Here is a 72,089-nt window from a genome sequence, read left to right on the forward strand (position 1 = left end):
AGGGTGAGCAGTGATGTGGCTACCCCGCCTTCTTCCAGAAGGTGGTGGAGACGCTGGAGGCCGACGTCTCTCGCTTGGAGGAGGACAACGCACCCGACCCGTGCGAGCTTCTGGGCCTTGCCTTGACGCTCGTCTTCTCCAACCTGCGCCGCCTCATCCCACATCTTGATCTCCAGCGCGTCGTCGAGCCGGTGCCTGCTGAGTTCCGGCGTGTTCTCCTCGACGAAGTGCGCCTACGCGTGGACGCCCTGGTGGAGCGGTACATCTGGGTGTCCGTCTTCAGTGAGGAGGAGGGCTCCGATGCCGAGCCTGCCGGCGCCAAGGGCGGTGTCGGCGGCCTCCCCCCTAGGCGTCCCCCGGCTTCTGTTTTCCTGCCCCTGTAATGTTGGACCATGAACTGTGCCTTGTCGGGCGTTAGACTTGTGTATGTCACCTTGGCCGTTCTCCCTTTTTTCCTTTTGCTCTTGAATCGATGGCTTTCTCGCAGGTAGTCGTTGCGGCTTGGCTTCCTTGCATAGGGCCCGTCGCTGACCCAGCCGTTGCTCGGGGGCAACGGCGGCCAGGGCCCTCACGAGGTCCCATCCTCCCGAGGCATCATTTGTGCCGCTGCACGCTTGGTCGGTGTCCTCGTTCCTTGCCGCAGCTTAGTCCTTCGGCCCTGCATCCTTTCGTTTGTACGCGTGTTTTTAATTCGTTCTTGGTTCGACACAAAACCACATGGCCCCTGTCTGGGCCTGCGGGGTACTTAGCTCGTGGGTTTGCGCCGGTCCCTTCCGCAGCTCCTCCTGAGTAGCTCCTGCTTTGTCGGTGGGACGGGGTGGAGACCCTTTCCACACTCTATGTTTGCGGGTCCCGGTCCCGGTCCCACACATTTCCCTGCCACCGTGAGGCGCAACCCATTACCAAGGTTGTTCCTCACGGGGCAAAGCCCCAGCGTCCGGGGTGCCGACATGGGCGACATCTGGGTGGCCAAGTGGCTTTGCGACCAGTAAAGCCCCTGAGGCATGTTGCTCAGGAGCCCCCCTTGACACTCAAGCCGCTCTACGTCGAGAGGCCCCGGTTCCGCTCATTTCCTCACCGCCGTTAGTTTTGATGCACATCACAGGCAGGGCCCCACCGCCCCTGACACCGACCGGAGCTCCAGGACGGCACCAGGGGTGTCGAGTGGCCTTATGACCGGCAAGGCTCCTGAAGCGGTGCCCAGGAGCCCCCTTTGGCGCTCGAGTGATTCCCCATTCCGTCCCTTTGGTCATCACCCCAGGGCGCCCTGAGGCCTCCCGAGACTCTTTGTGATGGTATCGTGCTTCGACCCGAGCACCCTAGCGGGGGTCGACCGCTGAAAATGTTTGCCCCTGGGACGGCAAGTCCTTGCTTTCACGCTCCTTAGCGCCTAGTGGCGGTGCGTAGCGTTCATCTCCACAGAAAATGTCCTCCAGAAAAGGAGGCTTCAAAGCTGGCGAAATGAGAAAACGCAAGAGAAAATTCCCCCTCTTTTTGTTTTTCAAACATCAACTTTTGAAATCAACAAACTTAAGTCTAGCACAGGATAATTCAAGCTCCAGGAATGTGACAGCCCGAGACCGACGTTCCAGAAGATTCCCCTTCTATTCCGTTTTCGTCGTGTGATTACTTTTATTTGTCGCATCATCATCGAATTATTCGCATCATCCGCATTGCATCGACATCCCATTGCCGCCAGTTTTCAAAACTTGAATCCGTTATTAGTTGCCGGTTCTCGTCGTTCCCCGTTCTGAGCCCGACCACACACGCACGCACCCGCGACACCGTCAAAATCATGTTTTTAAAAGTGTGCGTAAAACTTTCTCTGATTGGGTTGAAACTTGGCATGCGGTCTTATTTAGTTATAGGTAGGCCGCCTGCCAAATTTTGTTGCAATCGGAGTCCGTCTGGTACCCGAACGGTCGACCGTAGCGCCACCGTATTCGGTCTATCGTCGGACGTTTTTTCGGTGTTTTAAAATCACGTTGCCGGGTGCCCGATTTCCCTCTCTTCTCCGTCTAGCCTACTCTACACGGCCACTTACTCGTCCTCGCGTGCGAAACCGTCCGATTTAGATCGCGCTGTTGAAACCGGGGCGAAAAACTACTAAACCTAGCCCCGCCATTGTTATAAATAGGACCCCCATGCCATTTTTAGGAGCCCCTCTCTCTTCTCCTAGATTTGCGTGCAAACCCTAGCCACTCTCTCTCTCCTCCGTGTCTCCCTCCTCAGCCGCTGGGCCCGCCCGAGCCCATCCGAGGCTCGCCCGGGCTCGATCCGGGCCAGTACTAGCACCAGCCGCCGCTGGCAGCCGTGCCCGAGCTCTCCTCCCGAGCTGCACACTCCAGCCTCGCGCCGCACCACCGGGGGTCGTCGCCGGAGCGCCGCCGCATCGGAGTCCGAGGCCAACCAGCGCTCTCTCTCCATCGCCTTCTTGTTCCTCTTCCCTTCCGCCTAATCTCCGTGTGCTCTCTCTCTCCCTCGCACGTCCCCGACGCCATGGACGCGCAACTCGCAGCATAGAGCTCGTCCTCACTAGGAACGGACGGATCCAGATCTGCTGTTCCTCGTGGGGTCCCGTCGATGGGCTCGCTTGCCGGAGCCCCAAGGATTGCCGCCGCCGGCCTCCCTGCTCGAGCAGAACGCGAGGACTCTAGGGCGTCGTTCGCCTAGCGCCAGTGGGCCGTGCCCCGCCACCTGCTGGCTGCAGCCCATGGGCCGCGCCAGCCTCGCTCTGCCAACAGGCCCAGATCGCTGCCCCTTCAGCGAGGCCTCCCCAAGGCCAGCTCCACCGGTTGCCTCCCCGCATGGGCCCGAGGCCCACTAAGGTGAGCCTCCCCCGAGCCTTTATCCCCCGCACCCAGTGCTATTTTGCTATAGTGCGCCCGTGCACTGTTAGGCCCAGTTAGGAATTTGGCCCATTTGTTTTTTTAGATTTTTGCGAATTTAGTTATTCAGGTTTTCCTAAATATTAATACGAGCGTAGATTCCAATCCGTGCGTCGGACCGCAGCGAGTAATATATGAAACTTGTGTAGTTTTTCGCGTAGATTAACAATTTGCAACTTGCATGGATGCTTGAAGTAGTTGGACCCGCCGAATGCCTAGTTTTACGTGCTGTCCTAATAGGGACTTGTCCCGTATTAATTTTCTTGCCTGTACGGATTGCTCGAATCCTGTAGATAAAACGCTCATATTTTTAGGGACCCTTTGCCATGTATTTTATAGTGTTTTTTTGTATTTTGGCACGTAGGATTCCGTCACTAGTTTGCTATACCGTGTTTAGGGCATATTCCCTCATATACGTGTGGCGTTGTTTTTATTTCGCAACCCCACATCTTATATATGTTTTTGGGGTAGAAAAATCCATAGATTTTAACTGTGCATTTAGTTTTAGCTTTTGACCAAGTTAGTTCGCATGATATTTTGCCATATTGCCCTTTTGTTTATTTTGTGTGACTTAGCCCGTGCATGATATGAAGGAGTTATCAACTAGAGATATGCCCTTGGATGTGTAGGCTAGCCTCTGGTAATTTTGGTTGCAATAGAAATCCATGTTTAGGTGTGGTTTGCTTGTTCTCAACTTGCTAGGAAATAGTGTTGTTTTGGAGATGCTGAAATATTTCTAAGTCTGAAATATGTTATATTTTGTTGATGTCTTGTCATGAGTTTATCAGGTGATCTGTAGCTCTTTTGAGGTTGGTGCAATGGAGTTAGTTGTAGACTTTAGGTTTCTCTAGCATGCTGTCAATTTTCATGCCATTTGGAGTCCTGTAGCATATGGTTTTGCTGCCGTCAATATTCCTTCAGATCGAAAACTGCACTTTCATAAACTGGTATTTTCACTAAGTCTGAAACTGTGTCTGATATGCCATTTTGTGACTTGTTTTCCTAGTGATCCATGCTTCCAGGCTAGGTGTAATTAGTTGTATGTTGTAGTGCTTCTTGACCTCTATTGCCTCATGCCTTGGTTGAACATATTGGTTTTGTGTAGCTCGTAGTTGTGGGGTGTAGAAAATGTTATGTGGCTGATTTTGGTAGATTATAGTGATTTCTTGTTTAGCTCGTAGTTGTTGAACCATTGCTCCGTTTTGCTCGTGTCCTATATGAAACTTGTTTAGAATTTCGTGTAGTTTGATGTTATCTTGCTGGTTGTGTGTTTTGAAATGCTTGTATCTGTCGTTGCACACATTTTGCATTCATGTCATCATATCTTGCGATGTTCGTATCTTTTGAACCGTAGCTCCGTTGCAGATGTTCTCTATGTGTAAATTGCTTGTAACGACGCGTAGAATTACGTGAACCTATTTATTTTTCTGTTTAACAAACATTTAAATGTGTTAGTTCAGATCTGGACAGAATTATAAATTAACATATGGGGTCATCTCGGAGATGCTATATGTCGTTTCCGACCTCATTTAAAGTGCCTAGATAGGTAGTTTAATTACGCTTCACCTCTTACCATGTTTAACCACATTTAATATTGCCGTGTACCTATTTGGGATTGAACTAAATAATTCGTATGTGGAGTTTCGTCAATATGCAACTTGTTGCATATTGAACTTCACTTAATGTGTAGTGTTTGATTGTGTGAATTGTCACGCTATGTCTTGCATATATGTTACCACTCATGCATCATATGTGTTGTGCATCATGTGGTGAATATTTTGTGTTGATTCTTGTTTCCGGTTTGCTTCGTCTCGATAGAGTTCCGCAAGCGTGTCGCAAAGTGAGGACCCATTCGACTACATCGGTTCGTCTGCTTCACGGAGTCATTCTTCTTCCACGCGGGATCTTAGGCAAGATGACCATTTCCCCAGATACCATTACTATCATTGCCATGCTAGCTTTACCGTTTCTATCGTTATGTCTCGCTGCCTACCACCAGTTAAATATCAGCCTCTCAACATTGCCAGGAAAACCATCAACCTGTTCCCAACCTAGCAAACCACTGTCTGGCTATGTTACCGCTTGCTTAACCATGTGTTAGCGTTGCTAGTTGCAGGTGCAGTTGCTTCCATGTGTTAACATGGGTTCCTTGTTATATCACCTTATTAAATGCTATTTAATTTAATGCACCTATATACTTGGTAAAAGGTGGAAGGCTTGGCCTTTCTAGCCTGGTGTTTTGTTCCACCTTTGCCCCCTTAGTTTCGGCTACCGGTGTTATGTTCCATAATTGAGCGCTCCTAACACGATTGGGGTTGTTGTGGGGACCCCCTTGATAATTCGTTTTAGATTAAAGCTAGTCTGGCAAGGCCCAACATTGGTACTACATTTGCCCAACATAATAATTTTGTTAATACTGAAAGCGTAGGGCGTCATGAACCCGAGGAGTAATTTTACATAAGACAAGGAGGGCCAGTGCTGATGGTGCTGGGCCAAAACAGAGCAGCTTACTAACGCTACCCGGGGCAACTCGGCGTTTGGCGTGGTAACTATCGCTCATCTGTCGTGTCTTGAGAACGATATACGCGGCTCCTATCGGGATCGTCGACACACCGGGCGGCCTTGCTGGATTAGTTTTACCTTTGACGAATGTCTTGTGCATCGGGATTCCGGTGATGCTTTGGGTAATCTCAGAGTTGAGGTTTTCCACTAAGGAGTCCGACGAGATCGCGAGTTTCATGATCGAGGATTTCTATGCGGCTTGTGGTAATTTGTGAAGGATTAGTTGGAGGACCCCTCGAGGGTTAAATCTTTTCAGAAAGTCATGCCCGCGGTTATGTGGCAACGTGGAAACTTTGTTTAACACTGGTTCTAGACAACGTGAAGTTAACTTAATTAAAACATGCCAACTGTGTGCGTAACCGTGACTGTCTCTTTCGCGAGCTCCTTCTCCGATCGAGGACACAGTGGGGTTATGTTTGACGTAAGTAGGTGTTCAGGATCATTCCTTTGATCATCATTAGTTCACGTCCGCTATGCGTAGATCGTCCCCCTCTTTATTCTCGTACTCGTAAGTTAGCCACCAAATATATGCTTAGTCGCTTGCTGCAACCTCACCACTTAACCATACCTCACCTATTAAGCTTTGCTAGTCTTGATACCTTTGGAAATGAGACTGCTGACTCCCCTGTGGCTCACAGATTACTACAACACCAGTTGCAGGTACATGTAAAGGTTACTTGACGTGAGCGTGTTGATTGTTCATTTGGAGTTGTTTCTTCTTCTTCTACTTCATCGATCTAGGATGGGTTCTAGGCCGGCAGCCTGGGATAGCAAGGATGGACGTCGTTTTCTTTTCTCGTTTGTTTTCGTCCGTAGTCGGACCCTGCTCTTCTTCATGATGTTTATGTATTGTACTGATGTGACTCTGATGTAGCTTGTGGCGAGTGTAAGCCAATTCCATATACTCTTCTCTTCAGTACATGTACTTGTAACGATATCCATTTTTTGCGAAACGACGAGATGCGCTTCTATCCCTAATGAGGCCCTCGTGCCTAATTGAGGATATGATCGCATCTTGGGCATGATAAGTTGGTATCAGAGCAGTACCGACCTAGGAGCCCCCTTGATTGATCGAACTTGGCCGAGTCGAGTCTAGTGAAAAACTACTTTGAGTCTTGTTATATATCGGAGAGTAGGATTATTTTTTTCTCCTCTTCTATGCTCTGGTGAGGATTCTTGACGTAATAATTTCTATTCTACTCCTCTTCTCACTCAATTTTTTAAGAATCACGCGGATATTTTTGGAATCTATATGATGCCGATGTGACGGAGTTCTATCTTGGTGCCTCCTGTCTGACTTGATTTATTCTGGGGAGTTGAGCTCCAGGGGATTCTTGAGCACATCGTTATCATTCAGATTTCTTAGTATCTTAGGACGAAGGATGTTCGAAATTGCTTCAATACTAGTAGTGGCGAGAGGAATCCGGCTTCCCCAGTACTGGTGCAGAGAATTCTGGATGTATCGCCATACTGTGTATCGTTGTGATTACGAGTGTTTGTAATAGACGAGGTTCCAAGATTCTGGTTATGTGTTGATGGATGTGATACACTGGATGGGTTAGTATAGGAGTTGTGTGATATATTACTCCTTGTATCCATGGACCAGATTGCATGACCCGAAATGTCGGGATTTCTTAGGTGGGAATTCAGGTAGTTACTTATATGACAATCTTCCAACAAATGCATGATGTTAGGTTGGGGTTCGACATCTAGTGGATTCGTTTGTTCACGGTCGACTTACATCGGTTCTCATTGTGTCTTAAAGAGTCCTTGTAGCTTTCTACGACTCGGGGACGCTTCGTATGTTGTGTGCACTGCCTTGCACAGGATGGCTACTGTAAGGATCAAGCCCGTGCGATCCTATCCACGAAAATATTGAACGGAAATCTCTCTCATGAATTTGTTCTGGCTTGTTTCATAAGCCTCATCCCTTTGTTTTGTTGGAGTATGGTAATTCGAGTTGCTTCAATGTCAAGTGGTGATTTCAGATCTTTCGTAAGTGGTGTTCTCATATTTTTATGGGAATGCTAATCCGTTTGCTTAATCAGTTGTCTTATCAATTCTTTTCAACTGGAGGCGTCATGTCAATTCTTTTCCAACCGGTGTGCTTCTCTTCAAGTGAATTCTATCCTCTCCAATATTTGCAAGATCAATCTGTCGTTTCTTTCCGGAGTTGTCTCATCTGTCTTATGTTGTCTTTGTTTTCCCCGCCCTCCCGCCCTTTTTCTTCAGTGATTGGATTTCATCCAAGTGTATTCCATTTCATTATAGCTTCCGCTATCCTTTTCTTTTCTCTCCTATCCGGTGATTCATTGTGAAGATTCTAAGGAGCTTCGTGTTCATCTTTATTCATTCTTGTCATCTTTTTCGGTGAATTTAGTTCAAGCTATCCGTGTTCCTCATATCCTTTCATCCTTTAAATTGTTTCCTGTGTTGGAAATTCTTATCAAGTCTTCTTGTTGTCATTTCTCTATATTTTATCTGGAGCGTTGAAGTTATTTCAGAAGTTTGGGTTTTCAATCCTTTAGTTATTTTGAGGTGCTCAGTCTCAACAAGTTTTCATTCTACCGGTGCAATATCTCTTTTCTAAGCAATCTTTTCAACGGTGGTTCCTTTGAGTGGGCCCATAACCCACATGTTCTTTCCCAGGATCTTATCTGGCTCTTGTAATATTTTTCGGAGATCTCTAATTCTTTCAAATATGACATAAGAATGATTTACATCAGTTATATTCCTTCTCCAAGGTCTATTCGAATTAATTCATTCTTTGGATCAACCTTTCATTCTTCATTATTCCGGGGTGTCTCGGTTATTCTTGGTGGTGTTCTCCTCCTCATTTTCAGCTTGGAAGACCGAAGGAGTGTTTATCTCATATCTTGGTCCATTCTCTTGAAGATTCATCATTTTAGCTTTCTCGCATCTTCTTCAATTGTTCCCAATCATGAGTAATCTCTTTCTTGCTATTCAGTGCTTTTCTGAGTTGTTTTCATTCTTGATCCTCCGAAGGCCATCATTCATAAGACTTCTTCGTTCTCAGCTTTCATCCTCAATTCTTCTCAATTGTTGTCTCTTCGTTCGTCTGTCAATTATTTCGGTGCCTTGTTCAAGTTTTCTGTTAGGTGGCTCATGATCTTTTCGTTCTCATGTATCTCCATTCAGTATTGTTGTATCCCCATTCAATCCAATTCTTACTGGTGTCTCCTTCAAGACTTCTTCAAGTTTGTGCTCATATATCTCCTAAATCATTTCTAGAAGAATAAGTGGTACGCTAAATCCGTTGCTTGTCATCAATTAAACTTGATGAAGGATAAGCATAACATAATTCTTGTTCTTGTTCTTAGTGATCTGAATTCTTCTTCCAGAGTAGCTCATGATATCAATTCTTCGTTCTCAAGGTGTTCTTCAGGGTTCTTGTGGTAGTAGTTCTCAATTTCTTCTTCTTTTTTTTCTTGCCAAGAGCTAGTTTCTATTCTTTATAACGGAGGATTGTGATGTTGCTCATTTGGGTCAATCATGTTGTTCTATCAAGATCATATTGTTCCCTTGTTAATTTAGTTGTTTGTTGTGAATCTTGTCTATTTCTCCTATCTTATCGAATTTTTGTCCCCTTTCCCTACCGAAGTGCTCCCGAAATTTTTCGTGAATTCTTTCTTGTTTCTCATATCATTCCTCATCTCTTTGCAACATTCTAGGATCATTGGTTTCACTCGTTTGTCAAAGAAGTAACTAAGTTTTTATCTCTTGCTTTCTCATCCTCTTCCCCTTTCATTCTTGGATCTCGGGTCGAGATCCTCTTGTAGTGTAGGAGAGTTGTGATAACCCGAGACCGATGTTCCAGAAGATTCCCCTTCTATTCCGTTTTTGTCGTGTGATTACTTTTATTTGTCGCATCATCATCGCATCATTTGCATCATCCGCATTGCATCGGCATCTCGTTGTCGCCAGTTTTCAAAACTTGCATCCGTTATTAGTTGTCGGTTCTCGTCGTTGCCCGTTCTGAGCCCGACCACACACGCACGTGCCCGCGGCACCGTCAAAATCTTGTTTTTAAAAGTGTGCGTAAAACTTTCTCTGATTGGGTTGAAACTTGGCGTGCGTCTTATTTAGTTATAGGTAGGCCGCCTGCCAAATTTCGTCGCAATCAGAGTCCGTCTGGTACCCGAACGATCGACCGTAGCGGCACCGTATTCGGTCTATCGTCGGACGTTTTTTTGGTGTTTTAAAATCAAGTTGCCGGGTGCCCGATTTCCCTCTCTTCTCCGGCTAGCCTACTCTACACGGCCACTTACCCATCCCCGCGTGCGAAACCGTCCGATTTAGATCGCGTGGTTGAAACCGGGGTGAAAAACTGCTAAACCTAGCCCCCCATTGTTATAAATAGGACCCCCATGCCATTTTTAGCAGCCCCTCTCTCTCCTCCTCGATTAGCGTGCAAACCCTAGCCACTCTCTCTCTCCTCCCTGTCACCGTCCTCAGCCGCCGGGCCCGCCCGAGCCCATCCGAGGCCCGCCCGGGCCCGATCCGGGCCAGCACCAGCACGAACCGCCGTTGGCAGCCGTGCCCGATGTAATGCCGAAGATGCGACCCTATCCTTAATTTGGCACGGGGGCCTCGTCAGGGATAGAAGCGCATCTCGTCGTTTCGCAAGAATGGATATCGTTACAAGTACATGTACTGAAGAGAAGAGTATATGGAATTGGCTTACACTCGCCACAAGCTACATCAGAGTCACATCAGTACAATACATAATCATCATGAAGAAGAGCAGGGTCCGACTACAGACGAAAACAAACGAGAAAAGAAGAACGACGTCCATCCTTGCTATCCCAGGCTACCGACCTGGAACCCATCCTAGATCGATGAATAAGAAGAAGAAGCAACTCCAAATGAACAATCAACGCGCTCGCGTCAAGTAACCTTTACATGTACCTGCAACTGGTGTTGTAGTAATATCTAAGCTACAGGGGACTCAGCAATCTCATTTCCAAAGGTATCAAGACTAACAAAGCTTATTAGGTGAGGTATGGTTAAGTGGTGAGGTTGCAGCAAGCGTCTAAGCATTTATTAAGTGGCTAACTTACGAGTACAAGATTAAAGAGGGGGATGATCTACGCATAACGGACGTGAACTACTGATGATCAAATGAATGATCCTGAACACCTACATACGTCAGACATAACCCCACCGTGTCCTCGATCGGAGAAGGAACTCACGAAAGAGACAGTCACGGTTACGCACTCAGTTGGCAAGTTTTAATTAAGTTAACTTCAAGTTATCTAGAACCAGTGTTAAACAAAATTTCCACGTTGCCACATAACCGCGGGCACAGCTTTCTGAAAGATTTAACCCTGCAGGGGTGATCCAACTAATCCATCACAAATTACCACAAGCCGCATAGAAATCCTCGACCACGAAACTCGCAATCTCGTCGGACTCCTTAGTGGAAAACCTCAACTCTGAGATTACCCAAAGCATTACCGGAATCCCGATGCACAAGAGATTCTTCAAAGGTAAAACTAATCCAACAAGACCGCCCGGCGTGTCGACGATCCCGATAGGACCCGCGTATCTCGTTCTCAGGACACGATGGATGAGCACAACGTACGGTGGCCGGATGGACATCCCCGAGTTGCCCCTGGTGGCCCCGCAAGTGGCTCTATTTTTGGACAAGCAACATCAGCACCGGCCCTCCCTGTATTATGTAGAATTACTCCTCGGGTTCATGACGCCCTATGCTTTCAGTATTAACAAAATAATTATGTTGGGCAAATGTAGTACCAATGTTGGGCCTTGCCAGACCAGCTTTAATCTAAAACGAATTATCAAGGGGGTCCCCATAACAACCCCGATCGTGTTAGGAGCGCTCAATTATGGAACATAGCACCGGTAGCCGAAACTAAGGGGGCAAAGGTGGAACAAAACACTAGGCTAGAAAGGCCGAGCCTTCCACCTTTTACCAAGTATATAGGTGCATTAAATTCGATAGCATTTAATAGGGTGATATAACAAGGAACCCATGTAATCACATGGAAGAAACTGCGCCTGCAACTAGCAACGCTAACACATGGTGAAGCAAGCGGTGACATAGCCAATCAGTGGTTTGCTAGGTGGTGAACAGGTTGAAGGTTTTCATGGCAATGTTGGCAGGCTTATATTTAACAGGTGGTAGGAAACGAGACATAACGATAGAAACGGTAAAACTAGCATGGCAATGATAGTAATGGTATCTGGGGAAATGGTCATCTTGCCTGAGATCCCGCTTGGAAGAAGAATGACTCCGTGAAGCAGACGAACCGATGTAGTCGAACGGGTTCTCACAATCCGACACGCTTGCGGAACTCTAGCGAGACGAAGGAAACCGGAAACAAGCATCAACACACGATATACACAACATGATGCACAACACATATGATGCATGAACGGTTAGACATATGCAAGACATGGCATGTCAATTCACAACAATCAAACACTACACATTAAGTGAAGTTCAATATGCAACGAGTTGCATATTGACGAAACTCCACATTTGAATTTGTTTAGTTCTATCCTGATTAAGTACACGACAATATTAAAAGTTGTATAAACATGGCAAGGGGTGAAGCATAATTAAACTACCTATCTAGGCATTTTAAATGAGGTCGGAAATGACATATAGCATCTCCGAGCCGACCTCATACGTTAATTTATAATTCTGTCCAGATCTGAAGTAACATGTTTAAATGTTTATTAAACAGCAAAATAATTAGGTTCACGTGATTCTACACGTTGTTACAATCAACTTACATGTAGAGAACATCTCCAACGGAGCTACGGTTCGAAAGATACGAACACCGCAAGATATGATGACATGAATGCAATATGTGTGCAACGACAGTCACAAGCATTTCAAAACACAGAACCAGCAAGATAATATGAAACTACACGAGATTCTAAGCAAGTTTCATATAAGGCACGATCAAAACGGAGCAACGGTTCAACAACTATGAGCTAAACAAGAAATGACTACGATCTGCCAAAATCAGCCACATAGCATTTTCTACACCCCACAACTACGAGCTACAGAAATCGAAATTGCTCAAACAAGGCATGAGACGATAGAGGGCAAGAAGCACTAAATCATACAACTAATAATACCTAGCATGGAATCATGGATCACTAGGAAAAGAACTCACAAAAAAGCATCTCACACACAGTTTCAGACTTAGTGAAAACCATAGTTTATGAAAGTGCAGTTTTCGATCTGAAGGTATATTGAAGGCAGAAAAATCATAAGCTACAAGACCCCAAATGGCATGAAAATTCATACCATGCTAGAGAATCCTAAAGTCTACAACTAACTCCATTGCATCAACCTCAAAAGAGCTACATATCACTAGATAAACTCATGACAAGACAACAACAAAATATAACAGATTCCAGACTTAGAAATATTTTAGCATCTCCAAATTAGCTCTATTTTCTAGCAAGTTGAGAGCAAGCAAACCACACCTAAACATGGATTTCTATTGCAACCAAAATTACCAGGGGCTAGTCTACACATCCAAGGGCATATCTCTAGTTGACACCTCATTCATATCATGCACGGATTAAATCCCACAAAATAAACAAAAGGGCAACATGGCAAAATATCACGCAAACTAACTTGCTCAAAAGCTAAAACTAAATGCACAGTTAAAATCTATGGATTTTTCTACCCCGAAAACATATATAACATGAGGGGTTGCAAAATAAAAACAACGCCACACGTATATGCGGTAATATGTCCTAAACACGATATAACAAACTAGCTACGGAAGCCTACATGAAAAAATAAAACCAACTACTCTAAAATATATGGCAAAGGGTCCCTAAAAACATGAGCATTTTACATACGGGATTTGAGCAACCCGGACACGCACGAAAAATAAATACGGCATAATCTCCTATTAGGACAGCACGCCTTTCTAGGCAAACAACGGGTCAAACCACTTGAAACATGCATGCGAGTTGCAAATTATTAATCTGCGCGAAAACTACACAAGTTTCATATATGACTCGCCTCGATCCGACATACGGTTCAGAAACTACGGGCATTTGAAAAATGCCTATTTTCCTGAAAACATACCAATTCGCAAAGCTAACAAAAAACCTAAACGGGCCCAAATAGAGCGGTGCAGGATAACCGACTCGTGCACAGGAGGGGAATAGAGGAGGTGGCCTGGTGGCACTAGGCCGCGTACCTGGGCCAGGGAGCGGGGCAGACTAGGCCGGTTGGCTCCTAGGCGGCTGGGCCGACGGGGCGCTGGCCCACCTGGTCGACGGGGCGCTTGGGCTGTCCTCGTCCCGATCCCGATTGGGACCGAGAGAAGCTGGTGGCGGCGCACTCCCATGACGGCGGATGGTGGGGCTTGACAGGCTGGCGGCGAGGGGGGGGGGCTGGCGCTCTGGGATCCGGCAGATCCGGCAGCTGACGGCGTGGACTGGCCGGAGGCGGAGGGCGGCGCGGAGGAGGCGAGCTCCGGCGGGGAGGGCGCGGGGTGGTGGAGGCCGGCCGGAAGCTCGGGCAGGAGCGGGCGAGCGGCGCCGGCAGGGAACTCCGACAGGCGGCACGGTGCTCCGGCGGTGGCCTGGGCACCGGCGGGAGCCTGCGCGATGGGTAGGTTGGCGCAGCGCGGTCCGAGGCGAAGCAGAGCAGCCATGGGAGGAGCTCGGCTAGGGTTAGGTTTCACGCCCAGGGCGGGCTCCATATGGGCCTGGCAGACCCGACGGCTGGAGGAAGGAGAGAGAAGGTGGCTAGGGTTTCGGGGTGGCACGGATTTAAAGGAGAGAGAGGATGGTTGTCTAAAAATTAGGAGGAGGGGTCTATTTATAACAATGGGGGGGGGCTAGGTTTAGTACTTTTTCGTCCTGGATCTAACCGTGCGATCGGAATCGGACGATCTCGAACACGGGACGGGCTAAGTGGCCGTGTAGACTAGGTTAGCCGGAGATGAGAGGGAAAACGACACCCGACAACGTAATCTTAAAACATAAAAAAACATCCGACGATAGACCGAATACGGTGCCGCTACGGTCGACCGTTCGTGTACCGGACGGACTCTGATTGCAATGAAATTTGACAGGCGGCCTACCTATATTAAAATAAGACCGCACACCAAGTTTCAACCCAATCAGATAAAGTTTTACACACACTTTTAAAAACAGGTTTTGACGATGCCGCGGGCGCTTGCGAGTGTGGTCAGGCTCAAGACGGGCAACGACGAGAACCAACAACTAATAATGGATGCAAGTTTGAAAACTGGCGGCAATGGGATGCCGATGCAATGCAGAAGATGCGCATGATGCAATGATGATGCGACAATTAAAAATAAACACCCGACGAAAACGGCATAAAGGGGGAATCTTGTGGAACGTCGGTCTCGGGCTGTCACACCCAAGCTCTCCTCCCGAGCTGCACCCTCCAGCCTTGCGCCGCGCCACCGGGGGTCGTCGCCGGAGCTCCACCGCATCGGAGTCCGAGGCCGACCCGCGCTCTCTCTCTCCCTCGCCTTCTTTTTCCTCTTCCCTTCTGCCTGATATCCCCGTGCTCTCTCTCTCCCTCGAAGGTCCCCGGCGCCATGGACGCGCAGCTCACAACATAGAGCTCGTCCTCACCGGGAACGGACGGATCCAGCGCCGCCGGTCCAGATCTGCCGTTCCTCGTGGGGTCCCGTCGATGGGCTCGCTCGGCGGAGCCCCAAAGAGTGCCGCTGCCGGCCTCCCTGCTCGAGCAGAATGCGAGGACTCCAGGGCGTCGTCCGCCTAGCGCCAGTGGGCCACGCCTCGCCACGTGCTGGCTGCAGCCCATGGGCCGCGCTTGCCTCGCCCCGCCGACAGGCCCAGCTTGCCGCCCCTTCAGCCAGGCCTCCCCAAGGCCAGCTCCACCGGTTGCCTCCGTGCATGGGCCCGAGGCCCACTAAGGTGAGCCTCCCCCGAGCCTTTATCCCCCGCACCCAGTGCTGTTTTTGCTATAGTGCGCCCGTGCAGTGTTAGGCCCAGTTAGGAATTCGGCCCGTTTGTTTTTTTAGATTTTTGCGAATTTAGTTATTCAGGTTTTGCTAAATATTAATACGAGCGTAGATTCCAAACCGTGCGTCGGATCGCAGCGAGTAATATATAAAACTTTTGTAGTTTTCCGCGTAGATTAACAATTCGCAACTTGCATGCATGTTTGAAGTAGTTTGACCCGCCGAATGTCTAGTATGGCGTGCTGTCCTAATAGGGAATTGTCCCGTATTAATTTTCTTGCGTGTCCGGATTGCTCGAATCCCGTAGATAAAATGTTCATGTTTTTAGGGACCCTTTGTCATGTATTTTAGAGTGGTTGTTTGTATTTTTGCACATAGAATTCCGTCGCTAGTTTGCTATACCGTGTTTAGGACATATTCCCGCATATACGTGTGGCGTTGTTTTTATTATGCAACCCCACATTTTATATATGTTTTTGGGGTAGAAAAATCCATAGAATTTAACTGTGCATTTATTTTTAGCTTTTGAGCAAGTTAGTTCGCGTGATATTTTGCCATGTTGCCCTTTTGTTTATTTTGTGTGATTTAGTCCGTGCATGATATGAAAGAGTTCTCAACTAGAGATATGCCCTTGGATGTGTAGGCTAGCCTCTGGTAATTTTGGTTGCAATAGAAATCCATGTTTAGGTATGGTTTGCTTGTTCTCAACTTGCTAGGAAATAGTGTTGTTTTGGAGATGCTGAAATATTTCTAAGTCTGAAATCTGTTATATTTTGTTGCTGTCTTGTCATGAGTTTATCAGGTGACCTGTAGCTCTTTTGAGGTTGGTGCAATGGAGTTAGTTGTAGCTTATGGTTTTGCTGCTGTCAATATGCCTTCACATCGAAAAGTGCACTTTCATAAACTGGTATTTTCACTAAGTCTGAAACTGTGTGTGATATGCCATTTTGTGACTTCTTTTCCTAGTGATCCATGCTTCCAGGCTAGGTGTAATTAGTTGTATGTTGTATTGCTTCTTGACCTCTATTGCCTCATGCCTTGGTTGAGCATATTGGTTTTGTGTAGCTCGTAGTTGTGGGGTGTAGAATATGCTATGTGGCTGATTTTGGCAGATTGTAGCGATTTCTTGTTTAGCTCGTAGTTGTTGAACCGTTGCTCCGTTTTGCTCGTGTCCTATATGAAACTTGCTTAGAATCTCATGTAGTTTCATATTATCTTGCTAGTTGTGTGTTTTGAAATGCTTGTGACTATCGTTGCACACATTTTGCATTCATGTCATCATATCTTGCGGTGTTCGTATCTTTTGAACCGTAGCTCCGTTGGAGATGTTCTCTATGTGTAAATTGCTTGTAACGACGTGTAGAATCACGTGAACCTATTTATTTTGCTAATTAACAAACATTTAAACATGCTAGTTCAGATCTGTACGGAATTATAAATTAACATATGGGGTCATCTTGGAGATGCTATATGTCATTTCCGACCTCATTTAAAGTGCCTAGATAGGTAGTCTAATTACGCTTCACCTCTTGCCATGTTTAAACAAATTTAATATTGCCATGTACCTATTCGGGATAGAACTAAATAATTCGTATGTGGAGTTTCGTCAATATGCAACTCGTTGCATATTGAACTTCACTTAATGTGTAGTGTTTGATTGTGTGAATTGTCATGCTATGTCTTGCATATATGTTACCGCTCATTCATCATATGTGTTGTGCATTGTGTGGTGAATATCGTGTGTTGATTCTTGTTTCCGGTTTGCTTCGTCTCAATAGAGTTCCGCAAGCGTGTCAGAAAGTGAGGACCCGTTCGACTACCATCGGTTCGTCTGCTTCACGGAGTCATTCTTCTTCCAAGCAGGAACTCACGCAAGATGTCCATTTCCCCAGATACCATTACTATCATTGCCATGCTAGCTTTACCGTTTCTATCGTTATGTCTCGTGATACGTCTCCGTCCTATCTACTTTTCCAAACTCTTTTGCCTTTGTTTTGGACTCTAATTTGCATGATTTGAATGGAACTAACCCGGACTAACGTTGTTTTCAGCAGAATTGCCATGGTGTTGTTTTTGCGCAGAAATAAAAGTTCTCGGAATGACCTGAAAATTTACGGGGATTTTTTGTGGAATATATTAAAAATACCGGCGCAAGAATCAACGGAGGAAGTGGAGCGTGGAGCCCAAAAGTCCACCAGGCGCGGGCCCCCTGGCCACGCCTGGCTAGCTTGTGGGCCCCACGTTGCTCCACCGCCTCCAATCTCAGGTCTAGTCCCTTTCGTCCAAAAAAAATCAAGGAGAAGAGTTCATCGTGTTTATGATATGGAGGCGCCGCCACCTCCTGTTCTTCCTCTAGAGGGCAGATCTGGAGTCCCTTCTGGGCTCCGGAGAGGGGAGATCGTCGCCATCGTCATCACCAACCTTCCTTCATCGCCAATTCCATGATTCTCTTCACCGTTCATGAGTAATCTCATCGTAGGCTTGCTGGACGGTGATGGGTTGGATGAGATCTATCATGTAATCGAGTTAGTTTTGACAGGGATTGATCCCTATTATCCACTATGTTTTGAGATTGATGTTGCTACTACTTTGCCATGCTTAATGCTTGTCACTAGTGCCCGAGTGCCATGATTTCAGATCTGAACCTATTATGTCGTCGCCAATATATGTGTGTTCTTGATCCTATCTTGCAAGTTGTAGTCACCTACTATGTGTTATGACCCGGCAACCCCGGAGTGACAATAGCCGGAACCACTCCCGGAGATGACCATAGTATGAGGAGTTCATGTATTCACTAAGTGTTAATGCGTTGGTCCGGTTCTTTATTAAAAGGAGAACCTTAATATCCCGTAGTTTCCATTAGGACCCCGCTGCGACGGGAGGGATGGACAATAGATGTGATACTTTTCTGTCGTATCTACTTTTCTGAACTCTTTTGCCCTTGTTTTGGACTCTAATTTGCATGATTGGAATGGAACTAACCCGGACAGATGCTGTTTTCAGCAGAATTTCCATGGTGTTGTTTTTGTGTAGAAATAAAAGTTCTTGGAATGTCCTGAAAATTTACGGAGATTTTTTCTGGAGTAAAAGAAAAATACCTGCGCAAAGATCCACCAGAGGAGGTGGCTAAGTGGGCCACAAGCCCACAGGCCGCGACCACCCCCTGGGCGCGCCGTGAGGGCTTGTGGGGCCCATGTGGCTCCACCGCCCCCAAACTCAGCTTCATATCTTCCGTCTCGCCCGGAAAAAAAATCAGAGAGAAGGGTTCATCGCATTTTGCGATACGGAGGCGCCGCCACATCCTGTTCTTCATCTGGAGTTCGTTTCGGGCTCCGGAGAGGGGAAATCGTCGCCATCATCATCATCAACCTTTCTCCATCGACAATTCCATGATGCTCTTCATCGTTCGTGAGTAATCTCATCGTAGGCTTGCTGGACTGTGATGAGTTGGATGAGATCTATCATGTAATTGAGTTAGTTCTTGACGGGGATTGATCCCTAGTATCCACTATGTTCTAGATTGACGTTGCTACTACTTGGCTATGCTTAATGCTTGTCACTAGGGCCCGAGTGCCATGATTTCAGATCTGAACCTATTATGTTGTCGCCAATATATGTGTGTTTTAGATCCTAACTTGCAAGTTGTGTCACCTACTATGTGTTATGACCTGGCAACCCCCGAGTGACAATAGCCGGAACCACTCCCGGAGATGACCATAGTATGAGGAGTTCATGTATTCACCAAGTGTTAATGCGTTGGTCCGGTTCTTTATTAAAATGAGAACCTTAATATCCCATAGTTTCCATTAGGACCCCGCTGCCACGGGAGGGATGGACAATAGATGTCATCCAAGTTCTTTTCCCTAAGCACGTATGACTACATACGGAATACATGCCTACATTAGATTGACGAACGGGAGCTAGTTACATGCCTACATTAGCTTGCTACAAAAGCTCTGTTCACGAATGATGAAGAGCATCATGGAATTGTCAATGGAGAAAGGTTGATGATGACGATGGTGACGATTTTCCCTCTCCGGAGCCCGAAACGGACTCCAGATCTGCCCTCCAGATGAAGAACGGGATGTGGCGGCACCGCAGTATTGCGAAACGCGATAAAACCTTCTCCCTGATTTTTTTTCGAGGCGAAACGGAAGATATAGAGCTGAGTTTGGGGGTGGTGGTGCCACGTGGGCCCCACAAGCCTGCACGGCGGGGCCTAGGGGGGTGGCCGCGACCTATGGGCTTGTGGCCCACTGGCACGCCCCCTCCGGTGCATCTTTGTGCATGTATATTTCTTTTATTCCAAAAAAAATCTCTGTAAATTTTCAGGACGTTCCGCGAACTTTTATTTCTGCACAAAAACAACACCATGGCAATTCTGCCGAAAACAGCGTTAGTCCGGGTTAGTTCCATCCAAATCATGCAAATTAGAGTCCAGAACAAGGGCAAAAGAGTTCGGAAAAGTAGATACGACGGAGACGTATCAACTCCCCCAAGCTTAAAGCCTTGCTTGTCCTCAAGCAATTCAGTTGACAAACTGAAAGAGACAAAAGAAAAACTTTGACGAACTCTGTTTGATCTTGTGGTTGCAACTATGTCTAAGTCATAACCAGAATTTCAGCAAGATCAAAAGCAAACCACATAAGCAAATGACATCTAGGTCTCACGGTAAACTCATATCATTGGCATAATCAACTAGCGAGCGAATAATAATAAGTCTCAAACGTCAACACTTCAATCAAAACAACATGAAGCAGTACGAATAGATGGTATCTCGCTAGCTCTTCCTGAGACCGCAAAACATAAATGCATAGCACCTTCAAAGACCAAGGGCTGACTAAACATTATAATTCATGGCAATGAAGATCCAGTCATAGTCATACTCAACACAGTTAAAAGCAAAGCATAAAAATGACAGAGGTGCTCTCTAATTTGTGCTTTTGTAAGAGGAGGATGACTCAACAAGAACATATATAGACATGCCCTTCGCAGAGGGAAGCATTGATTTGCAGAGGTGCCAGAGCTCAAGCTTTGAAAATAGAGATAATAATTTTGGGTGGCATGCTTTCATTGTCAACGCAATGACTAAGAGTTCTCAACATCTTCCATGCTACACATGCTATAGGTGGTTCCCAAACAGAAAAGTAAAGTTTTGACTCCCCCACCACCAATCAATCACACTCCACGCCTAGCCGAATCCTCGGGTACCGTCCAAACCAACATCAATCCTGGGGGAGTTTTGTTTGCAATTATCTTTTCGATTTGAGCATGGAACTGGGAATTCCAATTACCGGCCCCTTTCTCGTGAATGATAGTGAATGAACACATATCAAGGATAACACGCCTAGCATGGAAGATACCAATAGCCCCCTATCACCACATGAGCGGTTCGGGCATGCAAAACAGATTATTTCTTGAAGGTTTAGAGAGTGGCACATGCAAATTTACTTGGAACGGCAGGTAGATACCGCACATAGGTAGGTATGGTGGACTCATATGGCACAACTTTGGGTTTATGGAAGTGGATGCACAAGCAGTATTCTCGCTTAGTACAAGTGAAGGCTATTAAAAGACTGGGAAGCGACAAACTAGAGAGCGACAACAGTCATCAAAAAGCATTGAGATTAACTAAGCATTGAGTGCAAGCATGAGTAGGACATAAATCACCATGAACATGAACATCATAGAGGCTATGTTGATTTTGTTTCAACTACATGCGTGAACATGTGCCAAGTCAAGCCACTTGAAACATTCAAAGGAGCATACCATCCTATCATACTACATCATAGTCATCTCAACATTCATGTGGGCATCCAAGACAAACCATTATAAGCTCCTAGCTAAGTAAGCATGGCATAAGCACTATGATCTATAAGTTGTCATTGCAAACATGTTTCTCTCAAAGCTGAATTAGGCATGATGAGCTAGTCATATTTACAAAAACAAAATAGATCGAGTTCATACCAGCTTTTCCAGGCTCAGTCACTTCATCATATATCGTCATTATTGCCTTTCACTTGCACGACCGAACGATGTGAACAATAATAAGCGTGCTCGTGCATTGGACTACGCTGGAATCTGCAGGCAAACACAAAGGAGAAGACAAAGTAATATGGCTCTTTGAAAGCTAAGCAGGTATGCATGCAAGAGCCACTAAACATTGTAACCAATATCTTCTACCTTGACCCAAAGAAAAGGAAAACTACTTACACGGGAAAGCTCCCAACAAGCAAAAGAAGAAAAATAAAATCTTTTTGGGTTTTCTCAAACTAGACAGACACACAAAAAGAGAACAAGAAAAAGAAAATAAACTAACATGGATGATACAGTGGCAAAGTGTGAACACCGGCTAACAAAATGAAAGCATAAGAAAGAATGAAAAATCGGTGAGAACACGTACTCGCCCAAGTTAGGCTTTTGGCCTAAGTTGGTCTACTCCTAAGGAGGGAAATAACCGTCTCCGGGGTACTCCCGAGTATACTGAGGGTGCCACTGTTGTGTGAGCTCCTCTGGCTCCCAGTGATAAACTCGCGTCTGGTACTCAACTAGTAGCTCAGGCACGGGCCACGGGGTTCGAGCTGCGAAACGATTTTTTCTGGAGGTAGGAGAACCAGATGAGAGCAAGAATGAGTGGAGGGGGTGCCTGTGGGCCCCACAAGCCTGGGTGGCGCGACCACGGGGGGTACCCGCGCCCCTAGGGCTTGTGGCCAACTGGTGTGGCCCCGAGGCAAACTCTTCGTCCCTGTATTTTTCAAATATTCCAGAAAAATCATACTAGATTTTCACAACGTTCGGAGAATTTTTTTTCTCGGGGTACTTTTATACCGGATGCTAAAACCGAAAATAGGGAAAACTAAACTAAACCTATCATTTTTCTTCTAAGCAACCGAAGGTGAAAACTTGGAATAGAGGTTTGTGACTCCTCGATTCATCCATCTCATGGTCATCGAAATAAATCCGTCAATGGGGTTGATCAAATCCCCTCGACAAAACTTTTTGAATCGCAAAAGAGAACGGAGAATTTACGAACACTCACTAGGTCACCTCAATGGGGATGTATCTCCCCAACATGCAAATCATACTTCCTCATGACACGAGGAATAGGGTATTCAAAGCTCCCAATAAGAATCGATGAAGTTTTTTCGATAGCATTGATGCAATGTACTCGATATTGTTTCTTCGGAAAATGCACAGTATGCTCATTACTATTGACATGAAAGTGACATTGCCTTTGTTCCAATCTATAACAGCCCCTGCAGTGTTTAAAAAGAGTCTTCCTAGGATGACATCCATGGCATCGTCCTCGGGAATATCCAAGATAACAAAGTCTATTAAGATAGTGGTGTTAGCAACCACAACAGGCACATCCTCGCAAATGCCGATAGGGAAAGCAGTTGATTTGTCGGCCATTTGCAGAGAGATTTCAGTGGGTGTCAACTTATCCAACTCAAGTCTACGATAAAGAGAGAGAGACATAACACTAACACCGGCTCCAAGGTCGCATAAAGCAGTTCTAACGTAGTTGCCTTTAATGGAGCAAGGTATAGTGGGCACACCGGGATCACCTAGTTTCTTCAGAGTTCCACACTTGAAAGTGTAATTGGCAAGCATGGTGGAAATGTCAACCCGAGGTATCCTCCTCTTATTAGTCACAATATCCTTCATGTACTTAGCATACGGAGACATCTTGAGCATATTTGTCAAACGCATCTGCAGAAAGACAGGTCTGATCATCTCAACGAAGCGCTCAAAATTCTCATCATCCTTTTTGTTGGATGGTTTGGGAGGAAAGGGCATAGGTTTCTGAACCCATGGTTCCCTTTCTTTACCATGCTTCCTAGCAGTGAAGTCATTCTTATCGTATCTTCTATTCTTAGGCTGTGGGTTATCAAGATCAACACTAGGTTCAATCTCCACATCCTTTTCATTGCTAGGTTGAGCATCTTCATGAACATCACTATTGATATTATTGTTAGGCTCATGTTCATCACCAGATTGTGTTTCAGCATCAGAGACAGAGGCATCATTTGGACTCTCAGGTGTAGCAGCAACAGGGTTGCTAGCGTGCAGGTTCCTATCATCTTTCTTCTTCTTTCTGTCACATCCCTGGAACCCTAATCAAGTATAGCATTGTGCTCATATCTTCTTTGCATTGCATCCAAGAAAATTGCAACAAGATCAAAGCAAGTGGTGAAGCAGAACTCAAAAACCCTAGCCACTTCTCAAATTCAAAGAAATTCTAAACTTGTTCAAATCAATGAACCCAAAATGGCCTCAAGAAAAGTTCAACTTTTTTGATAATTCATGGAAGCAAATAAGCAGTGAAGAAAACTATTTTCATAACACATTTCGCATTTTATTTAAATGCAAAAAGCTACTGGATTCAAGTTTAAATTTGAATTCAAAAACTTTAAGTTTTCAAAAATGTTGAAAACTTCAGGAATGGTTGGATATATTCCAACAAATATTCTGGTGTGTTCAAAATATTTTTTATAAACTATTTTGGAGCTGAAATAAATAGCAAATCAAAATAGTTAGCAAACCAGAAAACAAAAGAGAAAAAAGGAAAAGGAGCTTACCTGTCGCTCACCTCAGCCCAGGCCCAGCTCCCGTGTCGTCTTCCTCCTCGCCAGTAGGAGCAGGAGGTGGCCGCCGCGACGCCCGGCGCCTCGACGCAGCTCCCTGCCAGCCTGGCCGCTGCTTCCGCCGGCACGCGCGGGGATAACCTCCCCGAGCACGGCCCTATCCATTCCCGCAATCCATTCCTCCCCTCTCCTCTCAGTTGCTCGGTTCCCCTCTGCCTCCATTGACAGGAGCTCGAGCTGCCCGTGCCTCTAGCCATAAGATCTTCCCCCTAGTGCTCCATTCGCTCCGCCTCGACGAGCTGGTCATCCCTGCAGAAGCAGAAGGTCCCCCGAGCCTTGCAACGCCCACGTCACTGTCGTCTTCAAGCTTCGGCCGCCGGCGAGCTTCGATCGATTCGTCGCCCACCGTGCCTCCCCGAGCCGTCTAAGCCCTCCACTGCACTCCTCGTGAGCCTAGCAAGCTTTTCCCCAAGCTTTCCCCTTCAATCTCGTCCTCTAGGACTAGTTCCACTGGAGCCCGACGAGGACCGCCGCTGCAGCTCGTCACCGGTAGTTCTCCGGTGAACGACTCGTCCTTCTGAGGCCACCAGCAGCTTCAGGCCGACGCGTAGATGCTTTAGGAGCCCAGCCCCGCGTGATTTGACCTTGTTTTCGATGACCTCGACGATGGCCGAGCTTTGGTCGCCGCCGAGCTCGTCGCCGTTGTCGATTCCGGCCACCCCAGCCCCTGGGGTTTGCTCCATCGTGCGCGCCGTCGAGTGGCCGTTCTCCCTGTGGCCTTCGCCGTGCGTTTGGTCATCGGAGACGAGTTTCCGATGCCCTCCGCCGTCTCTGGTGTCGCCGGAGGCTCACCGCCGGCGAAGACGACCTCGCCGCCGGTGGATCTCAGTTGGCCTGAGCCACTGACACGTGGGGCCACCGTCTGGATGTTTTGGATTAATAAAAATAAAAATAATTAAACTAATAAGTCACTGACATGTGGGTCCACTTCTATTAATTAGCTATTTAAGTTTAAAACTAATCTAAAACTGACCAGAGTCACTAACCAGTGGGTCCCACTGGTCAGGTTTGACTTTCAGCGGCCAGTTGGACCTGCTAATGCCATGCTGATGCAATAAGTGGATTTTCTGTTTAAAAAGAATTCGAGAAAATGCCCAAAACTTCTAAATATCATAGAAATTAATCTGTAACTCCAATGAAAATAATTTATATATGAAAAAGTATCAGAAAAATTAAAGGAATCTGAATATGTCATTTTCGAACATGTTTGAAAATGTTACTGGACCTAACATGTAGAATAATGAATAGGTTAAATTAAATAAATGCTTTGGAGTTGGAATTTGAAAATCATTTGAATTCCACTTCAAATGCTATGATCAAACATTGTTCAATCACAACCAGCAACTTAACATATCATTCCCATGCATGTTAAAACAAGTTGATCTGAGCATCAGGTCGAATCAATTAAAAAGGTATTCGAGAATACCTCGTTTGAAGTGATATTTGAATCTGATTCAAATCAACTTCAAACCTTATAAATGATAGCTACATTAGCATGCCACCTTGCATCCTCATGCCATGCTCATGCATCATTTTGTTGAATATGATTATTATTGATTGTTGTTATTTCTTTCGGTAGGCTCTGCTCCTCCGGATTCCACCGAATATCCGACTGACGGATATTGTCCCTCCTCCGAGCAACAAGGCAAGAAACCATTTTGATCAACCCGATAAATCCCATGTTCTCGCTCCTGCACTTACTTATTGCATTACGATCAAATGCTTCAAATGCTTTTGCCACGTTAGTTGAACCCACTTCCTTTGCATGACCTGTCTTTGTCACAGTAAATAGCTGAACCTTGCAACCTAGCATACCTGGTAGATGCTTGAGCCATGAAGTGCCTTAACCTGCTATGCATGCTATGCTTAGAGTTGCATATGGTCTGTCATCTAGGAGATAAACAGAATTGTGAGAATGTGTTCAGTAAGTAAAGGTTGTTTGTTGAACCTGATTTGGTAAAGGTACCGGTGAAAGGCTGTGTAGGAATACATGGCGGGTTGTTTCATTGGAACCGTCCTTAAGAACTGAGTTCCGTGTATGTAATCCAAGACGAGATACTATCACATGCTGGGCCCTGAAATATGACCCCGCTCGACTTATTAATCGCCTAGTACTCAGTCCAGGAGTTGCAAGTAGTTTCTGGTGTTTATAGTCATGCTGGAGGCCGTGCATAGTGCTGACCTGAGAGGTGGGCCGTGATGCGGTAGGAAGTGGCACGGTGTACTAAGTGGCACCCGAATGGTGGGCTTGGGAACCCTGCGCACATCATTTGGGGTCGTGGCGGAAACCTTGGCCGGACTTCCGTGCGGGTTACCCTCAGATAGGCGATAGACCTGGACTAAGTATTAGTGTGGTTAACGGTCGTGGCCGACTCCCTCGCTGGGCTTCCGCTTGAAGGTTGCCGAGGTGCATGACGTGCACATGGCGATAAGTGGCGAGAGCGTGTGTGAAGAAGTACACCCCTGGAGGGTTATGATCTATTCGTATAGCCGCGTCCGCGGATATGGACTACTTGGAGACATATGTTGTTCATAGATAACTTTAATGGCTACTCATAAAATTGTCAAGATAAGCGTGAGTGTCGTGGACGGCATTTCCGTATGGAGATGGAATGATTCCACGATGGAGTATTGTCGTGGTGTTAGTGTACTCGTGTGCGAGAAATCAAGTTGTCAAAATTTATTTAAAATGCAAGTTGTCTAGCCACGAGTCAAATGCTAGCTTTCCGCATGAAACCCCACAATTCCTTATTGATACATTGCATGAGTAGAATAGTTATCCTAAAGTCTTGCTGAGTACTCTTGTACTCATGTTTGCTTAATAATTTGTTGCAGAGGTTGTTAATGACCCTAACGGAGGGTTCTTCCTAGACATCGACGACGACGAGTAGCTGGTATCCCATCTATGATCTGGCCCTAGGGTGGGTCTGTAGTATAGTCAGGCCATGTGCCTTCTAGTTTCATCTGTCTGTACTTAGATAGTTTATCTACTTCCGCTGGCTTGTAACTTGAATGACTGCTATGATGGGTCGTGAGACCCCTACTGTGTAATATTATGTGTGTGGCTCTTTCGAGCCTTTTAAATAAAGCTTGTATGTTTATGATTATGTTGTGATGCCATTGATGTATCTATACATATCGATATGCCATGCGTACGTGTGTCTTACTGATATGTATGGGGTTCGATTACCAAGTCGTAGGCTTTAGTAGCATTCCTTACAGGGAAATGCCCCTTTGTGATCCAATGAGCCATGGTAGTTCGCTACTGCTCCGGACACATTGGTTGATCGGCATGTGTCCTTCTTAGCTGATGTGTCTGTCCCCGATGGGGAAATGTCACGCGATGTAATGGAGTCCTTGTAGCTTGCTACGACTCGTCTACATTCGCTAGTGACTGACACCTGCTTTGTTGGGTCATGTATGCCTGTCCCTGTGCGAAACTGCCACTTTGGTTTATGACTAGACATGTCGACCCGGGTTCTTGTCATTGGATTGCTAGCGACACAATTGCATACGCGAGTCAAAAGGCGCAAACGGTCCTGGCTAAGGTAAGGCTGCAGCCGTGGGGATAACCGTGTGTGAGACCGCAAAGAGATGTGATGTGTTACAGGCTGGATTCCTATGGCTTAGGATCGGGGTCCCGACAATGTTGGTATCAGAGCCTGACTGACTGTAGGACTACTAAGCCAAATTGGTCGAAGTTGAGTCTTGAATTGCTTTAGTTATATATAAGGGAATTGTTTGTGGAAGGGAATGTACGACTCTAGTTCTGTTCTCAAGTTATTCTATTCTGGTCATCCTCTTCTTTTCTGCGGGAATTAAGGACTAGGTTACTCATCCTCTTCTAGGCTCGTGTTTCTGAACGGTAGATTATAGGACTACGGGTCGAGAGATATGTTGGGTTTCTTTTATCCCTAGGAAAAGGAAGTAAGTTTGATGATCAGAGAATTGAACTTGATAGTTGAGTGGTTACGCTATTCTATTTTCTGGGTTGTCTCAAAATTGTTTTTGAGCATTTACAGCCGTTATGCTGCCCAATTTTGCATTTAGAGCTCTAATGCTTTTGCATTACTCTCTATTTTCAGATGCCTAGCCGTCCTTCTCGTTAGGTGGTTCGTCTGGCCAGGTGCATTGATGTGCCGGGTCATACGGCCATGCTGGTCAGGGTGATGTCGGTGTGCGGTTACCGCTGGTACCCAGAGTACACAGTGGAGGAACAGCACCGAGACTTCAACCAGAGCCAGTACATCTACACTGTTAGGGTATTTCCAGACTACCCTGGAGTTGAGGAGCCAATCCATTGGTCTTATGGATTGGGAGTCACTGTTGGCATGGCAATACAAGATGCTGCCTATTCAATGCTGACCATTATGAGGGCGCGACATGCACTGCTGCAGAACTCAAAGTTCTGCTATGTTCCTGCCTCTCAGCCAGGTGAAGAGGGATACCTCAGTGGGGTCTATTTTGATTCCTCTATGGAGGATCCGCTATTGCAGTCCACTGCTGAGATGCTAGAGAACAGAGACAGGGATGCTCGTGCTCTCCGCATGGAGCTTTATGCTACACGTGCCCGTCTGTGGACGGCTTTGACGCAGCTGGCATCAGTAGTCCAGATAGGGTACGGAGATATGGAGATGCTGAACCCTGTTAGAACCCATCTTCTGGCCCATGTTGACTGACCCGCTATAGGAGGAGTCACCCCTCTTCGGGGACCCCTACTACCACCAGTCAGGGGACCAAGGCCACATCCGTGTCCTTATGGATCCCAGGGATCTCAGGCTAGAGTATTTCCTGATCCGCAGGTTGAGCTTCCAGGCCATGGAGGCAATCTTTATGAGATGTTCTATGCGGATGCCTGAACCGTGAGTGGAAGGATGATATGGTAGTAGCTGTACGTTCATAGTCCTGTGTGACTTGTGAAGTATGCTTGTGATGTGGAATGAATTCCGGAGGCCTAGATAAATAATGTATAGGAAGCTTGTAAGCCTCTGATGAGTAGTTTCATAATTTCAGTAGTTTGCTCTTCGGTTGAGGTTGTACTGAACTATGTAAGGGTGTGTATGAACCATGGTGTATATATAGCAGTTGCTTGTTACCATGTTGTTCGGATATTCCTTTCCGCATTCCATGTGTTCAGTACATTCTTAATCCATAGCTAGTATTGATGATGATATTGGTCTAAGCTGTGAGTTTTTTTGTCAGGATGGTGTTCACCAGGTTGAACCGTGCCCCTGCTCATGAGCAAGGCGAGGGTAGTCAAGCGTCGCAGGAAGACCTGCCTCACCCGCCCTCTCTGGCGGAAGTTATGCTTGAGGCAGAGAGAAACAAAAGGGAGACCAACTGACTATTAGAGCGTATTGAGCAAAATACGGCTCGTCAGCCTAGGAATGTTGCAGTGTCCCTCAATGACTTTGTGAAGCTGAATCCTCCAAACTTCCATCACTCCGTCGATCCCCTCGACGCTGATGATTGGTTGTGCAGTATTTCACGCAAGATTCGCTCTGCGAATGTTTCCGAGGCCGACAAGGTGACCTTTGCGGCGTATTTTCTGGAAGGACCCGCCAATCTGTGGTGGGAGAACTGTGAAGCTATGCGTCCTGCTGAACCATCTGCCACATGGGCAGACTTTAATGCAGCCTTCCGTCTGCACCATATTCCAGAGGGCCTGATGGACAGAAAGAGAGAGGAGTTCTGTGCATTCACCCAGGGCAAGTTGACCGTGGATGCCTATAGCCGCGAGTTCGGTAACCTCGCCCACTATGCAACAGAGGAGGAGTCTACTGATGCCAAGAAGCAAGCAAGATTCCGTAAGGGTCTGAGCCCTGAGCTTCGTCGTGATTTGCGCCTCCACAAATGTACAAGCTTCCAAGCCCTGGTCAACAAGGCGATCAGTGCCGAGACTGGTCATACCGACTACGAATCCACAAAGAAGCACTCCCATGATTTTGGCTCGTCATCTGGTTCTGCATTTCCAAAACGCAGGCTATGGGTTCCAAACAGTTCTCTGCTGCCAAGATACACTCCCAGGCCATCCTACGTGGCGCCTCAGACGAATCAGACCAACCCTCCAGCAAAAACCTATGGTGGTCCAGCTAGCAATGCTGCACCACGTGCCAACCATGTGATATGTTACAAGTGTGGAGAACCAGGGCACTATTCCTGTGAGTGTCCTCAGAATGTGGGTGCCAAGCAACCCGGAAAGTCCGTCGGGCAAGGCAAGTCGGGCAAAGCTTACTATGTGAAGCCAACTCTTGCACGTGGCCGTGTGAACTATGTTTCAGCAGAAGAAGCTGCAGAGGATCCCGACGTCATACTGGGTACGCTTCTTGTTAATCATCACCCAGCGTCTGTTCTTTTTGACACTGGGTCTTCTCATTCCTTCATTTCAGAAAGTTATGCACAGTTGCATAACATGTCTTTCCGTGATATGCCAATTCCATTGGTTCTCCAAACTCCTGGTAGTAAGTGGCAAACCTCTAGGATAACCTATGACAATGAAATTCTAGTAGACATGCTAGTTTTTCTAGCCTCATTGATAGCCCTGAAATCTTCGGATATTAATATCATCTTGGGTATGGACTGGATGTTAGCTCACTATGCCAAGATTGATACTCATTCTAGAAATGTTCAGCTTACCCATTCCTCGGGTGAGATAGTCAATGTCTCTACTTGAGTTGCCAAATGCCAACTCTATTCCCTCAATGCCAACCCTCTTCCGTAACTTGAAGACATTCCGGTAGTCCGTGACTTCCCGGATGTTTTTCCACAGGAACTGCCAGGAATTCCACCTGACAGAGATGTAGAGATTGTGATAGATCTTGTTCCGGGAACTGTTCCAATAGCCAGAAGACCATATAAGATGGCACCCCTGGAGCTAGCCGAACTTAAGAAGCAACTAGATGAGGCCTTGAATAAAGGTTTCATTCGTCCTAGCTCTTCTTCTTGGGCTTGCCCCGTCCTCTTTGTCAAGAAGAAGGATGGAACGGATCGGATGGTTGTAGATTACCGACCAGTTAATCTGGTCACCATAAAGAACAAGTATCCGCTCCCCAGGATCAACGACCTGTATGATCAGCTCGCTGGATCCTCAGTCTTCTCAAAAATGGATTTGAGGTTGGGATACCATCAAATCAAGATTAAGAACGGGGACATTCCAAAAACGGCTTTTGTTACTCGTTATGGCTAATACGAGTACACCATCATGTCCTTCGGTTTAACCAATGCCCCAGCCACCTTCTCTCGTTTGATGAATTCAATCTTCATGGAGTATTTGGATAAATTCGTCGTGGTATACCTCGATGATATTCTCATCTACTCGAAGAACGAACAAGAACATGCTGAGCATCTAAGGCTGGTATTGATGAAACTTCGAGAGCATCGCCTTTATGCCAAGTTTTCAAAATGTGAATTTTGGTTACCAGAAGTGACCTATCTGGGTCACGTAATCTCTGGTAAGGGTATTGCTGTCAATCCCGAGAGAGTTCAAGCTGTCCTTGATTGGACTCAACCTGAATCGGTTAAGCAAGTTAGGAGTTTTCTTGGTCTAGCGAGCTATAGTTTTCGCTTTGTTGAGAATTTCTCCAAGGTTGCAAAGCCTCTAACTGAACTCCTCAAGAAGGATAAAAAGTTCGAATGGACACCACAGTGTGAGCATAATTTTCAGGAACTGAAAAGACGCCTGACTTCCGCACCTGTGTTGCTACCACCGAATTTTTTAAGGACTTTGTTATCTATTGCGACGCCTCGCGACAAGGATTAGGTTGCATTCTCATGCAAGATCGTCATGTGATTACATACGCATCTCGACAGTTGCGTCCACATGAGGATAATTATCCCACACATGATCTTGAGCTTGCAGCTGTGGTCCATGCACTAAAAACCTGGCGACATTACCTTCTTGGTAATCATTGCGAAATATTCACTGATCACCAAAGTATGAAATATATCTTCACCCAGCCGGATTTGAATCTCAGGCAAAGACGGTGGGTTGAGTTGATCTCGGATTACGACTTAGGGATAACTTACACCCCGGGGAAGGCCAATGTTATGGCTGATGCACTAAGTCGTAAATCTTATTGTAACAATCTGATGCTACAACGAGGTCAACCACATCTCTATGAGGAATTTCGGAAGTTAAATCTCCATATTGTTCCTCAAGGATTCCTTTCTACCCTGGTGGCGAAGCATGCTCTTAAGGATCAAATTATAGCTGGCCAGAAGCGTGATAAGGGTATATCACGGATCAAGGAGAATATTATTAGCGGAAGCGCTAATGAATTCTCCATGAATGATCAAGGTGTGGTGTTCTTCCATAATCGTCTAGTGGTTCCTAAGAATCCACATCTAAGGCAGTTAATTCTTAAGGAGGATCATGATTCTCCTCTCACCATTCATCCTGGTAGCACTAAGATGTATCAGGACCTACGCCAGAGGTTTTGGTGGACTAGGATGAAGAGAGAAATTGCTGAGTTTGTTGCTAACTGCGACATTTGTCGTCGAGTTAAGGCAGAACATCAAAGGCCTGCTGGCACCCTTCAACCTTTAGCTATTCCTGAATGGAAATGGGATAAAGTCAGTATGGATTTCATTACCGGATTTCCCAAGACCAAGAAAGGAAATAATGATATCTTTGTGGTCATTGACCGTCTCTCCAAAGTAGCTCATTTTCTTCCAGTTCGTGAGAGTATAACAGCTAGCCAACTAGCAGAGTTATATCTCTCTCGAATAGTGTCTCTTCATGGTGTTCCTCTGGAGATTAACTCAGACTGTGGAAGTATCTTTACTTCTCTCTTCTGGGAAAGTTTTCAGAATGCTATGGGGACTCACTTATCTTTTAGCACCGCTTTCCATCCTCAGTAAAGTGGTCAAGTAGAAAGAGCGAATCAAGTCCTAGAAGATATGCTCCGAGCTTGTGTTATATCGTTCAGTATGAATTGGGAGAAGTGCCTTCCATTCGCCGAATTTGCTTATAACAATAGTTATCAATCAAGCTTGGGCAAAGCCCCTTTTGAAGTTCTCTATGTACGAAGATGTCGAACACCTCTTAATTGGTCAGAAACCGGAGAGAGGCAACTCTTTGGCCCGGATATGATCCAGGATGCAGAAGAGCAGGTTCGCATTATTCGTGAAAAGTTGAAAACAGCCTAGTCTCGTCAAAAGAACCAATATGATCGTCATCATAAGGCTGTGACCTCTAAAGTTGACGAGAAGGCTTACCTTCGGGTTACACCTTTGAAGGGTACCCATCGATTCGGTATCAAGGGCAAGTTGGCTCCTCGTTACATTGGTCCTTTTCGCATTCTTGCCAAACAAGGAGAAGTTGCCTACCAGTTGGAACTTCCTCCGCATCTTTCCAAGGTTCATGATGTCTTCCACGTCTCGCAACTCACGCATTGCTTTTTGGATCCTATCCGTGAAGTGGACCACGAAACGCTTGATCTACAAGATAATCTTTCATACCGAGAATACCCTATGCGTATTCTTGATCAAGCTGAGCGTACCACTCGACGTCGAAACCTCAAGTTTCTCAAAGTTCAATGGTCAAATCATTCTGAAAAGGAGGCAACATGGGAAAGAGAGAATCATCTCCGACTTGAGTATCCCGCGTTATTCCCGACGACTTCTAAATCTCGGGACGAGATTCTTTTGAGTGGGGGTGAGTTGTCACATCCCTGGAACCCTAAGCAAGTATAGCATTGTGCTCATATCTTCTTTGCATTGCATCCAAGAAAATTGCAACAAGATCAAAGCAAGTGGTGAAGCAAAACTCAAAAACCCTAGCCACTTCTCAAATTCAAAGAAATTCTAAACTTGTTCAAATCAATGAACCCAAAATGGCCTCAAGAAAAGTTCAACTTTTCTGATAATTCATGGAAGAAAATAAGCAGTGAAGAAAACTATTTTCATAACACATTTTGCATTTTATTTAAATGCAAAAAGCTACTGGATTCAAGTTTAAATTTGAATTCAAAAACTTTAAGTTTTCAAAAATGTTGAAAACTTCAGGAATGGTTGGATATATTCCAACAAATATTCTGGTGTGTTCAAAATATGTTTTATAAACTATTTTGGAGCTGAAATAAATAGCAAATCAAAATAGTTAGCAAACTAGAAAACAAAAGAGAAAAAAGGAAAAGGAGCTTACCTGTCGCTCACCTCAGCCCAGGCCCAGCTCCCGTGTCGTGTTCCTCCTCGCCAGTAGGAGCAGGAGGTGGCCGCCGCGACGCCCGGCGCCTCCACGCAGCTCCCTGCCTGCCTGGCCGCCGCTTCGCGCTGGCACGCGCGGGAATAACCTCCCCGAGCATGGCCCTATCCATTCCCGCAATCCATTCCTCCCCTCTTCTCTCAGTTGCTCTGTTCCCCTCTACCGCCATTGACAGGAGCTCGAGCTCGAGCTGCCCGTGCCTCTAGCCACAGGATCTTCCCCCCTAGTGCACCATTCGCTCCACCTCGACGAGCTGGTCATCCCTGCAGAAGAAGAAGGTCCCCAGAGCCCTGCAACGCCCACGACACCGTCGTCTTCAAGCTTCGGCTGTCGGCGAGCTTCGATCAATTCGTCGCCCACAGCGCCTCCCCGAGCCGTCTAAGCCCTCCACTGCACTCCCCGTGAGCCTAGCAAGCTTTTCCCCAAGCTTTCCCCTTCGATCTCTTCCTCTAGGCCTAGTTCCACCGGAGCCCGACGAGGACTGCCGCTGCAGCTCGTCGTCGGTAGCTCTTCGGTGAACGGCTCGTCCTTCTGAGGCCACCAGCACCTTCAGGCCGACGTGTAGATGCTTTAGGAGACCAGACCCGCGCGATTTGACCTTGTTTTCGATGACCTCGACGATCGCCGAGCTTCGGTCGAGCTCGTCGCCGGCATCGATTCCGGCCACCCCAGCCCCTGGGTTTGCTCCATCGTGCGCGCCGTCGAGTGGCCGTTCTCTTTATGGCCTCCGCAGTGCGTTTGGTCGTCGGAGACGAGTTTCCGATGCCCTCCGCCGTCTCTGGTGTTGCCGGAGGCTCACCGCCGGCGAGGACGACCTCGCCGCTGGTGGAACTCAGCTAGCCTGAGCCACTTACACGTGGGGCCAGCCTCTTGATGTTTTGGGTTAATAAAAATAAAATTAATTAAACTAATAAGTCACTGACATGTGGGTCCACTTCTGTTAATTAGCTATTTAAGTTTAAAACTAATCTAAAACTGACCAGAGTCACTAACAAGTGGGTCCCACTGGTCAGGTTTGACTTTCAACGGCCAGTTGGACCTGTTGATGCCATGCTGACGCAATAAGTGGATTTTCTGTTTAAAAAGAATTCCAGAAAATGCCCAAAAGTTCTAAAAATCATAGAAATTAATCTGTAACTCCAATGAAAATAAGTTATATATGAAAAAGTATGAGAAAAATTCAAGGAATCTGAATATGTCATTTTCAAACATGTTTGAAAATGTTACTCGACCTAACATGTAGAATAATGAATAGGTTAAATTAAATAAATGCTTTGGAGTTGGAATTTGAAAATCATTTGAATTCCACTTCAAATGCTATGATCAAACATTGTTCAATCACAACCAACAACTTAATATATCATTCCCATGCATGTTAAAACAAGTTGATCTGAGCATTAGGTCGAATCAATTAAAATGGTATTCAAGAATACCTCGTTTGAAGTGATATTTGAATCTGGTTCAAATCAACTTCAAACCTAATAAATGATAGCTACATTAGCATACGACCTTGCATCCTCATGCCATGCTCATGCATCATTTTGTTGCATATGATTGTTATTGATTGTTGTTATTTCTTTCGGTAGGCTCCGCTCCTCCGGATTCCACCAAATATCCGACTGACGAATATTGTCCCTCCTCTGAGCAACAAGGCAAGCAACCATTTTGATCATCCCGATAAATCCCATGTTCTCGCTCCTGCACTTACTTATTGCATTAGGATCAAATGCTTCAAATGATTTTACCACGTTAGTTGAACCCACTTCCTTTGCATGACCTGTCTTTGTCACAGTAAATAGCTGTACCTTGCAACCTAGCATACCTAGTAGATGCTTGAGCCATGAAGTGCCTTAACCTGCTATGGATGCTATGCTTAGAGTTGGGTATGGTCTGTCATCTGGGAGATGAACAGAATCGTGAGAATGTGTTCAGTAAGTAAAGGTTGTGTGTTGAACCTGATTTGGTAAAGGTACCGATGAAAGGCTGTGTAGGAGTACATGGCGGGTTGTTTCATTGGAACCATCCTTAGGAACTGAGTTCCGGGTAGGTAATCCAAGACGAGATACTACCACATGCTGGGCGTGAAATATGACCCCGCTCGACTTATTAATCGCCTAGTACTCGGTCCAGGAGTTGCAAGTAGTTTCTGGTGTTTATAGTCATGCTGGAGGCCGTGCATAGTGCTGACCTGAGAGGTGGGCTGTGATGCGGTAGGCAGTGGCACGGTGTACCAAGTGGCACCCGGATGGTGGGCTTGGGAACCCTACGCACATCGTTTGGGGCCGTGGCGGAAACCTCGACCGGACTTCCGTGCGGGTTACCCTCAGATAGGCGATAGACCTGGACTAAGTATTAGTGTGGTTAACGGTCGTGGCCGACTCCCTCGCTGGGCTTCCGCTTGAAGGTTGCCGAGGTGCATGACGTGCACATGGCGATAAGTGGCGAGAGCGTGTGTGAAGAAGTACACCCCTGCAGGGTTATGATCTATTCGAATAGCCGCGTCCGCGGATATGGACTACGTGGAGACATATGTTATTCATAGATAACTTTAATGGCTACTCATAAAATTGTCAAGATAAGCGTGAGTGTCGTGGACGGAATTTCCGTATGGAGACAGAATGATTCCACGATGGAGTATTTTCGTGGTGTTAGTGGACTCGTGTGCGAGAAATCAAGTTGTCAAAAATTATTTACAATGCAAGTTGTCTAGCCACGAGTCAAATGCTGGCTTTCCGCATGAAACCCCATAATTCCTTATTGATACATTGCATGAGTAGAATAGTTATCCTAAAGTCTTGTTGAGTACTCTTGTACTCATGTTATCTTAATAATTTGTTGCAGAGGTTCTTAATGACCCTAACGGAGGGTTCTTCCTAGACATCGACGACGATGAGTAGCTGGTATCCCAGCTACGATCTGGCCCTAGGGTGGGTCTGTAGTATAGTCAGTCCATGTGCCTTCTAGTTTCATCTGTCTGTACTCAGATAGTTTATCTACTTCCGCTAGCTTGTAACTTGAATGAATGCTATGATGGGTCGTGAGACCCCTACTGTGTAATATTATGTGTGTGGCTCTTCCAAGCCTTTTAAATAAAGCTTGTATGTTTATGGTTATGTTGTGATGCCATCGATGTATCTATACATATCGATATGCCATGCGTACGTGTGTCGTACTGATATGTATGGGGTTCGATTACCTAGTCGTAGGCTTTAGTAGCATTCCTTACAGGGAAATGCCCCTTTGTGATCCAACAAGCCATGGTAGTTCGCTACTGCTCCGGACACATTGGTTGACCGACATGTGTCCTTCTTAGCTGTTGTGTCTGTCCCCGATGGGGAAATGTCACACGATGTAATGGAGTCCTTGTAGCTTGCTATGACTCGTCTACATTCGCTGGTGACCGACACCTGCTTTGTTGGGTCATGTATGCCTGTCCCTGTGCGGAACTGCCACTTTGGTTTATGACTAGACATGTCGTCCCGGGTTCTTGTCATTGGATTTCTAGCGACACAATTGCATACGCGAGTCAAAAGGCGCAAACGGTCCCGGCTAAGGCAAGGCTACAGCCGTGGGGATAACCGTGCGTGAGACCGCAAAGAGATGCGATGTGTTACAGGCTGGATTCCTATGGCTTAGGATCGGGGTCCCGACACTTTCTAGGATGACTAGGTGCATCGGTGCTAACTCCTTGAGAATCTTGTTCAACTCTCTTCGGATGACCCTCAGGATACAAAGGTTCCTGGGTCATTCTACCGCCTCTAGTAACGACTCTGACAGAATTGTCAATCAACTCATTGAGCAAGTCATTCTGAGCTTCAAGTACTTGTTCTACCTGAGTAGTAACCATAGAGGCATGTTTACTTAGAATTTTAAGATCATTGACATTTCTGTCCACACAAGGACTTAAATGACTAAGCATACGAGCATTCTTTTCCAATTTTCTGCTAGCATAATCATTGAAACTTTGTTGTTTAGCAACAATGTTATCAAATTCATCCATGCATAAGCTAGCAGGTTTATCAAAAGGAATATCACTCTCATCAAACCTACACAGAGAATTTACTTCTACTACCTGTATCGGGTTATCGAGACCATGGATCTCTTCGATAGGTGGTAGATTTTTCACATCTTCAGATTTAATGCCTTTCTCTTGCATAGATTTCTTGGCTTCTTGCATATCTTCAGGACTGAGGAATAGAATACCTCTTTTCTTCGGAGTTGGCTTAGGAGGTGGTTCGGGAATAGTCCAAGCATTCTCATTGCACAAGATGTTATTCAGTAGAATCTCAGCTTGTTCTATAGTTCGTTCCCTAAAAACACTACCAACACAACTATCTAGGTGGTCTTTGGAAGCATCGGTAAGTCAACTATAGAAGATATCAAGTATCTCATTCTTCTCAAGAGGGTGATCAGGCAAAGCATTCAGTAGCTGGATGAACCTCCCCCAAGCTTGTGGGAGACTCTCTTCTTCAGTTTGAGCAAAGTTGTATATTTCCTGCAAGGCAGCTTGCTTCTTATGGGCAGGGAAATATTTTTTAGAGAAGTAGTAGACCATATCCTGGGGGCTACGCACACAACCAGGAGCAAGGGAAGTGAACCAGGTCTTAGCATCATCCTTTAGCAAGAAAGGAAACAACTTGAGCATATATTAGTGGCGGATCTTTTCCTCACTAGTGAATAGGGTGGCTATATAGTGCAGTTTGGTAAGATGGGCTACAATCATTTCAGACTCATAACCGTGAAAAGGATCAGATTCGACCAAAGTGATTAACTCAGGGTCGACAGAGAATTCATAATCCTTATCAGTCACAAAGATAGGCGAAGTGGCAAACTTTGGGTCGTATTTCATCCTAGCGTTCAGAGAGTTTTCTTTCCACTTGCGCAGAAGTTGCTCAACATCATAGCTATACTTACACGCAAGAAAGTCCTCAACTATCTCTCCCTCCATAACATAGCGCGTATCAGGCATAACAGGCAATTCAGGCATAGTAGCAGGTTCTACTTCAATAGTATCAGCAGTTTCAGAAGTATCATCACATCTAGAAGCAGCTCTAGCAATTTGTGCATCAAGGACTGCACCTAGTGGCAAAGCAGTATCAGGCATAGCATCATCAGGCATATTATCAAGCATAGCATCATCAGGCATAGTATCAAGCATAGCATCATCAGGCATAGTATCAAGCATAGCATCATCAGACATAGTATCAAGCATAGCATCATCAGGCATAGTATCAAGCATAGCATCATCATAAGCATCATAGGCAGCAGAAGTAACATCATCAAGCACATGCGACATATCAAGATTTCTAGTAGGAGGTGATGTCACAAACTTACTCAAAACTGAAGGTGAATCAAGTGCAGAGCTAGATGGCAGTTCCTTACCTCTCCTTGTAGTGGAAGGCAAGATTTTAGTTCTTGGATCTTTCGGATTCCTCATAGTGACCAACATACGTCAATCCCAAGTGACTCAGAGAATATAGCTGTGCTTCCCCGGCAACGGCGCCAGAAAAAGCCTTGATGTCCCACAAGCATATGGGATTGCAACAGTTTTCGAGGGTAGAGTATTCAACCCAAATTTCTTGGTTCACACGACGGGAAGCGAAAGAATATTCTCAAGTATTAGCAGCTGAATGTGTCAGATTCAACCACACCTAAAAGATTAGTGTCTGCAAGCAAAGTATCAGTAGAAAAGTAGTATGATAGCAACGGTGCCAGAAACGATCTGTTGACGGCAGACTATTCCTAATTGTTGTATCAATAGCGCCAACACGTTGACGGGGGATTATTCTTGAGAAGAATGCTTCCCCGGCTACGGCTCCAGAAAAGTCTTGCAACAAGTAACAGTGGAGTAGCAAGGAACAACAGTAGCAGCAGCAACAGTAGCAGCAAAGTAACAGCAGTAGCAACAGTAGCTGCAAAGTGGCCCAATCCCTTTTGTAGCAGGGGACAAGCCTAGACAAAGTAACGTAGCGAGAACCAGTAGTAAAAGACTCGTAGCAGTGGATTGGTGATGGATGAGTGTGACAGATGTGATTCATCATGTAACAGCTATAACACAGAGAGATATGTAACTAGCTCTCGTTCGTCAATCTAATGTAGGCATGTATTCCTTATGTAGTCATACATGCTTAGGGAAAAGAACTTGCATGCCATCTATTGTCCATCCCTCCCGTGACAGCGGGGTCCTAATGGAAACTACGGGATATTAAGGTTCTCCTTTTAAGAAAGAACTGGACCAACGCATTAACACGTGGTGAATACATGAACTCCTCATACTATGGTCATCTCCGGGAGTGGTTCCGGATATTGTCACTGCGGTGTTGCCGGGTCATAACATATAGTAGGTGACTACAACTTGCAAGATAGGATCTAAAACCCACATATATTGGCGACAACATAATAGGTTCAGATCTGAAATCATGTCACTCGGGCCCTAGTGACAAGCATTAAGCATAGCCAAGTAGTAGCAACATCAATCTAGAACATAGTGGATACTAGGGATCAATCCCCGTCAAGAACTAACTCGATTACATGATAGATCTCATCCAACTCATCACCGTCCAACAAGCCTATGATGAGATTACTCACGAACGATGAAGAGCATCATGGAATTGTCGATGAAGAAAGGTTGATGATGACGATGGTGACAATTTCCCCTCTCCGGAGCCCGAAACGGATTCCAGATCTGCCCTCCAGATGAAGAACAGGATGTGGCGGCGCCTCCGTATCGCAAAACGCGATGAAACCTTCTCTCTGATTTTTCCAGGCGAAACGGAAGATATAGGGTTGAGTTTGGGGGCGGTGGTGCCAAGTGGGCCCCACAAGCTTGCACGGCGCGACCTAGGGTGGTGGCCACGGCCTGTGGGCTTGTGGCCCACTAGCACGCCCCCTCCGGTGGATCTTTGCGCAGGTATTTTTCTTTTATTCTAGAAGAAATCTCCGTAAATTTTCATGATGTTCCGAGAACTTTTATTTCTGCACAAAAACAACACCATGGCAATTTTGCTGAAAACAGCGTTAGTCCGGGTTAGTTCCATTCAAATCATGCAAATTAGAGTCCAAAACAAGGGCAAAAGAGTTTGGAAAAGTAGATACGACAGAGACGTATCATAATGCCTCTCTCCCTTTATCGTAGACTTGAACTGGATAAGTTGACACCCATTGAAATATCTCTGCAAATGGCCGACAAATCAACTGCTTTCCCTATCGGCATTTGCGAGGATGTGCCTGTTGTGGTTGCTAACACCACTATCTTAATAGACTTTGTTATCTTGGATATTCCCGAGGACGATGCCATGGCTGTCATCCTCGGAAGACCCTTTTTAAACACTGCTGTTATAGATTGCAACAAAGGCAATGTCACTTTCCATGGAAACGGTAATGAGCATACGGTGCACTTTCCAAAGAAACAATATCGAGTACATTGCATCAATGTTATCGAAAAAACTTCATCGATTCTTATTGGGAGCTTTGAATGCCCTACTCCTCATGTCAAGATGAAGTATGATTTGCTTGTTGGTTTGTCCGTCTTCTTTGAGGTGACCTAGTGCCTATTCGAAAATTCTCCGTCTTCTTTTGCGATTCGAAAAGGTTTGTCGAGGAGAATTGATCAACCCCATTGACGGATTTTCTTTCGATGACCATGAGATGGATGAATCGAGGAGTCACAAACCTATGTTCCAAGCTTTCACCTTCGGTTGCTTAGAAGAAAAATGATAGATTTAGTTTAGTTTTCCCTGTTTTCTATCTTAGCGTCCGGTGGAAAAGTACCTCAAAAATAAAAGTTCTCCGAACGCTGTGAAAATCAAGTATGATTTTTTGTGGAATTTTTGAAAAATACTGGGACGAAGAGTCTGTCTGGGGGCCACACCAGTGGGCCACAAGCCCTAGGGGCGCGAGCACCCCCTGGCCGCGCCACCCAGGCTTGTGGGGGCCCACAGGCACCCCCTCCACTCATTCTTGCTCTCGTCTGGTTATCCTACCTCTAGAAAAAATCATTTCGCAGCTCAAACCTGTGTTCTTGCTCCTCTTGCTGGGATTTTCGATCTCTTTGCTCAAATCACCATTCTCCGAACTGTTTTGGGGTAATTACTCCTTGGTAAGTGACTCCTCCATTGGTCCAATCAGTTTTTGCTCTAGTGCCTTATACTCCGCGTATTTTTGCTGCCTTGGTGACCATGTTCTTGAGCTTTGCATGCTGATTCTAGCTGGTCCCAAGTAGTTTTGATGCGTACTATGGCCCCTAGGCACTTGCGGGAGTAGTTGCTACGAGTTTCGTTGAGCCTTATTCACTTTTCCTTAGAGTCACTAAAAATTTCAGAAATTTTCAGAGTTAGAAAAGGGAAACGACGAGGAGGTTCTTAAGAGGCTCTTCAAGCCGTGACCCCAAGGATGATGTGAGTGAGAAGAAGCACAAGTATCCGGTCCCTCGAGTCGTAGAAGTTCGAGCGTGCGAGTGGCCAAGCGACGTGTTCTTACGGGCCGCTGGAATTTATGAGGACTTCTATCATTTGGTGGAGAACGCAGGCCTTACCGCCTTCGTTGAAGATAAGTGTCCGCAATACCTCCTCCTCACCAATATCTTCGTACCAAGCTTTAACTTCTATCCGAGGAAGAATCCTCCTATGGTTGAGTTTAAACTTTATGATATCCCCCAGCGCATGTCAATCCAGGATTTTTGCAATGGTTGCAAATTGCCTTTTGTTGGGGATATTCATGAACCTCGTCCACGGGAGTTGGAAGCTTTCATCGGTACAATTGTTGTAGGAGAGGAGAGAGGATTGTCTTGCGCTAGAGCTGCTAGAATTCATTTTCCCGTGCTTCGGTACTTCTCAGTTTTTGTGGGAAAATGTTTGATTGGCCGTGGGAAAGCTAGGTCACTTAGTTCCCCAGACCTCGCGGTCTTGCGCGAAGCCCTTTATAACGATAAAACTTATAGCTTGGGCGCTATAGTAGCTCAACGGTTGAACCTGAACCGTTCTAAAGGTCTTGTCTATGGAGGTATCTGATGACCCACAAGTACAGGGGATCAATCGTAGTCCTTTCGATAAGTAAGAGTGTCGAACCCAACAAGGAGCAGAAGGCTCTAATAAATAGTTTTCTTCAAGGTAATAACTGCAAGCACTGAAAGTAGCGGTAACAAGTGATGGTGTAGTGAGGTGAAACGAAGCAGGTGAAAAGTAACAAGAAACAAGAGTAGAAATGGTGCAGCAAAGTGGCCCAATCCCTTTTGTAGCAAGGGACAAGCCTGAACAAAGTCTTATAGGAGGAAAAGTGCTCCCGAGGACACACGGGAATTCCTGTCATGCTAGTTTCATCATGTTCATATGATTCGCGTTTGTTACTTTGATAGTTTGATATTTGGTGGACCGGCGCTTGGGTACTGCCCTTACTTGGACAAGCATTCCACTTATGATTAACCCCTCTCGCAAGCATCCACAACTACGAAAGAAGAATTAAGACAACGTCTAACCATAGCATTAAACTAGTGGACACAAATCAGCCCCTTATGAAGCAACGCATAGACTGGGTTTAAGCTTCTGTCACTCTAGCAACCCATCATCTACTTACTACTCTCCAATGCCTTCCTCTAGGCCCAAATATGGTGAAGTTTTATGTAGCGACGTTCACATAACACCACTGGAGGAAAAGACAACATACAACATATCAAAATACCGAATGAATACCAAATTCACATGACTATTATTAGCAAGACTTATCCCATGTCCTCAGGAACAAAAGTAACTACTCACAAAGCATAATCATAATCATGATCAGAGGTGTAATGAGTAGCATCAAGGATCTGAACATAAACTCTTCCACCAAGTAATCCAACTAGCATCAACTACAAAGAGTAATCAACACTACTAGCAACCTTACAAGTACGAGTCGGAGTCGCGAGACGGAGATTGGTTACAAGAGATGAACTAGGGTTTGGAGAGGAGACGGTGCTGATGAAGATGTTGATGGAGATGACTCCCCTTCGACGAGAGGAGTGTTGGTGATGACGATGGCGACGATTTCCCCCTCTGGGAGGGAAGTTTCCCCGGCAGGATCGTCCTGCCGAAGCTCTAGATTGGGTCTACTCAAGTTCTGCCTCGTGGCGGCGGAGAATCCACGAAAAATCTCCACCCTAATTTTTTCCTGGACGAAACCCTTCATATAGCAAAAGAGGGGGGCCAGTGGGCCACCAGGGTGCCCGCAAGCCCTGTAGCCGCCGGCAGGGGGGTAGGTGGCGGATACCAGGCTTGTGGGCCCCTGGTAGCTCCCCTCTGGCACTTCTTCCACCCAGTATATTTTATATATTCCCAAAAAATTCCACGTTGATTTTCAGGGCATTTGGAGATGCGCAGAATAGAGGACTCAGAGTTGCTCCTTTTCCAGTCCAGAATTCCATCTGCCGGTATTCTCCGTCTTCAAATAAACCTTGCAAAATAAGAGATAAAGGCGTAAGTATGGTACCACAAAGTAATATAACAGACCATAAAGCGATAAATATCAACATGAAAGCATGATGCAAAATGGACGTATCAACTCCCCCAAGCTTAGACCTCGCTTGTCCTCAAGCGAAAACCAAGATCCATAAACATGTCCACATGTTTAGGGATGAAGGTGTCGATGAAACATAATACGGACATGAGGGCATCATGACCACACATAGAACAAAAATACATCATAAAGATTCTTATGGGAAAGTAACAATTCCTTCACAAAGCAAAGTATGAAGCAAAAACCTTACCAAGAAGTAGCCAACAACAGTCCATAGTCATTGAAGCAGTTGCAATTTATCATAACATCAGAAAGAGTGAAATAAGAGCTTGTAAAGCAAACCCACATACTCAATCATCTCTTTTGTTTTCCACAATTGTTACAACTCACGTGGTACTCATGGTATCAAAGTTTCAGCTGGACACGGAGAAAGATAGGGGCTTATAGTTTTGCCTCCCAACTATTTACCTCGAGGGTGAAGTCAACAATAATAAAGCATAAGTACTCATCTCCAAGTTGATATATGAATATAGATCTTTCCCTAGCTTGTGACGGTAGCCAAGACAAAGGCAAAATAAGGAATTGGTGAAGATCACCATGACTCTTTCAAGGGCAAAAAGTAAAGGTACAAGATAGGCCCTTCGCAGAGGGAAGTAGAGGTTGTCATGCGCTTTTGAGGTTTGGATGTGTGTCCTCTTAGTGCGGAGGAACGTCACTTTATATTGCCTCCTGTGATAAAGAACTTTATTATGCATTCTGCCGCTTTTATGTCTTCCTCATCACAGGTTCGTACAAAGCTTATTTTCCACACACTAATAGATCATACATATTAGAGAGCACTTTTCATTGCTTGCACCGATGACAACTTACTTGAGGGATCTTATTCAATCCATAGGTAGGTATGGTGGACTCTCATGGCAAAACTGGGTTGAAGGTTTATGGATGCAGAAGCAGTATCTCTACTTCATGCGCGAGTTTTGGCTAATATGAGGTGGAAGCAATCGTCACATGCTAAGGGATCTCTAGGCATATAACATTGTTTGGAACCAAGCAAACACAATTCATTATGTTGTCTTCCTTGTCCAACATCTACTTCTAAGCATGCAATAGTTTGGTGAGTGCTCACAATTATAGAAAGTGTCTAAGATGATATATTTATATGTGAACCTCTCTTTCCTTATTACTTCTTATTAATTGCAACAATGACCGGGGTCTATGTTGGTCTATTCTCAACAAGTTTCAATCATCATACTTGTTATATGTGAAGCTATCACTTTCCATAAGATCATCTCATGATCTTTCATGCTATCGTTCTTTTAATACTTTTGTTCACGGCACAAAACAAAGCCCTTGACTAAGATACTCTTTATTATATAGCTCGCAAGCTTGAATACATCGGGGGAGACACAAAGCAAAAGACTCAAACTAAACACTAAAGACTTATTCCAGTAAGAGAAGAAATAAAAACTGAAAAGGAAAGAACTAAAACAAAGGTAACAACAAAAGATATAAAGGTGATACGATACCAGGGCAACTCCCCCAAGCTTGGCAAAAGCCAAGGGGATTGCCCATACCAATGCTTAGCTGTCTTCCTTTGGTGGTGATGGTGGTGGAGTTATTGAAGCAGTCTTGAGCTTGTCTAATTCCCACTTGAGCATAAAGTTCTGCTCCCTGAGATCGTCATTTTCCTCCTCAAGCTTCAACACTCTATGGCAAAGTTCCTGCTTACTCTCCTGCAAGAAACGAGAAGGGATAAACAAGGTCTTAGGTTTCTTCCTTTGGTCAGGGAGGCTTGACTTCTTGAACTCCACATGAGTGCGTCCAGGTTGAGGTAGAGGAGCCTCCTCTTCGTCGGAACTCGTTTGTTCCTTCCCCTTGGGATCATAGTCCTCTTCCTCGTCAGTGGTTCAGCCATATGGTTCCAAGTCCCCATAGACCTTGGGGTTAGCAAGGTAATCAGCCACATAGCTCTCCCCCTCTGAATCCTGAGAAGACATCTTGACCTAGATCTGCGGCAGAAAACAGGCTCAAAACGAAAACAGAGGAAAATTGCACGATACGGAGATCAAAACCCTTGGGCGTATATATAATGATTTTGTCTGGACCAGAAGGAGTGCTCCGCAAGAAAACGGAGTCCGGGAGGCACACGAGGTGCCCACAAGCCCTGTAGCCACCGCCAGGGGGGAAGGTGGTGGCTACCAAGCTTGTGGCCGCCTCGTGCGCTCTCCGGACTGCTTTTTATTTTTCTAATTTTCCATAAATTCCAAAACGGAGAAAATTTCCTACTGGAAAAGTTTCGGAGTCCAATTACTTACCGAAACACATACCTCTTTGTTTTTAGGGTCTGAAACAGGCTGATAAACATCCCTTATGTACTCCTCTCGAGTTATGATATTGATGATATTGGTCTCAACATTTATGGGAGTACTAGATATATAATGCTTGATTCTTTGCCCATTTACCACTCTTGGAAAATTACCTTCCGTGTTATTGATTTTGATGGCACCGGAACGATATACTTCCTCGACAACGTAAGGACCTTCCTATTTAGAGAGAAGCTTGCCTGTGAAGAATATTAAGCGAGAATTATATAGCAGGACATAATCACCTACATTGAACTCTCGTTTTTGTATTCTTTTATCGTGCCATCTCTTAACCTTTTCCTTGAACAACTTGGCATTCTCATATGCCTCGGCCCTCCATTCATCTAATGAGCTGATATCAAACAACTGCTTCTCACCGGCAAGTTTGAAATCGAAGTTGAGCTCTTTGATTTCCCAATGAGCTTTGTGTTCTAACTCAAGAGGTAAATGACAGGCCTTACCGTAAACCATTTTATAGGGCGACATGCCCATGGGATTCTTATAAGCAGTCCTATAAGCCCATAGTGCATCGTCAAGTTTGCTAGACCAATTCTTTCGAGATCTATTGACAGTCTTTTGTAAGATCAATTTGATCTCCCTATTACTCAACTCCACTTGACCACTAGACTGAGGATGATAAGGAGATGCAACTCTATGGTTGACATCATACTTAGCAAGCATCTTGCAGAAAACACCATGAATGAAGTGTGAACCGCCATCAGTCATCAAATATCTAGGGACTCCAAATCTTGGGAAAATGACTTCTTTAAGCATCTTAATAGAGGTGTGATGATCAACATTTCTAGTGGGGTAGCTTCTACCCACTTAGTGACGTAATCCACAACAACTAAGATGTGAGTATACCCATTGGAACTCGGGAAAGGTCCCATATAATCAAAGCCCCAGACATCAAACGGTTCAATGACAAGTGATAGTTCATAGGCATTTCCTGACGTTTACTTATGTTCCCTATTCTTTGGCATTCATCACAAGACAAGACAAACTTACGGGCATCCTTGAAGAGAGTGGGCTAATAGAAACCTGATTGCAATACCTTATGAGCAGTTCTATCTCCAGCATGGTGTCCTTCGTATGCTTCGGAATGACACTTCTGCAAGATCTGTCCCTGTTCACGTTCAGGCACACAACGTCTAATAACACCATCTACTCCTTCCTTATAAAGGTGAGGATCATCCCAAAAGTAGTGTGTCAAGTCAAAGAAGAATTTCTTATTTTGCTGGTAGGTGAAACTGGGTGGTAAGTATTTGGCTACGATATAGTTTGCGTAATCAGCATACCACGGTGCACTATGTGAAGTGCGGATGATATTTAATTGCTCATCAGGAAAGCTGTCATCAATAGGTCGTGGGTCATCAAGGACATTCTCTAGCCTGGACAAGTTATCTGCTACAGGGTTATCAGCACCCTTTCGGTCAACAACGTGCAAATCAAATTCATGTAGCAGGAGAACCCATATGATTAGCCTAGGCTTAGCGTCCTTCTTCTCCATAAGGTACTTAATAGCAGCATGGTCAGAGTGAATAGTGACTTTGGAGTCAAGTATATAAGATCTGAACTTTTCACATGCAAACACGACTGCTAAAAACTCCTTTTCCGTAGTGGCATAGTTTCTTTGGGCACTGCCTAGAGTTTTACTAGCGTAGTGAATAACATTCAACTTCTTGTCAACTCTTTGTCCTAGAACAGCACCAACAACATAATCACTAGCATCGCACATGATTTCAAAGGGCAAGTTCCAATCAGGTGGTTGAACAATATGTGCGGTTATCAAGGCCTTCTTAAGTATTTCGAAAGCTTCCTCACAATCCTCATCAAAAACAAAAGGAACATCCTTCTGCAAGAGGTTGGTAAGAGGCCTAGAAATCTTAGAGAAGCCTTTAATGAACTTTCTATACAAACCAGTATGACCTAGGAAACTTCGTATACCTCTGATATCTGTGGGGCAAGGCATTTTCTCAATTGCATCAACCTTAGCCTTATCAACTTCAATGCCTTTCTCAGAGATTTTGTGTCCTAAGACGATGCCTTCATTAACCATGAAGTGGCACTTCTCCCAGTTCAACACGAGGTTGGTATCTTTGCATCTTTGTAAGACTCGATCAAGGTTGCTGAGGCAATCGTCAAAGGAAGAACCATAAACCGAGAAATCATCCATGAAAACCTCAACAATCTTTTCAAAAAAGTCAGAGAATATAGCCATCATACATCTTTGAAAGGTGGCAGGTGCATTCCATAAGCCAAAAGGCATACATCTATAAGCAAAGGTGCCGAAGGGGCAGGTGAAAGTGGTTTTCTCCTAATTAGATTGTGCAACAGGTATTTGCGAGAATCCTGAATAACCGTCTAGAAACCAGAAGTTTGTGTGTTTAGATAGCCTTTCTAGCATTTGGTCGATAAACGGCAAATGATAATGGTCTTTCCTGGTTGCCTTGTTCAGTTTCCGGAAGTCTATCACCATCCTATAGCCAGTAATAATCCTTTGTGTGATTAGTTCATTCTTATCATTAGGAACGACGGTGATACCTCCCTTCTTAGGTACGCAATGTACTGGACTTACCCAAACACTATGAGCAACAGGATAAATGATTCCTGCTTCCAGAAGCTTTAATATTTCTTTTCTCACGACCTCTTTCATCCTAGGATTTAATCTCCTTTGATGATCAACAACTGGTTTAGAATCAGGATCAGTTTTAATCTTGTGCTGCCATAGAGTGGGACTAATACCCTTAAGATTATCAAGAGTATATCCAATAGCCACACGGTGCTTCCTCAAAGTTTTTAATAACTTCTTCTCTTCGTGATTCGAGAGGTGAGCACTAATAATAACAGGATATATCTCCTTCTCATTAAGGTAGGCATACTTAAGAGTATCCGGTAACTGTTTTAGCTCGAACACAGGATCACCCTTTGGTGGGGGAGGAACCCCAAGCAGTTCAACAGGCAGATTATTCTTGAGAATAGGATATTGTTCTAAAATAATTTTATCTATCTCATCTCTTTCATCCATATGCATATCATTTTCATGCTCAAGCAGATATTTCTCTAAAGGATCCGTAGGAGGTACGGCAATAGAGACAAGAGAAATGATTTCATCCCTACCAGACGACTCTTTTTCATGGGGTTGTCTTCCAAACTTGGAGAAGTTAAATTCATGAGACACACCCTCGAAACTAACAGTGACAGTCTGTTTAATGCAATCAATATGAGCATTGACAGTGTTGAGAAAGGGTCTACCAAATATGATGGGACAAAAGCTATCTTGTGCAATAGCAAGGACGAGGAAATCAGTAGGGTACTTCGTCTTACCACACAAGACTTCTACATCTCGCACAATTCCCACAGGGCAGATAGTGTCTCTATTAGCTAGCGTAATAGTGACATCAATGGGCTCTAACTCAGCAGGTGCAATCTCATCTTTGATTTCATCATATAGGGACCGGGGTATTGCACTAACACTAGCACCCATATCACATAAACCATGATAACGGTGATCTCCTATCTTGACAGAAACAACGGGCATGCCAACTACAGGTCCGTATTTGTCTTTCGCGTGTGGTTTAGCAATTCTAGCGGAGTCCTCACAGAATTTGATAACATGCCCGTCTATGTCTTCGACTAAGAGATCTTTGATAATAGCAACACTAGGTTCAACTCTAATTTCCTCAGGGGGTGCAAGTGTTCTAATGTAACCCCTACGTATCACAGCTGGAGCTTTAGAATAATCCTTTTTCCTAGCAGGGTAAGGTGGTTTCTTAGCGTAGGCACAAGGAACAATAGGATCACTAAAGGCAATGACTTTCTCTTCAACTAGATTGGGTTTAACTATGTTGACTTATACAGGAGGATGATACTTAAACCACTTCTCTTTGGGAAGATCAACATGAGCAGCAAAAGATTCACATAGAGAAGCTACTATCTCAGAGTCAAGTCCATACTTAGCGCTAAAATCTCTAGAAGTGTTTGTTTCAACAAAGGATTTAACACAATCAAACTGGAAATTCATACCTGACTCCTTACCTTCTTCAAGCTCCCAATCTTTAGAGTTACGTTTGATTCTTTCCAATAAATTCCACTTGTGGTCAATATCCTTCTTCACAAAAGAACCGGTACAAGAAGTGCTCAAGCATGGTACGATCATCTTGAGAAAGCCGAGCATAAAAGTTTTGCGTGATAATTTCTCTCGAGAGCTCATGATTGGGGCATGAATATAGCATTGATTTAAGCCTCCCCCAATCTTGAGCTATGCTTTCCCTGTCACGAGGCCAAAAGTTATAAATATAATTCTGATCACAATGTACTAAATGCATAGGATAAAACTTTTGATGAAATTCCAATTTCAACCGATTGTAGTCCCATGATCCAGTATCATCACATAGCCTATACCATGTCAACGCCTTATCCTTCACAGATAAAGGAAAGACTTTCTTCTTTACCTCATCCTCGGGCAAACCTGCAAGCTTAAATAAACCACAAACTTCATCTACATAGATTAGATGCAAGTCTGGATGTGATGATCCATCTCCTGTAAAAGGATTAGCCAACAGTTTCTCAAGCATACCCGAAGGAATTTCATAAAAGATATTTTCAGTAGGTACCTCAGGTTGAGGAGCAACTCCTCGTGCTTCCGTTCGTGGTGAAGATACCCTGAACAAATTCCTCAAATGAACAGTTTCCATAGTGGCAAGTGACAATAAATTTCAGCATGGTATATAAATGTTTCCTTACCAAATTCCACTTACCAAAGGCGCTTCGCTCCCCGGCAACGGCGCCAGAAAAGAGTCTTGATGACCCACAAGTATAGGGGATCAATCATAGTCCTTTTGATAAGTAAGAGTGTCGAACCAAACGAGGACCAGAAGGCTCTGATAAACAGTTTTCAGCAAGGTAATAACTGCAAGCACTGAAAGTAGCGGTAACAAGTGATGGTGTAGTGAGGTGAAACAAAGCAGGTGAAAAGTAATAAGAAACAAGAGTAGAAACGGTCCAGCAAAGTGGCCCAATCCCTTTTGTAGCAAGGGACAAGCCTGAACAAAGTCTTATAGGAGGAAAAGCGCTCCCGAGGACACACGGGAATTTCTGTCATGCTAGTTTCATCATGTTCATATGATTCGCGTTCGTTACTTTGATAGTTTGATATGTGGGTGGACCGGCGCTTGGGTACTACCCTTACTTGGACACGCATCCCACTTATGATAACCCCTCTCGCAAGCATCCGCAACTACGAAAGAAGAATTAAGACAACATCTAACCATAGCATTAAACTAGTGGATCCAAATCAGCCCCTTATGAAGCAACGCATAGACTGGGGTTTAAGCTTCTGTCACTCTAGCAACCCATCATCTACTTACTACTCCCCAATGACTTCCTCTAGGCCCAAATATGGTGAAGTGTTATGTAGTCGACGTTCACATAACACCACTAGAGGAAAAGACAACATACAACATATCAAAATAGTGAACGAATACCAAATTCACATGACTATTATTAGCAAGACTTATGCCATGTCCTCACGAACAAAAGTAACTACTCACAAAGCATAATCGTAATCATGATCAGAGGTGTAATGAGTAGCATCAAGGATCTGAACATAAAATCTTCCACCAAGTAATCCAACTAGCATCAACTACAAAGAGTAATCAACACTACTAGCAACCTTACAAGTACTAGTCGGAGTCGCAAGACGGAGATTGGTTACAAGAGATGAACTAGGGTTTGGAGAGGAGATGGTGCTGATGAAGATGTTGATGGAGATGACTCCCCTTCGACGAGAGGAGTGTTGGTGATGACGATGGCGACGATTTCCCCCTCCGGGAGGGAAGTTTCCCCGGCAGGATCGTCCTGTCGGAGCTCTAGATTGGTTCTGCTCAAGTTCCGCCTCGTGGCGGCGGAGAATCCACGAAAAAGCTCCACCCTAATTTTTTCCTGGACGAAACCCTTCATATAGAAAAAGAGGGGGGCCAGTGGGCCACTAGGGTGCCCACAAGCCCTGTAGCCGCCGCCAGGGGGGCAGGTGGCGGCTACCAGGCTTGTGGGCCCCTGGTAGCTCCCCTCTGGCACTTCTTCCGCCAAGTATTTTTTATATATTCCCAAAAAATTCCATGTTGATTTTCAGGGCATTTGGAGTTGCGTAGAATAGATGACTCAGACTTGCTCCTTTTCCAGTCCAGAATTCCAGCTGCCGGTATTCTCCCTCTTCAAATAAACCTTGCAAAATAAGAGAGAAAAGGCATAAGTATGGTACCACAAAGTAATATAACAGACCATAAAGCGAGAAATATCAACATGAAAGCATGATGCAGAATGGACGTATCAGTATCTATGCTACCTGATGGGGTTATAGTCCCAGGGTAGGGTCATAGGTCCGCCCTATAGGTCCTACCCAAGGACTACCCTTCATAGAAGACAAGGCCCTTAGACAGTTCCGACTGAACTAAGGACGCCCCCATCATCCAGTCGGTGACGATCCACTCGGAGCATATCTAACGTACCGACTGGAATCCACTCTGTACATCGTAACCTCCCAGGAGGGCAACGGTCATACGTTTTCATACACCATTATTAGCATTTAAAGCTTACATTACCTGTAACGTAAGCATTTACTCGCCACTATTCCACCCCTGTCCACCGGGCCATTATGAAGGGCAGCGCACTCTATATAAGCCGCCCTTCACCACTGGTACGGGGGTTGGCACTTGCTGTAATCCTATAATCCACTCGACACAAAGCTCCCAAGAGCACTGAGACGTAGGGCTTTTACCTCCACCGTAGAGGGGCCTGAACTCATACATCCTCGCCGTAGCTAAGGCTCTGCCCATATACTTTCGTACCCCATACTTCTACTGTCAGACTTATACCCACGACAGTTGGCGCCCACCTTGGGGCAGGCGCATAAGCGACTTCCAGCGAGTTTGCGATTTCATCTTTTCGTCATGTCGTCCGGTGGAGATCTATGCATGGGTCATGAGATCCTCTTCGGCACACTCTCCTTCATCGCTGATGATTCAGCATGGCTTCGGGATGCACCCCTCGACGTCGAGGCGCTTCCCTGTCACGGGGCTACGCACTTCCGTGCCAGTTCCCGCGGCGTTCTTCTTCTCCAGCCATCGACCTTGGTGTCGATCTTCGCCCCCGTCCTGCACCGCAACAAGCGATCCCGTCGTCCGCGGCTTCAGCGCTGGGTATGACACGCCCAAGCGCGACAAAATGCGTCCTCTCAAGTGGCGGTGCTCGAGTCGGTTGTGGTCCCGCCGTCATCCCAGTACTTTGAGTCAGTTCCGACTGAAATACCTTCCGAGTATCCGGGTCACGGACCTGCAGCCGAAATGCTCATGGCCGATTCCCACGAAAGTCCCCTCGGGACTGGTCGGAACGAGCGTGAGTTCGGAGAATCATCCGGCGCTCGTCGTCAACACCATCGCTCTTCCAGTCGGCGCACTCGCTAGAGCAACGTCGAGGTGTTCCGCACACCCATCCTCAACTTGGCTGCAGCCGCCAGAATAGCCGATTCTCTCCAGCCGACTGATTTAGAGGCTGGTAGAGGAATCGAGCAGATCCGTGCCTTGTTGCATACGGCGCAGCAGCAAAATTCGGCGGTCTCCCAGTCGCACAACAGGATCCACAACAGTTCTGTTGAAGCGAACACACATCGGTCGGTTTTCAGTCCCGACTCTCACCAGCGACGCAAAGGGGGCAACCATTCCAGGGACCCGAGTCGGAATCCACTTCCCATTCGGTCTCATCCTAAAGATCGCCGCCGTTCACGTACTCCTCCATGGAGTGGGCCTTACGGGCCCCGGCATTACGATGATCGTCGTTCGGACGGTGGCGCGCATGATCCAAGGCCTGATGCAAGAGGGTACATCGCCCAGAAGAAGGTCGACAGAAGTCGAGCCCACCGTGATGATCATGATAGAGACCGTCCGAGTGGAAGCAGGACCGTTGTTTCTGGCCCTGAGTGCTTCAGTCGGGCCATCCGTTCAGCTGACATCCCTCCCAACTTCCGATTGGCGACGGGAATCAGCAAATTCACAGGAGAGTCCAAACCAGAAACTTGGTTGGACGACTACAGAGTGGCGGTCTAGATCGGTGGCGGAGATGACCATGTCGCCATGAAACATCTCCCACTGATGCTCGACGGTTTGGCGCGAGCCTGGCCGAACCAGTTAGCTCCCTCAAGCATCTACAGTTGGGCAGATTTGGCCCGAGTCTTCATCAGGACCTTCGATGGTACGTGCAAACGCCCTGCTGGTCTCGTAGACCTTCAGTATTGTGTCCAGAAGTAGAACGAGCCCTTGCGTGATTTCATCCAGCGCTGGACGACCCTCTACCAAACGGTGGAGAACGTCACAGAGCATCAAGCAGTCTACGCCTTCAAGGCAGGTGTGCGGTACAGAGATCTCTACCTGAAGTTCGGTCGGACAGGTGACATCTCCAAGAGCAAGATGATGGAGATAGCCGCACGCTATGCAAATGGCAAAGAGGAGGACCGCATACGTAGCGGCAAGCATAAGTCAGTCGCCGATGGAGATGGGGACAACAATCGAAAGCAGAAGCAGAAAGCTCAATCCACTCCACAGGCAGAGGCAACAGCCATTACAAATGCCAAGTTCAAAGGCAAGGGGAAAGCACAGTACACCCCCAAGAAGAGGCAGTCAGGAAATTCCATCCTAGATCAACCATGTCCAATCGACACGAAGACGGATGAAGAAGGCAATGTCATATTGCCGAAGCATTCCACTCGGCAGTGTCGCCCCCTGATCCAAGGATTCGGCGAAGGACAGCCGAGTGAGAAGGACACCGAGTAGGATGATGAGGACAAGGAGGATCCGTTCCCCCAAGTCCATGCAGCATTGATGATTTTTGCTGATGTGGAAAGCAAAAATCGACTGAAGCTGGTCAACAGGGAGGTAAACATGGCAACCCCATCCACTCCCACGTTCCTCAAGTGGTCACAGACCGCGATCACCTTTGATCAGTCAGATCACCCAATACACGTACCCACCCCAGGGAGGCAGGCTCTGGTCGTCGACCCGGTGGTGGAAGGAGTTAGGCTGCGCAAAGTCCTCATGGACGGCGGCAGCGGCTTGAATATCATGTGCGCCGACACTCTCAAGGGAATGGGCATTCCGATGTCCAAACTGAGCGAGAGCAGTATGCAGTTCCACGGAGTCGTCCCAGGAAGAAAGGCCAAATCACTCGGCCAGATTGCGTTGGATGTCGTATTCGGCTCTGACAAAAACTTCCGCAAGGAGAAGCTGACATTCGAGGTGGTAGACTTCCAAAGTGCATACCATGCGATTCTGGGCCGTCCGGCATATGCGCGTTTCATGGCCCGTCCATGTTACGTCTATTTGAAGCTCAAGATGCCCGGTCCCAAAGGTGTGATTACTGTCACAGGCAATCGGCAGCGGGCCGAGGAGTGTCTGCAGCAGTGGTCGAAAATTGCCGATCATCAGATGGCTATACTCGAGCTGGATGAGTACAAGAAGACCGCCGACCCCGCTGACCTAATGCGTTCAAAGAAGCCAGCTTCTAGTCGGTGGGAGACACGTAGGAAGTCAGCATCCACCCGACGGACGACGCCGCCGCCCCGACAAACATCTCCACCACCCTTGATCCAAAATAGGAAGCCGAGCTCATCCAATTCCTCCGTGAGAACTGGGACATTTTTGCATGGAAGCCTGCTGACATGCCAGGTGTACCCAGAGAGTTGGCTGAGCACCGACTACATGTGGATCCTGCCGCTCGGTCCGTCCGAGAACGCCTGCGTTGGTCCGCCGCGCACAAGAGGAAAGCAATCGGAGAGGAGGTGGCTAAACTTTTGGCAGCCAACTTCATTCGCGAGGTGCACCACTCCGAGTGGCTCGCTAATGTTGTCATGGTGCCCAAGAAGGACAAGTCTCTCCGTATGTGCATCGATTTCAAGCATCTCAATAAGGTCTGTCCAAAAGATCACTTCCCGCTCCCCCACATTGATCAAATCGTTGATTCGACTGCGGGTTGCGAGCGCTTATCCTTCCTTGATGCCTATTCGGGCTATCATCAGATCCGTCTGTATGGTCCAGATGAATTAAAAACAGCCTTCATCACCCCATTCGTGTGCTTCTGTTACATCACTATGCCATTCGGTTTGAAGAATGCAGGAGCAACTTTTATGCGCATGATCCAAAAATGCCTCCTAGACCAGATCGGTTGAAATGTGGAGGCATATATGGACGATATCGTAGTCAAGTCACGCAAAGGTTCCGACCTGCTGACTGACTTGGCAGAAACATTCGCCAACCTACGTAGGAAAAATATCAAGCTCAACCCGGCCAAGTGTTCATTCGGCGTTCCCAGCGGGAAGTTACTCGGTTTCTTCGTTTCCGAACGAGGGATCGATGTCAACCCCGAAAAGATCGGGACCATTGTTCGAATGGAGCGGCCGGTAAGAGTACATGATGTTCAAAAGCTCACAGGTTGCCTAGCGGATTTGAGCAGGTTTATCGCTCGACTCGGCGAGAAGGCGTTACCTCTGTACCGACTCATGAAGAAGTCCGATACCTTCGAGTGGACAGACGAAGCCCAAGTCGCATTCGACGACCTCAAAGCCCTGCTTTCCACCCAGCCGGTTCTTACTGCCCCGCTTAGTAAAGAACCCCTTCTTCTGTACATCGCGACTACAAATCAAGTCGTTAGCACCGTTCTGACAGTCGAACGCGAAGAAGAAGGCAAAGCGTACAAGGTTCAGCGGCCAATATATTATGTTTCCGAAGTCCTGACTCCTTCCAAGCAGAGGTATCCCCATTATCAGAAACTTATTTATGGGATCTACATGACTGCAAAGAAGGTGGCTCATTATTTCCAAGACCACTCGGTATCTGTCATATGTGATGCTCCGTTGTCGGAAATTCTCCACAATCGGGACGCATCAGGCCGAGTGGCAAAGTGGGCAATGGAGATGCTATACTGCGTCATCAAGTTTGAAGCCAAGAAAGCTATAAAGTCTCAAGCTCTTGCTGACTTCATAGCAGAATGGGTAGAACAACAGCAACCGACTCACATCTACTCGGCTCATTGGACCATGTTCTTCGATGGGTCCAAGATGTTGAATGGCTCCGGCGCCGGCGTAGTGCTCATATCCCCAAAAGGTGATAAACTCAAGTATGTGTTCCAGATCCATTTTGATTTTTCCAACAACGAAGCAGAGTACGTAGCTCTCCTTTACGGGTTGCGCATGGCCATCACACTCGGCGTCCGTCGCCTGATGGTATATGGCGACTCAGATCTAGTGGTTAATCAAGTAATGAAGGAATGGGATGTAAGGAACCCCACCATGACTGCATACTGCAACGCAATAAGGAAGCTCGAGAAGAAGTTCGAAGGTCTGGAACTTCACCATGTTCCCCGACTGAAAAACCAAGCAACAGATGAATTGGCAAAACATAGATCCACTCGGAGACCGGTACCGAGTGATGTCTGCGTCGAGCACCTACGCCTCCCCTCGGTAAAAGAAGATCCTTTTACAGAGGAACCAGTACAACCGAAGAGCTCAACAGATCAGACTGAAGTTGAGGTCCCCGCTGTGGTTGATTTGATCATGGAGATTCTGGCTGTCATTCCCGAATGGACTGTGTCGTTCATTGCGTACATCATGAGGCAAGAGTTACCAGAAGACGAAGTCCAAGCGAGGCAGATCGTTCGCAGGTCGAAGTCCTTCACCGTCATTGATGACCAGTTATACAGGGAAAGTGTTTCAGGCGTCCTTCAGCGGTGTATCTCTCCTGAGGAGGGGAAGTTAATCTTGGAAGAAATTCACTCGGGAACCTGCGGTCATCATGCCTCCTCAGGGGCAATCGATGCCAAAGCATTCAGAGCTGGTTTCTTCTGGCTACGGGCGAATGAAATGGCAAAAGATATGGTCGACCGTTGTGAAGGTTGTCAGTTCTATTCAAACAAGTCCCACAAGCCAACTTCTGCGCTGAAGACAATTCCTCTCGCTTGGCCATTCGCCGTGTGGGGATTAGATACAGTCGGACCATGTAGAACAGGCCAAGGAGGATTCACTCATCTGCTGGTAGCAGTCGACAAGTTTACCAAGTGGATTGAAGCCAAGCCCATCAAGAAGCTTGATGCCCTTACGACCATAAAATTTATCAGAGACATCATCGCCAGATACGGGGTTCCGCACAGCATAATCACCGACAATGGCACAAACTTTGACTCGGACAGGTTCAAAGGTTTTTGCACAGGCCAAGGTATCCGAGTGGATTTTGCATCCGTGGTGCACCCCCAAACAAACGGGCAAGCTGAGCGGGCGAATGGACTTATTCTTCAAGGGTTGAAGACTCGACTCCTGCGAGAAGTTCGACATGCCGCCGGCGCATGGGTCCCCGAGCTGCCTTCGGTGTTGTGGGGCCTCCGCACAACTCCGAATAGATCGACAGGGCGATCCCCATTTTTCCTCGTTTATGGAGCCAAGGCAGTCCTTCCGAGTGACTTGCTTCACAACTCTCCACGAGTCGAACTCTTCTCCGAAGCCGAAGCAGAGCAAGCCAGGCAAGACGGAGTGGACCTTTTAGAAGAAGAGCGCGAGATGGCACTGATCCGTTCAACAATTTATCAACAAGACTTGCGGCGATTTCATGCGCGGCACGTCAGGAGCCGCACGTTCCAAGTAGGCGACCTAGTGCTCCGAGTGGATCAGCAGAGACCACACAAGTTGGCTCCCACCTGGGAAGGACCGTTCATCATCTCTAAGGTGCTGAACAACGGAGCATATCGACTCTACAACCTCGACAGGGAAACGGACGAGCCACGAGCATGGAATGGAGATCTACTGAAGCGCTTCTACACATAACCGCTGACGGAGACAATGTAAAGAACAAGTACCATCGAAGTAATACAAAGAGATTGATTTCTTGCCGATTCAAAATTCTTCCGCGTTTGCAGACCCCGGTCTAAAAAACCAACTCCGAGTGTGCACTAAAAGTCACGCTCCGGGACTTAGCTGCGACCCAGAGTCGCCTAAGTACAAACTCACTCCGAGTGTGCACTAAAAGTCACACTCGGGGACTTAGCTGCGACCTAGAGTCGCCTAAGTACAAACTCGCTCCGAGTGTGCGCTAAAAGTCACACTCGGGAACTTAGCTGCGACCTAGAGTCGCCTAAGTACAAACTCGCTCCGAGTGTGCCCTAAAAGTCACACTCGGAGACTTAGCTGCGACCCAGAGTCGCCTAAGTACAAACTCGCTCCGAGTGTGCGCTAAAAGTCACACTCGAAGACTTAGTTGCGACCTAGAGTCGCCTAAGTACAAACTCGCTCCGAGTGTGCACTAAAAGTCACACTCAGAGACTTAGCTGCGGCCCAGAGTCGCCTAAATACAAACTCGCTCCGAGTGTGCGCCAAAAGTCACACTCGCAGACTTAGCTGCGACCCGGAGTCGCCTAAGTACAAAATCGCTCCGAGTGTGCACTAAAATTCACACTCAGAGACTTAGCTACGACCCAGAGTCGCCTAAGTAAACAACTCACTCCGAGTGTGCACGAAAAGTCACACTCGGGGACTTAGCTGCGACTCAGAGTCGCCTAAGTAAAAAGCTTCCTCCGAGTGTATACTCGAGATACACTCGGAGGCTTAGCAGGCCCTCATTAAGGCCCATGTGGATGTGAAGACAACTGACAACTACATGAGTAACATCTCGCTCCGAGTGTGCATGAAAAGTCACACTCTGGGACTTAGCTGCGACCCAGAGTCGCCTAAGTAACACCCGGCTCCGAGTGCGCACTAACAGTCATACTCGGGGACTTAGCCGCGACCCAGAGTCGCCTAAGTAAAAACTCGCTCCGAGTGTGCGCCAAAAGTCACACTCGGAGACTTAGCTGTGACTCAGAGTAGCCTAAGTAAACAAATTGCTCCGAGTGTGCACTCCATGTCACACTCGGAGACTTAGATGCGAACCAGAGTCGCCTAAGTAAAAAGCTTCCTCCGAGTGGGCACTCGAGATACACTCGGAGGCTTAGCAGACCCTCATTGAGGCTCATGTGGATGTGAAGACAACTGACAACTACATGCTCCGCATGGTTGCCATTGGATTCACCAAGAGACGCCCAAACAAAAACCACGAGCCAAAATTGTGTCAAAAAAATACTCAGGGAAAGAAGAGCAAAAGATCCGATTCGAATTCAAGTTGGATCTACGATCAGTCGGCTCGGTGTGAATCAAGTTTATCCACACCGAACCACGAATGTATCGGCCAACAGCAGTGGCCAAAGTTTAATACAGATTCCACTCGGCATACCGAGGTAAATGTGCGTTCAGCATAAAGTTTATCAAGCGTCGCCGGGACTGGCAGGCTCCACAAAGGTGTCGAGGTTGATTCCGTCTGCAATCCGAGTGGCTGTGTCGAGGAAGGTCTCCATGAAATCTTCGAATCAAAGCTTCTTGGTGTTGGCGACCTGCAACGTCTTCAGCTTGTCTTCACGGGCTTCCTTGCAGTGCACTCGGACCAGAGACAGCGCCACGTCCGCACCACACCGAGCGGCAGACTTCTTCCATGCCTGCACTCTGCTTGGGACGTCCTCCAGTCGAGTCATCAACCCCTCTATCTCGTTCCGGGAGTCATCTTCAGGCCACAGCTCCTTATCGATTCGGCCGACAACTCTTCTCAGGCGACCAATGAAAGGGCCCACCCTGTTAAGGCGAGAATGCGCTCGGAACATGTACCGGTTACCTTCATCGCCGAGTGGAACATTCGGAACAAGCGACCCTTCAATTTCGGCCGTTTCAGCCTCAACGTCCCGACAGAAATCTGCAAAGAAAAGACAAGCAGAAAATAAGCGCGGAGTGAACTCCAAAGTCAAAAAGCACTCGACAAGAACTTACCACCAAGCAGTGCGACCATCTTCTTCGCCCAGTCGTCGACGTAGTTCTCCTGCGCTCTGCACCGAGTGTTCATCACCTTCAGCTGGCCCATCCATTCGGATCTCTCCCTCTTCATTTTTTCTACCTCGACTAGTAGTGCCTTGTTAGACTCCCGAGATTCCTCCAAAGATTCCTCTCGGCAGCAAGAGCCTTCTTCACGCCAGCCAGGTCATTCACAGCCACCTCCAAGTCCACAGCAAGTTGAGTCTTCTCGGCCTTCATAGCATTGTACGCCGATCCCATTTCACAAGTCTTCTGTCAAAGAGACACAAAGGGAGGATCAGCCACATTCAACAAGGAAAAAGTCTCGACAGATATGACAAAACAATCAAAGCTCAAAATTCTTCAGACCCCTGTCGATGCAAGAAATCGACAGCGGTCTCGGGGACTACACCCAGTGGGTTCACTGAGAGTGACCCCACTGGCATGAAGCTCGAACAGGTTGGCCCTATTGAGCTCCATAGCAAACCAACAACACTATGAGATTACTATCTCTCGACCCGAGTAACACTACTCTTGGGGACTACACCCAGTGGGTGCACTCGGCATGCCTCCACTGGTGCCATTTGGTCAGATCAACTCTGATCTGTTCAGATTACGGAAAATACAGAAAAAGACAACTGCCGGTGCAAGCACTCGGCAGAAGTCTCAGGGACTACACCCACTGGGTTCACTCGGAGTGAACCCACTGCAAAAGCAACCTATTACATCTGAGTACCTCGCTGAAACCCCCAGTGGGTACCAAGAGGAATGTAAACACTTACTAGGGCACTTACTCGGATATCGTCCCAAAGCTCCAAGCTCTTCTTGTACAGGGATGCGATGGAGTCATACGCTCCCTTGGCGTCGCCCACCATCAGCTCCACCTGCACCATGGCGTCCTTGGCGGCTCCTACCTGATCTTCCGGGAGGCGTCGGGCATCATATTGAACAGCCGACGGACCCGACGCGGCAGAAGGCTCCTTGGGCATCCCGAGCTCCGCTCCAGTCGGTTCCGCCGTGAGGGCCACCGTCTCAGTCGGCGGCACCGTCTCAGTCGGCGACACGTTCATGGCGGGATTGGCAGCAGGTTGGATAACCCCAGGGACGGGCGCCAAAGCTGGCTCCGACCTCCTTTGGTCGTCGTCGTCCAGATGGATCACCTCCGAAGGAAGCCCGACTGAACAAAATAAAATTACAGAAAAGTCAAGATCAAAGACAGCACTCGTGAAAAGCTCTCGGAGTCGTGACAACGTACCTTGCTGGGACGTGGCGGCGTTATCCGTGTCCATGGGATCATCGTCCTGGCGCGGGAGAGAGTTGGCGGAGGTAGCAGCTCTGTTGAGTGAAATCCACTCGACGGATAAACATGAGTTCCCAAAAAGAGGAGTTCAATCGGATACTGAAGGAAGATGAAAGAGTAAAGATACTTACGCTGAGGCGACCAGAACAGCGATCCTCATCCGGGGCAAGGCTTTCCGAGGTTTAGGCCCACTAGGTTTAGCCACCTTGGACGGCTGGTTCACGGGCTCGACAGAAGCACCCCTAGTTCTCTTCACACTCCGAGCACTCGGAGCCACAGGAGGAGCTGGCGGAGCACTCGGGGCCGCGGGAGGAGCCGGCGGAGCAGAGGGGTCATGACGGCGCTTGGTTCGGTGCTCTGGTGGTGAGAGTGACGAGCTCTGCTCTCCACTCTCCTCCTCCTCCTCTTCCGTCTCCTCCTCCGTCTCCCCACTGTCAGAGACGTACTCGGCGCTATCCGCGCTGCCCTCCTGGCTGCCCTCCTCTTCCTCGACTGGATTCCCGTTTGAGACTGCAGAATGCCAGTTAGTCGACTCCTGCACAAAACACAGTCGGCAACGTCAGTCAGCGAGACAAGAAAAGCAATAAAGCTGAGAAGGTTAAAAGCACTCGACAACATGTACTCACCTCATTCGGAGGAGGATTTTCGGCGCGGAAGGGCTTCACCCGCCGGGCTCCCACGGGGTTATCACACGTGCCTGTGATGCCGCGGACCCACACACTCACAGTCTCCCCGCTCATGTCCTCTGGATGAGACCGAGTGGAATCTGAAGCCCCGCGTAATGCCACATGGCGTGGTCTCGGGTGTGCAGCGGCTGGATGCGCCGACCCAGAAAATTCTCCAGTAGGTCCATGCCGGTGACTCCCCTCCGGACGACGGCTATCAGCGCGTCGACCAAAGGCTAGATCTGGGTTCTTTCTACCTTAGAGAGCGCAAGCTTCCTGGGAGGGCCCGGACGGTCTAAACTGAAAGGTGGCAACCCACTCAAAGCATTCGGACAAGCAATGTCCTGGCAATAGAACCAGGACGATTGCGAGTTCCTAACTGACTCGGATAGCTGGAGGGAGGGACATCTACTCTTTGTTTTCTTCTCGAAGCCTAAACCCCCGCAGAGCTGGAGGATGTGTGTCTTATCATCCGACTGGCTAAGCTTTTTAATAGTTTTGGATCTAGCGGAGAAGACATATTTAAAGAGCCCACAGTGGGGAGGACATCCTATGAAGCACTCGCAGAGGGTGACGAATGCAGAAAGGTGAGCTATTGCGTTCGGAGGAAAGTGATGGAGCTGCGCCCCGGAGTAATTCATGATACCTCGGAAGAAAGGATGGGGAGGCAAGGAGAAGCCTGTGGCCACGTGGCTGAGCAGCAGAACGCGCTCCCCCTCCTTCAGCGTCGGCTCCGTCTCGCCTTCCGGCAGCCTCCAAGACTTGTGGGCGACCATGCCGTGCTCAACCAGCTCCAGGACGTCGTTCTCCGTCACCGAGGAGGGGAGGAAGTCCACCTGGAACAAGCCCGCCGGCAGCGCCCGCTGCCGCCGCTGAGTGGAGGCTCCCCCCTTCTTCTTCTTCTTCTGCGCCTCGAGCTTGCTGGTCTGCCCCTTTGTCATGGCGAGGGCGATGGATCCGCAGAGGAGGAGGGGAAGGAGGTGGCTTGAGGTGTGCAGGGAGCTGCGGGAGGAGCGAGATTAATGGGAGGAGGATGAGCAGCACAACAGGAAATCCCACCGGGGAGGCTTTAATAGGCTTCCGACTGGGTCACTTACAGGCGTGCCCAGGATCTTATCCCCCCAACCGGCCGCTGCAAGATTAGTGGAGAAGATAACAGCGCAGTAATCGAGGAGGCAAAACCTACTCGATGGCGATGTCGTCATCCCCGCTGAGCGCGCGGCAACCGAAATTTGAGGATCCCGGAAAATCCGGTGCTGTCAGTTTTACGAGTCACGTCGAAAGATTCCGCGGAAGCACTTGGTCCCTGACGGTTCGTTTCACTGGCATATTCACTCGGATCATTGGCTGAAAGGATAAAATGGATCGAGTCAAACACCGCTAAAGTCACCTCAATACCAATTGGTTCCAAACTCCAGACATCACTTCATCGTTCCAACCCCGATCCATTCGGGGACTAATGATGGGGTTATAGTCCCAGGGTAGGGTCATAGGTCCGCCCTATAGGTCCTACCCAAGGACTACCCTTCATAGAAGACAAGGCCCTTAGACAGTTCCGACTGAACTAAGGACACCCCCATCATCCAGTCGGTGACGATCCACTCGGAGCATATCTAACGTACCGACTGGAATCCACTCGTACATCGTAACCTCCCAGAAGGGCAACGGTCATATGTTTTCATACACCATTATTAGCATTTAAAGCTTACGTTACCTGCAACGTAAGCATTTACTCGCCACTATTCCACCCCTGTCCACCGGGCCATTATGAAGGGCAGCGCACTCTATATAAGCCGCCCTTCACCACTGGTACGGGGGTTGGCACTTCCTGTAATCCTATAGTACACTCGACAAAAAGCTCCCAAGAGCACTGAGACGTAGGGCTTTTACCTCCACCGTAGAGGGGCCTGAACTCATACATCCTCGCCGTAGCTAAGGCTCTGCCCATATACTTTCGTACCCCATACTTCTACTGTCAGACTTATACCCACGACACTACCCATCTTTCCAGACACTTTGATATACCTATTAGACTCGAGGAGGAAGAAGAGATTCTTCTTCTCGAGAGATATCTAGATTACGATAGCATGGTTCGCCATGACTTTCTTGATAGAGATATAAATAGAAGGATGATTTATAACCTGGTATTTAGTCAAGGTACTCGTGAGACTATTAATTTGCCAACTCCTTCTTTGTTCAATCTTGATGCAGGCAGGTACACTATTATGCCCTCGGAAATCTACGCATATTGGGGCCTATCCCAACCACAGGTGCTCGTGCCCGAGCCGCCAGTCGAGTACCACAAGCCAGTTTATCAGTGGGAGCTGGAGGAGCTCACATAGAAGTGACATCCTCAGTCCACTACGGAGTACCCCGGAGCTGGTTATTTCCCTCCTTGGGAGTAGACCAAGTTAGGCCAAAAGCCTAAGATTGGGGGAGTACGTGTTCTCACCGACTTTACATTCTTGCTTATGCTTTCACTTTGTTAGCTGGTGTTCACACTTTGCCACTTTATCATCCATTCTAGTTTATTTTCTTTTTTCTCGTTTTCTTTTCGTGTGTCTGTCTAGTTTGAAAAAAAAACCAAAAATATTTTCTTTTTCTTCTTTTGCTTGTTGGGAGCTTTCCCGTGTAGATAGTTCTCTTTTTCTTTGGGTCAAGGTAGAAGATATTGATTACAATGTTTAGTGGCTCTTGCATGCATACCTGTTTAGCTTTCATAGAGCCATATTACTTTGTCTTCTCCTTTGAGTTTGCCTGCAGATTCCAGCTTTAGTCCAATGCACGAGCACACTTATTATTGTTCACATCGTTCGGTCGTGCAAGTGAAAGGCAATAATGACGATATATGATGAAGTGACTGAGCCTGGAAAAACTGGTATGAACTCGATCTATTTTGTTTCTGTAAATATGACTAGCTCATCATGCCTGATTCAGCTTTGTTGTGAGAGAAACATGTTTGCAATGGCAACTTAGAGATCATAGTTGCTTATGCCATTCTTATTTAACTAGGAGCTTATAATGGTTTGTCTTGGTTGCCAACATGAATGTTGAGATGACTGTGATGTAGTATGATAGGATGGTATCCTCCTTTGAATGTTTCAAGTGGCTTGACTTGGCGCATGTTCACGCATTTAGTTGAAACAAAATCAACATAGCCTCTATGATGTTCATGTTCATGGTGATTTATGTCCTACTCATGCTTGCACTCAATGTTAGTTAATCTCAATGCATTTTGATGACCGTTGTCGCTCTCTAGTTGGTCGCTTCCCAGTCTTTTGCTAGCCTTCACTTGTACTAAGCGGGAATACTGCTTGTGCATCCACTCCCATAAACCCAAAGTTGTGCCATATGAGTCCACCATACCTACCTATGCGCGGTATCTACCTGCCGTTCCAAGTAGATTTGCATGTGCCACTCTCTAAACCTTCAAGAAATAATCTGTTTTGCATGCCCGAACCGCTCATGTGGTGACAGGGGGCTATTGGTATTTTCCATGCTAGGCGTGTTATCCTCGATATGTGTTTATTCACTATCATTTACGAGAAAGGGGCTGGTAATTGGAATTCCCAGTTCCATGCTCAAATCGAAAAGATAATTGCAAACAAAACTCCCCCAGGATTGATGTTGGTATGGATGGTACCTGAGGATTCGGCTAGCCGTGGAGTGTGATTGATTGGTGGTGGGGGAGTCAAAACTTTACTTTTCTGTTAGGGAACCGCCTATAGCATGCGTAGCGTGGAAGATATTGAGAACTCTTAGTCATTGCGTTGACAACGAAAGCATGCCACCCAAAATTATTATCTCTATTTTCAAAACTTGAGCTCTGGCACCTCTGCAAATCAATGCTTCCCTCTGCGAAGAGCCTGCCTATTTATGTTCCTGTTGAGTCATCCTCCTCTTACAAAAGCACCAATTAGAGAGCACCTCTGTCATTTTTATGCTTTGCTTTTAACTGTGATTGAGGATGACTGTGACTGGATCTTCATTGCCTTGAATTAGAATGTTTAGTCAGCCCTTGGTCTTTGAAGGTGCTCTGCATTTATGTTTTGCGGTCTCAGAAAGGGCTAGCGATATACCATATATTCGTACTGCTTCATGTTGTTTTGATTGAAGTGTTGACGTTTGAGACTTATTATTATTTGCTTGCTAGTTGATTATGCCATTGATATGAGTTTACCGTGAGATCTAGATGTCATTTGCTTATATGGTTTGCTTGTGATCTTGCTGAAACTCTCGATATGAGTTAGACATAGCAACAACAAGATCAAATAGAGTTTGCCAAAGTTTTTCTTTTGTCTCTTTCAGTTTGTCAACTGAATTGCTTGAGCACAAGCAAGGCTTTAAGCTTGGGGGAGTTGATATGTCTCCATCGTATCTACTTTTCTGAACTCTTTTGCCCTTGTTTTGGACTCTAATTTGCATGATTTCAATGGAACTAACCCTGACTGACGCTGTTTTCAGCAGAATTGCCATGGTGTTGTTTTTGTGCAGAAATAAAAGTTCTCGGAAAGTCCTGAAAATTTACGGAGATTTTTTCTGGAATAAAAGAAAAATACCTGCGCAAAGATCCACTGGAGGAGGTGGACCACTGGGCCACAAGCACACAGGCCGCGACGACCCCCCCTTGCCGCGCCGTGAGGGCTTGTGGGGCCCACGTCGCTCCACCACCCTAAAACTCAGCTCTATATCTTCCGTCTCGCCCGAAAAAAAATCAAAGAGAAGGTTTCATCGCGTTTTGCGATACGGAGGCGCCGCCACATCCTGTTCTTCATTTGGAGGGCAGATCTGGAGTCCGTTTCAGGCTCCGGAGAGGGAAATCGTCGCGATCGTCATCATTAACCTTTCTCCATCGACAATTCCATGATGCTCTTCATCGTTCGTGAGTAATCTCATCGTAGGCTTGCTGGATGGTGATGATTTGGATGAGATCTATCATGTAATCGAGTTAGTTCTTGACGGGGATTGATCCCTTGTATCCACTATGTTCTAGATTGATGTTGCTACTACTTGGCTATGCTTAATGCTTGTCACTAGGGCCCGAGTGCCATGATTTCAGATCTGAACCTATTATGTTGTCGCCAATATATGTGTGTTTTAGACCCGGCAACCCCGGAGTGACAATAGCCAGAACCACTCCCGGAGATGACCATAGTATGAGGAGTTCATGTATTCACCAAGTGTTAATGCATTGGTCCGATTCTTTATTAAAAGGAGAACCTTAATATCCCGTAGTTTCCATTAGGACCCCGCTGCCACGGGAGGGATGGACAATAGGTGTCATGCAAGTTCTTTTCCCTAAGCACGTATGACTACATACGGAATACATGCCTACATTAGATTGACGAACGGGAGCTAGTTACATATCTCTCCGTGTTACAACTGTTACATGATGAATCACATCCGTCATACTCATCCATCACCGATCCACTGCCCATGAGTCTTTTACTACTAGTCCTCGCTACGTTACTTTGTCTAGGCTTGTCCCTTGCTACAAAAGGGTTGGGCAATTCTGTTGCTGCTGCTGTCACGTTGTTGCTACTATTGCTACTGCTGTTACTCTCCTGCTGCTACTACTGTTGTTCCTTGCTACTTCGCTGTTACTTGTTGCAAGACCTTTTCGACACCATTGCCGGGGAAGAATATTTCCCGTCCACGTCCTACCTACTGGCGCCATTGATACAACAGTTAGGAATAGTCTGCCGTCAACAGATCGTTTCTGGCACCATTGCTATCATACTACTTTGCTACTGATACTTTGCTTGCACACACTAATCTTTCAGGTGTGGTTTAATCTGACAAACTCAGCTGCTAATACTTGAGAATAATCTTTCGCTTCTTCTTTGGCGAACCAACAAATTTGGGTTGAATACTCTACCCTCAAAAACTGTTGCGTTCCCCTACACCTATGGGTTATCAAGATGTCATGCAAGTTCTTTTCCCTAAGCACGTATGACTATATACGGAATGCAAGCCTACATTACATTGACGAACTGGAGCTAGTTACATATCTCTCCGTGTTATAACTGTTGCATGATGAATAGCATCCGGCATAATCATCCATCACCGATCCAATGCCTACGAGTTTTTCCTACTAGTCCTTGCTACGTTACTTGCCGCTACTGCTGTCACTGCTGCTACTGTTATACTGTTGCTACTGTTGTTACTTTTCTGCTGGTTACTGTTGCTACTGCTGCTATCATACTACCTTGCTACTGATACTTTGCTGCAGACACTAAATCTTTCAGGCGTGGTTGAATTGACAACTCAACTGCTAATAATTGAGAATATTCTTTGGCTTCCCCTTGAGTCAAATTAATAAATTTGGGTTGAATACTCTACCCTCGAAAACCGTTGCGATCCCCTGTACTTGTGGGTTATCAAGACCATTTACTTGCGCCGTTGCCGGGGAAGCACATCTATATTCTCTGAGTCACTTGGGATTTACGTCTGCTGGTCACTATGAGGAATCTGAAAGATCCAAGAACTAAAGTCTTGCCCTCAACTACGAGGACAGGTAAGGAACCGCCATCTAGCTCTGCACTTGATTCACCTTCAGTTATGAGTAAGTTTGCGACACCACCTCATGCTAGAAATCTTGATATGTCGCCTGTGCTTGATGATGCTACTTCTGCTGCCCATGATGCTTATGATGATGTTATGCTTGATACTGCTTTGCCACTAGGTGCATTCCTTGATGGACAAATTGCTAGAGTTGCTGCTAGATGTGATGATACTTCTAAAACTGCTGATACTATTGAAGTAGAACCTGCTATTTTGCCTCCTAGAACTAGCTCTCCTAGATATGAATTGCCTGATATGCCTGAGGGTTATGTTATGGAGGGAGAGATAGCTGAGGACTTTCTTGCGTGTAAGGATAGCTATGATGTTGAGAAATTACTGCGCAAGTGGAAAGAAAAATCTCTGAACGCTAGGATGAAATACGACCCGAAGTTTGCTACTTCGCCTATCTTTGTGACCGATAAGGATTATGAATTCTCTATCGACCCTGAGTTAATCACTCTGGTCGAATCTGATCCTTTTCACGGTTATGAGCCTGAAACGGTTGTAGCCCATCTTATCAAACTGCACGATATAGCCACCCTATTCACTAGTGAGGAAAAGATCCGCCACTACTATATCCTCAAGCTATTTCCTTTCGCGCTAAAGGATGATGCTAAGACCTAGTTCACTTCTCTTTGTTCCTCGTTGTGTGCGTAGCCCCCAGGATATGATCTACTACTTCTCTGAAAAATATTTCCTTGCTCATAAGAAGCAAGCTGCCTTGTAGGAAATATACAACTTTGTGCAAGTTGAAGAAGAGAGTCTCCCACAAGCTTGGGGGAGGCTCGTCCAGCTACTGAATGCTTTGCCCGATCACCCTCTTGAGAAGAATGAAATACATGATATCTTCTATAATGGACTAACCGATGCTTCTAGAGACCACCTAGATAGTTGTGCTGGTTGTGTTTTTAGAAAACGAACTGTAGAACAAGCTGAGATCCTATTGAATAATATCTTGTGCAATGAGAATGCTTGGACTATTCCCGAACCACCTCCAAAGCCAACTCGTAAGAAAAGAGGTATCCTATTCGTCAGTCCTGAAGATATGCAAGAAGCTAAGAAATCTATGAAAGAGAAAGGCATTAAATCTGAAGATGTCAAAAATCTACCACCTATCGAAGAGATCCATGGTCTTGATAACCCGATACAGGTAGTAGAGGTAAATTCTCTTCGTAGATTCAATGAGAGTGATATTACTTTTGATAAACCTGCTAGCTTATGCCTGGATGAATTTGATAACTTTGTTGCCAAATAACAAAGTTTCAATGATTATGTTAGCAGACAATTGGAACAGAATGCTCGTATGCTTAGTCATTTAAGTGCTTGTGTGGACGGAAACGTCAATGATCTTAAGCTCCTGAGTATACATGCCTCTATGTTTACTACTTAGGTAGAACAAGTACTCAAGGCTCAGAATGACTTGCTCAATGAGTTGAATGACAATTCTGTTAGAGTCGTCACTAGAGGACGTAGAATGACCCAGGAACCTTTATATCCTGAGGGTCATCCTAAGAGA

Source organism: Hordeum vulgare, chromosome 5H (genome assembly GCF_904849725.1).
Source record: "Hordeum vulgare subsp. vulgare chromosome 5H, MorexV3_pseudomolecules_assembly, whole genome shotgun sequence".
Classification (NCBI taxonomy): Eukaryota; Viridiplantae; Streptophyta; class Magnoliopsida; order Poales; family Poaceae; genus Hordeum; species Hordeum vulgare.